The following is a 72,089-nucleotide window of genomic DNA, read 5'->3' as shown; positions in this document are numbered from 1 at the left end:
CCAGAGTCAGGGCTAATGAGCCTGGACAAGCTGAGTGAGCTCTGGGGAACTGCACAAGATGCCTTCCTTATTTAACAACCATACAGAATCACAGAATCATAGAATCACTTAGGTTGGAAAAGATCTTGAAGATCATCAAGTCTAACTGTTAATCTAACACTACCAAGTCCACCACTGTCCCTAAGTGCCACATCTACACATCTTTTAAATATCTCCAGGGATGGTGACTCTACCACTTCCCTGGGCAGCCTGTTCCAATGCTTGACAACACTTTCAATGAAGAAATTTTTCCTAATATCCAATCTAAACCTTCTCTGGTGCAACTTCAGGCAGTTTCCTCTCATCCTATCACTTGTTGGGAGAAAGACACTGACACCCACCTCACTACAACTTCCTTTCAGGTAGTTGTAGAGCCTCCTTTTCTCCAGACAAAACAACCCCATTTCCTTCAGCTGCTCCTCATAAGACTTGTTCTCCAGACCCTTCACCAGCTTCATTGCTCTTCTTTGGATGTGCTCTAGCACCTCACAGAATCACAGAATCATTAAGGTTGGAAAAGACCTTTAAGATCATCAAGTCCAACTGTTAACCCAACACCACCATGCCCACAAAACCACATCCTGAAATGTCTTTCTTGTAGCGAAGGGCCCAAAACTGAACACAGTTTTCAAAGTGTGACCTCACCAGTGCCGAGTACAGGGGAACAATCGCTTCCCTAGCCTTGCTGGCCACACTATTTCTGATACAAGTCAGAATGCTATAGGCCTTATTGGCCACCTAGGCACACTGCTGGCTCATGTTCAGCTGGCTGTCAACCAGCACCCCCAGGTCCTTTCCGCCGGGCAGCTCTCCAGCCTCTCCTCCCCAAGCCTGTAGCGTTGCATGGGGTTGTTGTGACCCAAGTGCAGGACCCAGCACTTGGCCTTATTAAACATTATACAGCCCATCGATGCAGCCTGTCCAGATCCCTCTGCAGAGCCTTCCTACCCTCCAGCAGATCAACACTCCCGCCCAATTTGGTGTCGTCTGCAAATTTACCGAGGATGCACTCAGTCCCCTTGTCCAGATCATTGATAAAGACATTTGGCCACAAAACTGAGCCCTGGGGAATACCACTTTTTACTGGCTGCCAACTGGATTTAGCTCCATTCACCACAACTCTTTGGGCCTGGCCATCCAGCCAGTTTTTTACCCAGTGAAGAGTACACACATCCAAGCCATTAGCAGCCAGTTTCTCCAGTAGAATGCTGTGGGAAATGGTGTCAAAAGTTTTACTAAGGACCCTGTAAACAACATCCACAGTCTTTCCCTTACCCACTAAGCAGGTCACCTTGTCATATAAGATCAAGCTGGTCAAGCAGGACCTGCTTTTCATGAACCCGTACTGGCTGGGTCTGATCCCTTGGTTGTCCTGCACATGCCCTGTGGTGAACCTCTCCATAATCTTTCCTGGCACCGAGGTCAGGCTGACAGGCTTGTAGTTCCCGGGATCCTCTTTCCAGCCCTTCTTGTAGATGGGCATCACATTTGCTAACCTCCAGTCAATGGGGACCTCCCTCGTTGGCCAGGACTGCTGATCAGTGATTGAAATTGGCTTGGTGAGCTGTTCCACTGCTTCCTTCAGTACCCCTGGGTGGATCCCATCCAGCCCCATAGACCTGTGTGTGTCTAAATGGTGTAGTAAGTTGCTAACCATTTCCCCTCATAGGAAAGGAAGCCCCTCAAGGGCTTCATTTGGCTCCGCGTCTCTGTCTTCCAGCTCAGGGGGCTGGGAACACCAAGAACAATTGGTATGAATAGCAGCATCTTTTTGGGTTGTGAGCATGACAGGTGGGAGCACTCACCAGGCACAGAAAGGGCTCAAACCCATAGGTTTTAACAGCAGAGACTTTGCAGAAATGAGGCTCATCCACTTTCAACAAAGAAGCGTGACACAGCATTGCACTGTACCTCACAGCCTTCAGTCTCAGGGGCTTTGTGCAGAGTTTGTTCATCAATCCCAGAAACAGGGATTAATAGTGAAGCTCATTGTTAAAAGATGTCAGAAGCAGACATCGCCTCCATTAACCCTGGCCCAGGACCCTCCTGCTCAGCTGCTGGAGACCAGCCCAGGGACCTGAAGAAACAGGGTCTCTGCCCAGGCTGAGGGATGTGGCTGCCACTTTCCCCTTTGCAGGTTCAACCAGCAGCAAAGCCGAGAAGCTACGCCAGAGACACACACATGGATGCAGACAGAAACACAGACACAGATGACACTGACATGACTGGTCACACTGCCATAGCCAAGGTGCTGCAGTACATAGCACCCACACACAGGACACAAGCACAGACAGCTACATCCCCTCCTCTTCTGGGGCTGGCAGAGACAGGAGGTCACTAGTGCAGGCACACACATGACACTGTCAGGCTTCATGAGCATATGACATTTGCAGGTCCCTTGAGCACCGGCAAAAAGCCTCTGTCCACCCAGCACCCCTACGTGGACCCCAGCCCTCTAACCCACCCCATGGGTTCCCTCCTCGCTTGCTGGTCCAGCTCGATGAACAAAACACGCAGCAGTCCCACACTCACAGGTATCCCTGGATACCAGCATGGAGCCCCTGCCTGCCTGATACCGCTGCCTGGACCTGGGGCCTCCTACTCAGTGCTGGTCTAGCCTGAAGTTTGCTGGTGAATACATACACACACACCCTGCACACCTGGTTTGTGGGGGATACAGACACTCCCACAGCAACTGCTACCAGGCACACACAGGCTGTGACCCATGCTCCTGCTTCAACTGCCAGCACTGACCCCCTCACTTGCCTCACTCACCACAGGTCTCTTCTGTAAGGCTATGTGGAAGGAGAGCATCTACTGCTTTAAGGGTATCTAGTCAAGGACCTTCTCAATGCAAAAAAAAGGATAATAAGAAATGGAGAAAGCCTTTTCTCCAAGAACATCCAGGGACACAAATCTGACTGACAAATAAGGGAGGCAGCAATGAGAAGCAAACCTGGTCAGTCACACTAATCGATGAAGGCATGCAGGAGTGTGAGAATGTTTAGTCCAGCAAGTTTATCTGATCGGGGACATCCTCAAATGGGATGGTAAGAAAAATGGAGACAATAAACCAAAATACAGACACAAACCTGACAAAACAAACATGGAGACAACAACAAGAAACAAACCTCAGCACTCAGATTAATTGATGGGCTATTAAGAAACTACAGGTGCCACTTCCAGTGTTGTCCCAAAAGTGGGATCATATACCCGGTGTGCAACACACCAATATACGTACAGAGTAGACGTATTTTATTTATAGCATATTTGCACACATATGGGTGCTAGGTGTTATACCCCAAAGCTAGCACGCCACAAAAAGGAATCACCACATATTTATCCTGTTACACAATTTGTGAAAACAATCGAGAACCCTCCTGAATTTATATTCATTGGCTAGTAATTACCACATTGCTTATTACTGGTTACACATATTTAAATTATCACACATGCTCCTAGTAAGAGTGGGGGGGTAATCTGCATAGTCCTTCAACTGAGTCGGTGGTTGTGATCTCCACCTGCCATTTTTACCTTTACTTTGGTTACTGTGGATGCTGCTGATCTCATGACAGTTGCATTTTTCAAGAATGCAGGTACAACTAAGTCTTCATGGTTTACTGCTGAAGTACAACTACTTCTCCATCTTCTTGACTACTACATCTGGGTTCATTAATCTTTTTTTAATTGTGTTGCCCCCTACTGATCTGCCCCCTTGAATCTTTCATTTGTCTCAGATATCACCAGGAAGATCAACATGGACTTTGTAACTGTTGAGATTGTGAAACAGGGGAGACCCTGGATGCAGACACAGGCTGGAAGGGGTGTGGGAATACAGCGAGCTGTGCAAACCCATGAGGGATATACAGGGGAAGGAGAGATGGGGTGTTGACAGAAAGGGATATAAAAGGGGCCAGTTGGGTGTAAATTGCAGGTAAAATGGCTTTGGGGGTACAGAAAGAGGAAGAAACATATATACCTGTCCATGTTAACTTTCACCAAATACCCATGAACTATGAAGGCAGATTAGCATGTTACCAAGTATGAAAAAACAGTATCCTGAAATATCATAACCAATGGCCTTGTTAGGTCCTTTTCATTTGTCTTACAAGTAATCCTTTGAAGAACCTTAACTTGAAAAGGAGATAACTGGATTGAATGAGTTGTCCTTGACAGTAGCTTTTCTTTGCCTTCTCCCCACCTCCCCCCCACCCAGTCTGCCAATCTCAGTTGGAGGTGATGTGCATGTCTCTGTCCATGTGTTCCTGTGAACGCACATGCAGGGCACGATGGGGGGCAAGTGTTGAACCAATGCATGCTCCCTACATGCAGGTCTGGGGGAGGAGGGTGTGTGTATGTAGTAAACCAACCTGATCTCCTTCTATGACCAGGTGACCCGCCTAGTAGATGAGGGAAAGACTGTGGACGTTGTCTACCTGGGCTTCAGTAAAGCCTTTGACAGCGTCTCCCACAGCATTCTCCTGGAGAAACTGGCGGCTCGTGGCTTAGACAGGTTTACTCTTCGCTGGGTAAAGAACTGGCTGGATGGAAGCCCAGAGAGTTGTGAATGGCGTTAAATCCGGCTGGCGGCCGGTCACAAGCGGTGTTCCCCAGGGCTCGGTTCTGGGGCCAGTCTTGTTCAATATCTTTATAGATGATCTGGATGAGGGGATTGAGTGCTCCCTCAGTAAGTTTGCAGATGACACCAAGTTGGGTGGGAGTGTTGATCTGCTGGAGGGTAGGAGGGCTCTGCAGAGGGATCTGGACAGGCTGGATCAATGGGCAGAGGTCAACTGTATGAGGTTCAACAAGGCCAAGTGCAGGGTCCTGCACTCGGGTCACAACAACCCCATGCAACGCTATAGGCTTCGGGAGGAGAGGCTGGAGAGCTGCCCAGCGGAAAGGGACCTGGGGGTGCTGGTTGACAGCCAGCTGAATATGAGCGGCAGTGTGCCCGGGTGGCCAAGGCGGCCAACAGCGTCCTGGCCTGTATCAGCAATAGTGTGGCCAGCAGGAGCAGGGCAGTGATTGTGTCTCTGTACTCGGCACTGGTGAGGCTGCACCTTGAATACTGTGTTCAGTTTTGGGCCACTAACTACAAGAAGGACGTTGAGGTGCTGGAGTGTGTCCAAAGAAGGGCAACAAAGCTGGTGAGGGGTCTGGAGCACAGGTCTTATGAGGAGCGGCTGAGGGAACTGGGGTTGTTCATTCTGGAGAAGAGGAGGCTGAGGGGAGACCTTATCGCTCTCTACAACTACCTGAAAGGGGGTTGTGGCGACGAGGGTGTTGGTCTCTTCTCCCAACTAACTAGTGATAGGACGAGAGGAAATGGCCTCAAGTTGCGCCAGGGGAGGTTTAGATTGGATATTAGGAAAAATTTCTTCACCGAGAGGGTGATCAGGCATTGGAACAGGCTGCCCAGGGAGGTGGTGGAGTCGCCATCTCTGGAAGTGTTCAAAAAACGTGTGGATGTGGCGCTTCAGGACATGGTTTAGGGGACATGGTGGCGTTGGGTTAATGGTTGGACTTGATGATCTTGAAGGTCCTTTCCAACCTTAGTGATTCTGTGATTCTGTGATAGTTGGAGACTACATTGGGGAATCTGGGAGGTACATGCTTCTCTTGGATTCCAGCTTCTGATTTACAATTCTTTAAGGTGTGAGAAGGAACATTTGGGTTAGACTGGGAAATCTATAGGAGGGGTAGTCACTACGTGCCCCTAAAGTGTCAGAAAATTGTATCAGCTAAGTGTCAGCCATAGTTCACTGGAAATAAAGGAGTATGGGAAGGGAATGCCAACCTTAAGTAAAAAACCAGCAATGTCTTACAGTTTGTGAAAAAATGTGTAATGTAGACTAACATTACAAGTGGTGCAGAACTACCACTGGTTCCAAAAAACTAAAAATTAAGCCTAGCTGTCTTTGATACTGCAATGCAACTCAGCAGCTGGCACAGAGCTAACCACGAAGCAGTTCACCAGTGCAGATCACTCAGCTCTCTCAGAATGAGACCAAAACTGCAGGATCCATCTTGCCACAGACATCCCATGACCCGGTGCCTGAAGAGATGCAGCTATCAAAGCCAAACAATTGGATTTGGCTATATGAGCTGTTACACTTACAGAGGTGTTACTGGTCTTAAGTTCATGTCTATTGCCTCTGATGGGAGGAACAGCAACCGCAGCCCTTGTGCTGCATCCCCCCAACTCGGTTAATGCCCAGAGGAGTCAGGCCCCTACCTCAGTGTGTGCAGCCCATGGGAGTCCTGTTCAGGCTGTACAGGAGTGAGGAGTGGTGCAGCTGCTTCTGGTATTACCAGTTGGGGGGGAACATCAGGAGATGTGGAAGGAGCATGACTGCTCTTTTAAAGCTCTCTGGCCAAAGGAGCCATAAACAGGAACATACAGCGATAAACCTGATAAGGAAGGTGGTGAGAGAACAAACCTGGTCAGACACTCTAATTGGTAAGGATGTGTGGAGCAAGTCTGAGAACATTTATTTTTACAGTTGGGAAGTTAATGAAAGGGAGGCAGAGAAACACACAGAGTCACAAAACCTGACCAAATAGCATTAACAAAGACAATAACCAGAAACACACATCATCAGTCATACTAATTGATGAGCTCTCAAGAACCAGAACTTTGCAACTGGTAAGGATGGAGTTTCCAGAATGTTGGATGGAGTCGGTGGGACCATGTCAGCTGTTGAGGGAATGTGCAGGGGAGGGTGAACTAGGAGCAACAAACAGTAGGGTAGACAGAAAGAGGGTATAAAAGAGACTGGTCAGGTGTAAACCTGGGCCAGTCAGCACTGGTCTGGCTGAGCTCTGCGCTTGACTACCACAGCCTGTCCTGTCTTCTTACTACGTTTTCACAACTCTCTCTCCAGATCTCACTCTACCTCATGTGTATGTGTGCTTTAGGGACTAAGTGCCAGATACTGGGGGATCAGCCTGAGTCGATTTGGTGCCAGCTACTGAAGTCAGACTAGGGTACCCTTGGCCTGTGGTGTCAGCTACCGGAGCCAGTGGGGCCTCACCCTACAGCTATGGCCGCGGTAACTCTGCGTGTTCACAAAACCAGTTACTGGGGGGATCAGCACGAGTGAGGGGAATGAGTGGCTCCATGCCAGCAACTGGCGTGGGACAGCAGCTCAAGGCTTGTGTGCCGGGTGCTTGATGCTGGGGGAGGAGAGTGTCTGTACCTCCCACAGCCACGTGTTGGGGGGGGGGGGGTGTGCCTGTATCCACCAGCAAACTTCAAGCTGGACCAGCTGGCAAGTAGGATACCTCAGGTCCAGGCAGGGGTATCAGGTGGGCAAGCGGGTCCATGCTGGTACCCGGGGGTACCTGTGAGTGTGGGATGCCTTTAGGATGAGTGTGTGAGGGCGGCACGTTTGATGTTATCAAGCTGGACCAGATGGCAAGTAGGGGACCTGTGGGACGTGTCGGAGGCCTGGGGTCCAGATAGAGGTGCTGGGCAGACACAGGGGTCATGCTGGTATTCCAGGAACTCGTGAGCGTGCATGTGCTTATGAAGGTGTTATGTGAGTCTGCCAGCTCAAGAGTAGTGGGAAGGGACATCACTGGCTTGTGCTTGTGTTACACGGGTCCCATGTGTGAGTGCTGCTGACAGCAGAGTCTTGGCTGGGGCAGTCTATGTGAACAGCCATGTCAGTGTGCCATTTGTGTGCGTGCATGTGCCTCTGATAGGTGCTCAGCTTCAGGGCTAATTGAACCTGCAAACAGGAGAGCAGCAGCTGCACCCCTCAGCTCAGGCAGAAATCCTGGGTACCTTGGCACCAGGCTGGGTGGCCAGTGGCCAGGCAGAAGGGTCCTGGGCCAGGTCTGCTGGAGGCAGCAGCTGCTCTTGGCATGTTTTAACAATCATAAGCATTCACCTCTAAAAGAAGAGACTTGCCCCAAGTCAGAGTAATCTTCAGAGCACATCTAGGGCACTGCAATTGGCTCAGACATGCTTGCAGAAACACTCTGCTAGCACTGAACTCTACAGGGCTGGCTGTGCCAGTGTTGGGATAGCACAAGACCTTTACTTAGGATCATGAAGTCTTGCAGCCTGAGGGCCAGGGCTTCGTTATGGTCATCTAAAATAGACATTGGTCCAAAATCCAATCTAGATCTCAGCTTGCTGTCAACTTAATAGGCACGTTTTCTGGCTCCACAGTAAACAAAGGGGCACGGGGTGTGTGTGTGAATTTATCATGATGGAAAGTCCTAACTACACCCAGCAGTCAGTGTTTTCAGATCCCATACCGGGATTCAGGTGTCAGAAGCTTGTTGAAGTCCTGTGATGTGTTTAACACAAACATCATGCAGATGGCTTAAACCCTTCAAAATCCTGAGTAAGTTACGCATCCAGGCAGGGAGTCCAAGGCCTTGAAACTCTGCTTAGTGGCAGTCTTTCCATGGAATATGCAATCCTCTTTCAGAAGAGTTGCAGGTTACCAGTGCTTCTCCAGCAGTACTTGTCTTTATTTCCAATCACAACCCAAAGCTGTTGCAATCATCAAGGTACATATGGTTACAGAAACAACCTAACTCAGCTGGCTAACCATCTTGCCTGACAGGAGGATACTGTAGCCCACAATATCTGGGGAAGCAGACGTAAAGTCTGAGACTTGAAAAAGGTCACTGGAGGAACTAAAGACGAAGCACTGCTGATTGTCCCCATTATACTGCCCCACAGTGTAACTCAGAGTAGGTCAGCCCGCTCTTGAGGACAGGAAACTGAGGCACACGGGAAGAAACTTGCAGGCAGCACAGACACTATCTAAGCAAGCCACATTTATCTCAGGCAATGTTGCTTTCACAGCTATTCCCAAAGTCCCAGCTCAGCTGGCTGTGCTCACACTGACTGGACTATCTCCAGTTCCAGCTGGACAGTCCCGCTCTAATTTTCCTGCCCAGAAAATCAGCAGGTTGCTATTCTGTCTCCAGTATGGACCAAGCCAAGAGGCAGGTGGGTGGGGAGTCTAGATTCCATGAAGATTGACCCTTCAGCTACTGTGACTACATTAACGTGGCATAAACCAGAAATACAAGGTTCCCATTCTGGATGGTTTTTTATTTCAGGAATGGAGCAGGTCTTTTTAACTGCCTGAAGTGCTTTTAAAGATATTTTTCTAGCCCAAAATTACATCACACTACGAGTATTTCTTCAGAAGCAGTGCTATAATAAACTTAGCTGCTCTGTAGATTTCACATCCTGCAACCCACTTTCAGACATGAAAATGGGTTAAGGGAAGCATGTGGATGCATTTCCTTACTGTGTGAAATGATGAAATTGCAATGTTCTCCACAAGAGCAGAGGTACTGTTTCCCAAGGCAGCCCAGGCAGCCTGGATATTGCCACTACCCAACCAGTGGGAACCCCCTGAACACAAGTAGCAACTCATGGGACATATAAGGGAAAACCACCCCGTCTGGGATTAGATAACTACAACAAAGGCAATGGCTGAAGTGCTCCCTTTAGGCTAAAGCAGTGCCTTACACTAACTCACACCAAGATGAACCACTCAGTTTCTCCTCAGAACAAGCCCAGATGTAGTCAACATTTACCCAAGGCTGTAAGAGCAGTCCAGAGGCAAGAGTCCCTCTGCCACCCTTGTCCCTACAGGCTGGCAAAGCAGTGTTCTCCTCCATCCCTGCCACAGCATCAGGGTTATGCAACCCTGGAAGGGTGTGACCCTTGGGCCTAGACTCAGCTGGAGGTTCCAACACAGCAGCTTGGTACCAGCACAGAGCCACCACAAGAAAGGAGACAGCAAAGCCTCCAAACCATCCGTATCCAGCACATGTTGCACCCCCTCAGGATGGAACCTTTCCCACAAGCACAACTCCATTCCCTATGAGACTGAGAAAGGCAAAGCAGAAGAGCATAACTAGGTCTCTATGTTACAATGGAGAAAAGACATGAGCAAAAACAGGAAGAGGGAATTCCAGTAATACGAAGAATTACAACACCTGAACACCTCTTGCCTTCTGCCACTCCTGTCTCTTAGGCGAGGAGGCATTACACCCCCCAGCTGCTCTGCAAGCAGCTCACATGCACACTGTGGAAAAGGGAAGATGGCAGATACAGCAGTTGCAATCTTTAGAGGGGCTTGTGCCCTTCTCCAAAAGCAGGGAACGTGGAGATTGCAGATGGCAATGAGAGGGATGACTCCTGAACTGAGGATGCACAAAGGGAGACAGAATGGGAAAAGATTGCTCACCCTTCTCTATATGGGGATGGGAAAATGTCAAGAAAGGGCAAGGCTACCCTCTTTCACCCAGAGGAAGGTATATGAGTCAGGGAGCTCAAAAAAACAGGGCCCAACCCAGCCCAACTGAGAAGTCCTCAAGCCACGATGTCTTTCAGTGCTCCAGACAGGTCAGGGAAGATGAAATGGTAGCCGCTCTCCATGGTGTGTTTTGGCACCACCCTCTGGCCCTCCAACAGCATGATGGCCCGCTCTGCCCCAAAGACAGCCCGCACAGCCCAAGCGGGCACTGGCAGCAGGGCCCGGCGCCCCAGGGCTGCAGCAAGCTCCTGAGCAAAGCTGCCATTGGAGGTGGCAGGGGAGGATGGGGAGACACCGTTGAGGACACCTTGCAGGCACTCACTCTCCAGGGCATGACACACGATCCCAGCCAGGTCCCGAATGTGGATCCATGGGAAGGGCTGGAGTCCAGAGCCCAAGGGACCTCCTAGTCCCAGACGGAAAGGCCAGAGCATTTGAGAGATTGCACCGCCACCTCGGCCCAGCACTACCCCTGTGGGGAGAACAGAGTGAGACCAGGACTGCCCCCACAAAGGCCAAAAGGCCCCTTCACCTCCAGACTTACAACCAGGAGACAGTCCTTAGACTGGAACAGCACCCCAACAAGGAGAGGCACAAGACCTGATGTCCTTCTCTCTCCTCCTCCTCCGCCCCCTCTTTCCCCAGCACCAAAGCAGAATGACCCTAAACAGGTATGTCTCCCATCTCACCAGATCTCACCACGACACCACGAGCTGGGCTCCCAGGGATGAGAGCTGCAGCCTCCCAGGAGCTCACCAGGCATGAGAAGAAGTCAAAATCCCCCCCAGGACTGTCCTCAGTATACTCAGCTGTGGGGCTAGGACGGTAATAACCTGCAGGTGTAACAGCAGAAAGGGGGCTGGGATTGAATCATGACACCAGCCACCCCCCACCCCAAAACAGACCCTCTTCCCTGCCTTCAGCAGCCCAGAATTTGATCACTCCATCAGGGACATCCTCATATGAACAGCACAGGGGATCTCTGATGGCAATGCTGCCAAGTTTTTGAACTACCAATGTGCTCTGCAAGTTCAGTGGGATGCACTAACTCAGGTTGAGCTGGCAGCCAGCCCTTAGAACCAAATACACCAGCAAGCAAGACACTGAGCTGGCTGCATAGAAAGGTGCTTGCTCTAAAATTGGGCATCACCAACACCTTTAAACTGTGGCAGCTTTAGACTGTAGCAAGCAGAAATGCAAAGTTGGAGATATGCAGGGGGATTCAGCTGAGGCCCTGCTTAGACAAACTGGTTCTACAGGACACCTAAAGGCTTTTACAGGAAAACTGAGAAAAGGTCCTGTCCTAATAACACCAAGACAAAGCATAGGGACCCAAATTCCTCTCCAGCAGTAGCAAAAAGCTGATGAAGGCTTGCCTAAACACAGTGACATTGACGGCAATAAAGCTGGCATTTCAAGGCAAGACATGCGTCCCCCCCAGAACTGTGTTTCTGTCCGGAGGTATACCTCTCCAGGTCAACATAAGTCATGCCTTGGCTGGGCCCAAACAATACCTACGCCGGTGACAAGGACCCAAGCACGGGGTGGCTGTTCAGCATCAGCAATGGCTTTGGCCAAAGTCTTGGTGGTCTCAACCCGGCTGCTGATGACTTCCCTGCAGAAGGCATCACCCCATCTGGGAAACGGAGAGCCACTGATTATACTCCCCACAAGGGTATCCCAGGAAACAACAGCAGCAAGAGGGGGCCCCAGTAGATACCTGCTCACAAGCACAGAATTCACATGAATCCCCCACCCCAGAGCAGGGGGAGGACATGAGATCTCGCTACCTAAATGCGTGGGGACTTTGGGAGACAGTGGCTCTCCACTTCCCAAAAAAGACTGTGTGGTTTGGACTGCCTTAGGACAAAGGTAGCAGAGGAGATGGACACGAAAGCTGGCTGCAGTGAATTCTTCCCAAGTGCTCAGCAGAGACATTTTCAAAAACACCCTCATAAAATTCAAACTTTGGTTCTGATTTTGCATTATCTAAATGTAGGCATCTAATGTCATTTTGGAAACACGGAACTACTTTGCCTGGCCTCCAACTGTCAATGCAGAAGGAAACCTGTCTTCTAAAGGTCTCATAGAACTTCAACAGGCCCACAGAAATATTTTGGATACTTAAGGACCATCAACAATTAGGTAACCCAAGTTCTTCCTGGACACCCTGTTTCCAAATGTGGAAAGCCTCTGACAAGACTGGGCTGCTTGCTTCACCTTGTTCCAACAGCAGTATGGGAGATCAAGTTACCTGCGGAAAGGGTTGAGGACATTTTCACCAGCCAAGTTCACCACGGCGTCGCACAGGGGCAGTCCAGAGCGGGACAACTCTTCCTAGGCAGGGGTAACAGAGACATCACACACCCAGCCTCCCCTCTGCTCAAGCCTTCCCAACCAAGCAGGGCGGGCTCCCAAGAACTACAGACAGTTTCTTCCTGACACTGCCTGGAGCACAAACATGAATGGGGAAGGTTTTGCTCCTTTGAGCTATAGCAATACCCATCCCAATGACTATGACCCATGGAGCACCCAGGAGCCCAAGAGCTCCACAGGAGCCAGATCCCCTACTGTGGATTCCTTGTATGCCACCGCAGGCCAGGGCAAGCAGGCTTGTTCCTCAGCCCTGACGTGCTCTCCCTCCTGTGATCACTCTCAATCTCATACCCAGGTGATCCGATCCTTGCCCACTTGTCGAGAGATGTGGGTTACTTCATGCCCACGGCTCCGCAGCAACTGGGTCAGGGCTCTGCCCACAAAGCCAGTCCCACCACCTAGGAGAAAGGTAGGACATTATGAATTGGCTACCCGGACTACCGACCCAAAGCCTGCACAGGCATCCTCATTACAATGGGCAGCTTGCCAGGGTAAATTAGTCTGGGCCCAGACCCCTTTGCCCCCAGCTCCCCTGCAGAGCACCTGTCCTTGTTTCAGGTGGGATAGAGTTAATTTTCTTCATAGAAGCTGGTATGAGGCTATATTGTGGATTTGGCATGAGAAAATGTTGATAATGTTTTCAGTTGTTGCTAAGCAGTCAAGGACTGGGAGGGGACACAGCCAGGACAGCTGACCCAGGCTGGCCAAAGGGATATTCCATACCATATGACATCATGCTCAGCATATAAAGCTGGGATGAAGAAGCAGGAAGGGGAGGGGGAAGCTCAGAGTTATGGCATCTGTCTTCCCAAGAAACCATTACGCAGTGATGCAGCTCTGCTTCCCTGGAGATGGCTGAACACCCACCTGCCCATGGGGAGTAGTGAACGAGTTCCTGGTTTTGCCTTGCTTGAATGCGCGGCTCTTGCTTTACTTACTAAATTGTCTTTAGCTCAACCCACGGGTTTTCTCATTTTTAAGTCTTCTGATTCTCTCCTCCATCCCACTGTGGGGGAGTGAGCGAGCAGCTGCGTGGGGCTTGGTTGGCAGCTGGGGTTAAACCACGCCAGCCCTGAGGGCCTCCACTCCCCGTGTCCGGGCGCCAGGCACCACGTCCTGTCCCCGGGAGGGAGGGGAGGGGGCGGGGCTGGCTCCGACACCGGTCCGCAGCACCCTCAATCCAGGCCCGCCCTCACCACTTCCAAAACTACGTCCCGTGCGCGGCGCCCTGGGGCCCCCACTCAGGACTAGCTCCGTCCGCTAGTCCTCGCGGGCGGCCCCCAGCTCCTGGCAGCGGCCTGGATGAAACCGCCCACCCGCCCAGCGCCACTGAACGACCAGGTGCACCGCCGCGGCCTGCCAAGCAACCGCCACGCACCCACCCGCCGGGCTCAGCACTCACCCACCAGCACCCGCATGGCTGGGCCGGGTACGCATGTGCCAAGCGGCCCGTCTTGCGCATGCGCCTTCCCAATCCCCCGCCCCGTGCCCGCTGCTTCCCTCCCCTGTGGGGGGCGCTTAAAGGGCCAGCACACCCCAGGGCATTAACCCCTCCAGCGCCAGCGCGCAGGGAGCAGCATGGGCGGCAGGAGGAGGTGGCTCCCGCGGGGGTGTCAGGCGAAACCTGGAAAGTATCCACCCCTTATTTTATACCATCTATGTCATGCCCAGGCCCTACACTTTACCATACACGCCAATTAATAATCACCACTTTTCCTGTCTTTTGATATATACACACAGATATCATGCCCTTAGCCTATTGGCCATCCCTCTAAAATTTCTCTTGAGTTCATTTGGTCCATGACATTGGGCTCCATCTGTCATAACAGTCTCTCAGGGCAGGGGAGATGGTGTGTGGTGTTGGACTGTTGCATGCTACATCTGGACCTTTGTAGCCAGTCTATGGGGCCAACCAACGCAGGTTGAAGATGTCGATCTCAAGGAAGTTGCTGGGTGTAAGTTGCTGAAGCCAGTTCTGGTTCCATCACCACTGCACTTTGCTTGGTTTCATTAAGCTTCATTCCTCATTAATGCAGGTGATTCTTACTGTAATAATATTGATATAGCATATTGCAACCATAGTAGGGATGACATACAGTATTGTGTAGCAATTATCAGCATACAATTCAAATAATTGGCTATTTTCACCCAAAATCAAATCCCCTTGAGGTACACACTGGACTTCCCCATCCTTCTGCATTACCCACCAAGTGCACCCAAGTCCCTGAGCAAAAGCAATCCCACAAATGGGTCTGCCTTTGCCCAAGACAGGAGTAACTCAGACTGCCTTCCCCAGCAGGAAGGTCCCTGTTGCACCACAGGGATTTTATCCCCTTCTACAACATGTAAAAGCTTTGATTGGGCAGGGCCAGCTCGACTGGTATATCCCCTAGTGTTGACTAACCAGGTGGCTTTTGCAAAATGTTTAACCCAATGTTTGAATGTCCCACCACGCATTGCTCTCAGTATATTCTTTAACAGTCAGTCATATCGGTTGATTTTTCCAGAAGCTGGTGCATGATAGGGGATGTGGTATACCCACTCAATGCTGTGCTTTTTGGCCCAGGTGTCTATGAGGTTGTTGCGGAAATGAGTCCCGTTGCCTGGCTTTGGGGTGCCATGTAGCTATAAAACTTGATTTTCAAGACAAAGCATAATGTTCTGGGCAGTTGCATGGGGCACAGGATATGTTTCCAGCCATCCAGTGGTTACTTCTACCATTGTGAGTACATAGCACTTGCCTTGGCGAGTTTGTGGGACTGTGATATAGCCAGTCTGCCAGACCTCCCCATATTTATATTTCAACCATCGTCCTTCATACCAAAGAAGCTTTAACCACTTGGCTTGCTTGATTGTAATGATTGTTTTGCATTCATGGATAACCTGTGCAATAGTGTCCATGGTCAAATCCACTCCTCGATCCCAAGCCCATCTGTATGTTGCATCTCTTCCTTGGTGGCCTGGGGTGTCAAGCTATAATCCCCATCGAGCTATAAATAATTCACCTTTATGTTGCCAGTCCAGATCCACCTGAGCCACTTCAATCTTAGCAGCCTGATCCACCTGATGGTTGTTTTGATGTTTTTCAGTGGCCCGAATCTTGGTTACATGAGAATCTATGTAACGTACTTTTACAATCAGGTGATCTAGTGAGGCAGCAATATCGTGCCATAATTTAGCAGCCCAGATGGGCTTGCCTCTGTGCTGCCTATTGGTCTGATTCCATTGCTGTAACCATTCCCACAGAGCATTTGCCACCATCCATGAGTGAGTGTAGAGATAAAGTACTGGCCATTTTTCTTGTTCAGCAATATCTAAAGCCAGCTGGAAGGCTTTCACCTCTGCAAACTAACTGGATTCACACTGTCCTTCAGCAGCTTCTGCAACTTGCTGTATAGGACTCCATACAGCAGCTTTCCACCTTCAATGTTTTCCTACCATATGACAGGACCCATCAGTGAAGAGCGCATATTGCTTTTCATTTTCTGGTAATTTTACGGTGGGGCCTCTTCAGCATGTGTCACCTCCTCTTCTAGTGATATTCCAAAATCTTTGCCTTCTGGCCAGTCCATGATCAATTCCAAAATTCCTGGGCAATTGGGGTTTCCTGTTTGAGCCTGCCGTGTGACCAGTGTGACCCACTTACTCCACGTAGCATCAATTGCATGATGTGCAGAAGGGACCCTTCCTTTGAACATCCAGCCCAGCATCAGCAGTCAGGGTGCCAGTAGGAGCTGTGCTTCAGTACCAATCACTTCCAAAGCAGCTCAAACTCCTTCATACGCTGCCAATATTTCTTTTTCAGTTGGATTATAGCAGGCTTCAGAGTTTCTATATCCCAGTTCCAAAACCCTAAGGGTCAATCTCGAATCTCCCTGGTGCTTTCTGCCAGAGACACCAGGTAGGGCCATTCTCCCCGGCTGTGGTGTGGAGCACATTTTTAGGACCTTGTCCTGCCCGAACTGGCCCAAGGGCTACAGCATGAACTATCTCCAGTTTAATTTGTTCGAAGGCTTGTCGTTGCTCAGGACCCCATTTGAAATCGTTCTTCTTCCAGGTCACTTGATAAAGAGGGCTTACAATCAGACTGTAATTTGGAATTATGCATTCTCCAGAAACCTGCAATGCCTAGGAAAGCTTGTGTTTCCTTTTTGCTAGGTGGTGGGGACATAGCTGCTATTTTATTGAACGCATCCATTGGTATCTGACAATGTCCATCTTGCCATTTTATTCCTAAAAAGCGGATCTCCTGTGCAGGTCCCTTGACCTTACTCTGTTTTATGGAAAAACAGCTTTCAGAAGGATTTGGACTATTTTCTTCCCTTTCTCAAAAACTTCTGCTGTGTTACATCATAACGATCACGTCATCAATGTACTGCAGGTGTTCTAGAGCTTCACCCTGTTCCAGTGCAGTCTGAATAAGCCCATGGCAAATGGTAGGGCTGTGTTTCCCACCCTGGGGCAGTTGATTCCAGGTATATTGGACAACTCTCCAAGGGAAAGCAAACAGTGGCCTGCACTGTACCACCAAAGGGACTGAGAAAAATGCGTTAGCAATATCACTTGTGGTGTACCACTTGGCTGCCTTTGACTCCAGTTTGTATTGAAGTTCTAGCATGTCTGGCACAGCAGCACTCAGTGGCGGCGTGACTTCTGAATGGAGTCAGATAACAGCCACGATAGATAACAGTCTGAAGACAGACTAACAGCCACGATAGTCTGCTGTTAGTCTCCACTCTCGATTAGGCTTTTGCACTGGCCATATAGGACTGTTAAAGTGTGCATGAGTCTTGCTGATCACTCCTTGGCTCTCCAACCGATGAATCAGCTTATGGATGGGGGTCAGGGTGTCTCTGTTGTTGCAATATTTCTGCCGATGCACTATTGCGGTACCAATAGGCACCTGTTGTTTTTTGACCCTTAGCAACCCTGCAACAGAAGGGTTCTCTGTGAGTCTGGGCAGGGTAGACAGATGTTTAATTTCCTCTGTCTCCAAGGCAGCTATACCAAAAGCCCACCAGTACCCTTTTGGGTCCTTGAGATACCCTCTCCTGAGGTAGTCTCTGCCAAGGATGCTCAAGATGCTGAAAAGTCATTGTAATGAAGGAGGAAACATCATCATAGAAAGTAGCAAAGGTACCGTTTTGTATATCCTCCATAAAAAATCTCTCAGAGGAAGAAGTATAATTGCTAATCGTCTCCATGAGATGGTACTCAAAATATACCAATGGCTTTAGTACAAAGCTGAGATACCACATTAAGCTCAAGGTCAGTGTCCTAAAAACAAATCTCCCAGGAAAACATCACTAATCATTGCAGAGTACAACAGCCTGCAAGAGCCAACACCAACCAGCGACATGTACAGCAAAGATGAGACCATGATGCAAATAAAAAAACCCTAAGATCGTGACCTGCAACTGCTAACAGATACAAATTCTTTAGTATGCTCTGATTGATCTGTCATTATCTCAAACCCTTCGAGGCCCACAGTGGGTGCCAAAAAGGACTGTTGTGGTTTAGCCCCAGCTGCAACTAAGCGCTATGCAGCTTCTCGCTCCCCCTCCCTCCCCAGGTGGGATGGGGGAGAGAATCAGGAAAAAACCCTCACAGGTTGAGATAAAAATAGTTTAATAGGACAGCAAAGAAAGAGGAGATACTACTACTACTACTACTAATGATATTCCTGATGGTAAGCTGAAAAGTCCTTGAGTTAATATAAGCATTACAGCTACTTAGCAACAACTCAAAACATCAGCATTATTCTTATGCTAAATCCAAAACACAGCACTATACCAGCTATGCGGAAGAAAATTAACTCTATGCCAGCCAAAACCAGGATAAGCTAACACTTAAAGTAGGACACTCCAGCATTTCCTCTGGAAGTGTCTATCTTTCAACATTGAATACTGAGAGAAGTGAAAGTGACTCCGTCAGATAATCCTAGATTTACTGGACAAAACAAAATAGGCCTGTATCTTGAGAAATTCCAAGTATAGAAGAAACACTTCCAAAGACTGATTCATCTCATTCTAATAGCAATGACTTGGGTTAGATGAAATGCTTTCTTTCCTGAGATCTTTCCTTTACCATAGGGGAGTCAGACAAGTAAATCAGGCTTAGATATCTGGTTTTAGTAGTCTAAATTTAGGGATGAAATATACCCCAAATCATAGAAAAGTTTGGGCTGGAAGGGACCTTTAATGGTCATCTAGTCCAACTCCCCACAATGAGCTGGGGCATCTTCAACTAGAATACATCACTCAGAGCCCTGTCCAACCTGACCTTGAATGTTTCCAGGGATGGGGCATCTACCACCTCCCTGAGCAACCTGGTCCAGTGTTTCACCACCCTCATTGTGAAAAATTTCTTCCTTGTGTCTAGTCTAAACCTACCCCCTTCTAGTTTAAAACCATTACCCCTTGTCCCATCGCTACAAGCCCTGCTAAACAGTCTGTCCCCATCTTTTTTATAAGCCCCTTTTAGCAACTGAAAGACTGCTGTAAGGTTCCCCAGAGCCTTCTCTTCTCCAGAATGAACAAGCCCAGTTCTCTCAGCCTGTCCTCATAGGAGAGGTGTTCCATCCCTCTGAGCATTTTTGTGGCTTGCCTCTGGACCTGCTCCAAGAGGTCCGTGTCTCTCCTGTGCTGAGGGCTCCAGAGCTGGATGCAGTACTGCAGGGGGGGTCTCCTCAGAGTGGAGTAGAGGGGCAGAATCACTTCCCGCAACCTGCTGGCCACGCTGCTTTGGGTGCAGCCCAGGCTACGGTTGGCCTTCTGGGCTGCAAGTGCACATTGCCAGCTCATGTCCAGCTTTTCACCCACCAGTAGCCCCAAGTCCTTCTCAGCAGGGCTGCTCTCAATCTCTTCATCCCCTAGCCTGCACTGATACCAGGGGTTGCCTCGACCCAGGTACAGGACCCTGCACTTGGCCCTGTCAAACCTCATGAAGTTCACATGAGCACATTCCTCGAGCTTGTCCAGGTCCCTCTGAATGGCATCCCATCCCTCAGGCATGTCAACTACACCACTTGGCTTGGCATCATCTGCAAACTTGCTGAGGCTGCACTCGATCCACTGGCTACGTCATTGATGAAGATATTAAACAGTACTGGTCTCAATAAGGACCCCTGAGGGTTGTCACTGATCTCCATCTGGACATTGAGCCATTGACCACTAGTCTCTGGATGCAACCATCCAACCAATTCCTCATGCACCCAACAGTCCACCCATCAAATCCCTATCTCTCCAATTTAGAGAGAAGGATGGTGTGGGGAACCATGCCAAAGGCCTGACAGAAGTCTAGATGACATCAATAGCTGTTCCCTTGTCCACTGATGTAGTTACTCCATCATAGAAGGCCACTAGGTTGGTCAAGGCAGGACTTGCCCTTGGTGAAGCCATGCTGGCTGTCTCGCATCACCTCCTTGTCCTCCATATACCTTAGCATAGCTTCTAGGAGGATCTGTTCCATGATCTTCTAGGCATAGAGGTGAGGCTGACAGGTCAGTAGTTCCCAGGGTCCTCCTTGCTACCCTTTTTTAAAAATGGGTGCAATATTTCCCTCTTTCCAGTCACCAGGGACTTCACCTGACTGCCTTGACTTTTCCAGTATCATGGGGAGTGGCTTGACAACTACATCAGCCAATTCTCCCAGGACTCTGGGATGCATCTCATCAGGTCCCATAGACTTGTGCATGTTCAGGTTCCTCAGGTGGTCTCAAACCTGATCTTCTCTTACAGTGGGAGGGACTTTGCTCCTCCAGTCCCCATCTTGTGGTCCATCCCCTCAAGAGGTGTGGGAAAAGAGACTGCCAGGAAAGACTGAAGCAGAGAAGTCATTGAGTACTCGTCATCCATTGTTACCAATCTGCCAGTCTTGCTCATTAAGGGCAAAGCATACACTTTTTTATAGGCATGTGGGATCTGTATTTGTTATTCATCAGGAGAGTGATCATGGGATCCATCAGACCCACTGTGTAAATGAACAAGAAGGTTCCAGAGTGGATGAGCTTCTCAAGAGATGCAGCTTTTCAATTACCATAAGAGTGACTTCCTTCCCTAAATAGTGGGATTCATGGTTTTTAGCTTAAAAGACAAGAAAAAATAAGACAATGATGGAAGCAATGAATGGCATTTTGCAGGGCCTCTTTCTATTCCAGGACAATTTGAACTAGGGCTACGTACATAGTGATAAACTTAGTGGTCCCCAGAAGTGTTCCCCCACTAAGGCCAGCTGGCATGATCTGGTCAGATCCATATAATTCAACTGTTATTTTCAAAGTAGAGTATTAATGCCTTTTCGAACTTATCCCTGGCTTGTGCTAACTCCTAAACAGTGCCCAAGATTAGTCTGGGACAGTGCTGATTGTCAGAGAAAAAGCTTGAAAGGAGAGTTCTGATCATGTACTTCTATAGCCAGTGATGTACAGGAGAGTTCATTGTCAGTGTTTAATATACTAGCATAGCTGAGGAGTCCTGAGTCCTTGCTGGAGGATAAACCCAGTAAAAGGGAGTCTAATAATCACATTAATCTGCAGGTCCACGGCCCGTGAAGCAACCCACCAAAAAGACTTTAATAAATGCTTCAATTAATCCCTGGTGCTGTTCTGGTAGACGTGGTCAGTGAGGCAAACTGGACACCTTACTGATCCCTACCCTTTCTGTTGATCACTACCTTCCTGATCAGTAATACCTCTTTTACTGAGGTATTCTGGGAGCGATGCTTTCAATATCAGATGCTATTCTACTTCATTTGTGTATCTGAGGTGTTCTTACAAAGTCCCAATGATCTGGGTACCCACTTCAACTGGAAAAAAGGTGACTAAACCCCCTCTGAAAAAGAGGATGTCAGCAAAAACTACTGGTTGCTGTCCTTAAGTCTTCCAGGAAGAAGATAGACATTCACCCCTGAGCAGCCTAAGAAGAGATGGCTGTACTTAATTCACTGACATGATTTGGGGTTGGAGAAGATGGAATCTGTAGGGAGCAGGACAGAAAGAACTTATGAAACGTTACAGAAATGAGGGGTTTGGTCAAAATATTATCAAAGGTTTTGATGGCGAAAGCATCCAAATTTCACACACAATGAGCATGTAACTCCAATGGAACATTTCAAAGAATCAAAATCACTTTTTTTTTCCTCAGTCTTGTGCAAAAGGGGTATTCAAATCACTTAAAGGCAGATAACCAAGAACTAAGATTTAATGACCTAAGTTTGAAGCTCTCCACATAGTTAGTAGAGAAAAATAAACACCTCTAGACAATGACTTCTCCTACCTGTTTTGAGTATCAGCCAAAGCAAGGGATGAAAAGCTCTCTGGAGTTGCCTACATCTTGCTATTGAACATAAAAGGAACCTACGCACGTAGCTCAGAAACTGGAAAAGTTATATGTTCAAGAATAAGTTAATCCTTCCCCATCTTGAGATGACTGTCTTCTATGTAGGTAGTTTCCATAGTTCCTATAGAGAGAACTACATATGTATATTTTTATATCTATATCACTGTAATGGAAATTAAGAATGCAAATCCCCTTTGGGGTTTTGGAAATATTGACTTAGCAGGCAGGCAACATATATAGATTCTGAAACCGATTTTCACATCTACCCAACAGTTTACTGGAAGATGTGTACAGCTAGCACAAAAAACAAAGACTTGAGACATCTCCAATAGAGAGATCTTCTTCTGTTCTCCACTTAGAGTCTGTGCAGAGAAATAAGTAATTCAAGGCATCACGTTTCTCATCAAATGAGATTAACTGTACTGTAGGACTGCCTCTTTTTCTTCATTAACTATAAAGGGAGCTGGAGACATTGATTTTAGTGACTTTTTGTAGCTATTACTGATTTCTTTGTAGCCATTCTTAGAGTTTTTTATTTATTTCTCTGCATAAACATTTAACTATGATTGGGATTATAGCTATCACTACAAAAGTTGATGTGCTCACACATAAATATATGATATTGCTGTAAAAAGCTACTGTACTGGGTTTACATAGTAAAGTTTTGGTAGCAGGGAGGCTGCAGGAGTGACCTTTATGAGAAGAGGCCAGGGGCTACCCTTGTGCTGGACAGAGCCAGTTCCAGTTGCCTCCAGAATGGACCCACCACTGTCCAAGGCTGGCCCAACCAGTGTGGTTGGGGGCATCTCTGTAATAAGATATCAAATAAAGGGGGAAAAAGGTTGGACAGAGAGAGGAGGAGGAAACAAAAAGAGTGAGAAGCAGCAGAGAGAACAGCAATGTCAGTGAAGGAAGAAGAGGAGGAGGTGCTCCAGGTGACAGAGCAGAGATTCCCCTGCAGCCTATGGAAGAGACCACAGTGGCACAGATATCCACTGCAATCCATGAAGGAGCCATGCTAGAGAATATAGAGATTCCCTGAGGGAATTGTAATCCATGGAGAACTCATGCTGTAGGAGATTTTCCTGACAGGAACAAAGCAGCCTGCAGAGAGGGCCCCATGTTGGAACAGATTTTTTCCTGAGGGACTGCAGCCTGCAGGGAGATCCCACAACAGAACTGGGGAAAAGTGAGAGAGGGAAGGAGCATCAAAGAGAAATTTTTATGTTCTGGCCACAAACCCACCCCGCCCTGCATTTCCTCTGCCCCAGTCAGGGTGGAGGTAACAGGAGCCTGGAGTGAAGGAGTAAAGTTAACCATGGGAAAGATGGTGTTTTAATGTTTGTCTTTGTTTCTCACTACCCAAATCTATTTTAAGTGGCAATAATTTAAATTAATTTTCTCCAGTCAAGTTTGTTTTGCCTGCAACAGTAATTGGTAACAATCTCCTTGTCTTTATCTCAATCTGTGGTTATTCTCCTGCTATTTTCTTCCCCTGTGCTCTCAAGAAGGGGGAGTGAGTGAGCAGCTGGGTGGGAGTTTGACCCTTAGCCAAGTTTAGCCCACCACAGTGTACTGGTTTTGGCTGAGATAGAGTTAATTTTCTTCACAGCAGCCGATAAGTTGGCATGTTTTGGATTTGTGATGAAAGGTGTTGATAACACACGGATGTTTTAGCTGTTGCTGAGCAGTGCTTACACAGCGTCAAGGCTTTTTCTGCTTCTCACACTGCCCCTGCAACAAGTAGGCTGGGTGGGTGCATAAGAAGCTGGGAGGGGACACAGCTGGGACAGCTGACCCCAACTGACCAAAGGAATATCCAACACTATAGGACATCATGCTCAGCAATAAAAGCTGAGGGAAAGACAGAGGAATGGGAGGATGGTCGAGGTTATGGTGTCTGTCTTCCCTAAGTAACCGATATGCATGATGAAACCATGCTTTCTTGGAAAGGGCTCAACGTCTGCATGATGATAGGAAGTCATGAATGAATTCCTTATTCTGCTTTGTTTGTGTGCACAGGTTTTTCTTTCTCTATTAAACTGTCTTTATGTCAGCCCACAAGTCTTTACACTTTTACCCTTCTGGTTCTCTCCCCCACCCCACTGAGAAGGGAGTGAGTGACCAGATACGTGATGCTTAGCTGCCTACGAGGGTTATCCCACATCACACGGCTATGTACGTATGCAACTTTACTTGCAGCTATAGCATTTTAGGTAGTATCAAGGTATCAGTTAAAAATACAGTTGCAACAAAGGTATTGCTTAGTCTATGGAGTAATATCTTTGTTTTCATACACAATTTTCCTTAATTTGACCTTTCTTAAACTAATATTATTGCATGAACTTACTATTAGAATTATCTTTTTTGGTTAAATTAGAAATATTTTTTTTAAAAAACAAACAGCTGCTTTTCAGAGAATGCAGGAGGGCATAATCTCATTCACATTTAGATATCTATGCTATAAAATCCATCTAAATGCTTTTTATAATCCATGGAGACAAAGTGCTCCTTCTGAGATTAAAGCCGTCTCTTTACTTGGAGACTGAAAAGATAAGCCATGCTACTAACTTAAATGTATACACGTCTTACATGTGTACATCTAATAGCTGTCCTCACCCTCAGATTTTTTGCTTTATGTAATGAGCTGGGTATAAACATGATCAGAGCAATTATCTGGTCAGACAAACTGACTTTTTGCATTGTTTTGAAAAGCTAGCCAGAACTGACTTGGCTCAGCTCAGCTTTGAAAATTATCATTCATGCTGGTGTTCATACCACCAGGATACTCACAATCAATGTTGATTTCATTACCTAGAATAAATTGTAAGGACGAATCTACAATTTACAGGAAACAGCTGAAGAAAAGCACATTTGTATAAGCATTATAATGGAACAAACCCAGAAATGCCAGTGTTTACATGTGAGATACAAGACTGTATAAAATAAATGTCTGATGGCCATTTGCCTTACCAATTCAAAGGGAATGGAATTTGAAGTTTTCTAGTCCTGAACGTTTCCTAGTCATGAGTAGGCACTTGAGAGGGACTCTGAAGTTAGGCACTGGAATAATTTTCATCCCACTTAATTTATCTACAACACAGACACTTATAACTGGGCTAGATGTAATAGGTTCCTTTGTAGTCAGCAAAGAGAAGGAGATCCGTTTTTGATATCATTTTTCCGTGTTACTTGAGATGTGAATGATGAGATTAATGATTATTAGAAATAATAACTTCTCTCCAATTTTGTTTTGATGGAGGGAGTTTTCATGGACCACTCATGACTTTTGACTTCAGACGTTTCAAGTACGCATGAATCGGATGTCACAAAGGACAAGTAGCTCACCCTGAGGAAGATGTGATGTGTGCATTGAGGCAAACTGTGTTTTAGGATCACTATCCCAAAAACGAGTAGTAGTGCTGCCTGGCTCTCCAAAGTTTGTTTTGATTTGCCATAGATCTAAAAATAATAAGAAATCTAAATGAAGATTCAACTTACTTAATTTTAGATATTCACTATTTAGGCGTACTGTCTAAATTAGTTCTTTACTCAATGGACAGGAACAGAAACATTTGAAAGGTGACATCTATCTTAAGTTGTGGTGAATTACTCTTTGAAAAAGTGCTGGTCCATCTTCACTGATAGCAGTGGGAGCCTGGATGACTAGCTTAGATGTAGACAACTGACTTCTAGGTGACTAAACAGAGCTGAGATATATTGTGCTGATAAATGGCCTAACCTGATGTATTTGCTTTCTCCACACCAGCAATGCTGAGCTTCCCCAGAGAATATAGGAAAACACAGTTTGCAGTGATGCCTAACTATTACCTGTGCTTGCCTGAACTTTGTGGCTCCACCACCATATGTGATTTATTAAGAACTTAATTTCCTTCCACAGCTGTTGGTAGCATAGTCTCAAGGCTAGATAGAAAGAAAGATCACAGTGCACGGAAAAACAACCCTCTGAACTCAAGACTTCAATAAAAAAAGCTTGTTATTAGAAGCAAATGCAAACAAAACAGCATTTAAACAAGGATCTCAAAATGATAGATGGATCCATCACTGTCCACTTCAAAAGCTTTGAACCTCAGGTATCTCCTGGCATTACCCATCTCACTGCAACTCAGTAGCCAAGGACAAATGTGGTTCATGGACAAGGTTAAGCTTTATTTTCTGTGACATAGATGTCATCACCTGTGAAACTAATTGGCTCCCAAGATTTGTGGCTTTGACACAATGGGAAGGTGATGATCTGGGGAGACTGGGTGAGTTGGCTATAGGCTATAAGATGAACACACCTTGACTGTATTTCTCACTGTGCCTAGGAAGGTGGAACTGTTGCTGTCCATGCTTGCTTTCTGTAGAGAAACATAAGAAAAACTCAAAAAAGGAAAAAATAATATGGAAATGCAGAACTGCACCTCTTGAAGAGAAATTAAGTTGATTGCTCCCCCACTCCATTAATATTTTAGCAAAAAGTATGAAAATTGTTTGGCACAAAATGTAGCTGGGTAATAAAGAAGAGTCTTGGCTGTCAAGATAAGAGTATTTTTCAGTGGTGAACCATTGTCTGAAAGCAGTTGAAAGATGTGAGAAATAGACAATTTGTTATGAAATACTGCCGTAGGTAAATTTACCTGGTAAAGGTTCATATATTTATCCTTTTATTTATTTTACGTGATAGCAAAATACATTCAGAGGAGCTCTTTGTGGTGATAGACACCTAGCAAAATCTTTGGGAGATTTTGTTTTTGAGATCATCAGGGGAAAACAAAACATTCAACTGGATAAATACTGACCAGAGGTTTCATGTAGTTCAAAATTTATATTTCTCTGTGCCAAAAATTCTTCTAACAAAATTTAATGAGCTGCTATATTTCTATAGCATTTAAAACATAAAATATGCAAAAAATCAGTTGAAATTGAAACAATTCTGTTAAGGTGACAGTAGCTGATAAGAAGATATAAGAAGAAAATGCTGCTTTTTAACCTTTTCAGCTTTTGAAGGTATTAATATATTTCAAAATAAGCAAAGCTGGAATTGACACTGATGTCAAAGGTCTTTTTTTTTTTTTTTTTTATGAGTTGGGTGTCCAAACTAGAGGGGAGGGAGTAGCTTCTATACTGATTCATGCTGCCTTCTACTAACCTATTTAAAGGTCCTGGGTCTTTTTGTTTATCACCCAGAGCAACTTGCAACAGCCTGAGTCTGAGATTCTTTGAGACATTATGAGCTCCATGGCACTGTCAGCACCTCAGGGAAGGCTGTGTCTCAGCCACATATGCTAACCTTTGAATTTTGTCCTTAGGGAGCAAAAAAACCAAAAAAGCCCAAAACCATGTTTGGAGGGTATGGAGGGGAGGAGGCAGAAATTGACTTCAAGACACCAAGGGTGGGTTCATGAGCCTAAATCTAGATATGTGCATATATATGGCTAGTCTTGTACTGACTTATATTAGAATCCTGTTCTCCTGTTCTGGGGACAAATGGCCTCCTTTATGAGAAGAGGAAGGAGTGTTGATGAGCATTTTGAGAAGATTAGACTAGACACCAAGGTTACTATGACTGTGAATGCTATGAATGTAAATTTCAGCTTCCCTTTCATATGCACACTTCCCCTACCGCAGAAGTGCCTCAAACACAAGGAAGGGCAATGCATGTGAACACCTCTAGAAAATTTGTTTATGCAACATTTTAAATCTCAAAGCAAGACATGAGGCAATTCTCTGAAATTCTTTTTGTTTCCACATTCTCTTTCACATTTCCTGAATGTTCTGAATTTGAAGGGTTAGTCAGATGAATCTATGATGTTGATGTTTCTCTTGACTGATAGTTTTCCTTTTCATAAATGTTATTCCAAGAAGTTGGCAGATTCTGTATGAGCAGGGGCCAGCTTTCAGTTTGTTAATGTGGTCCTCACATGAATAATTAGTATTTGGGGAAGGTTTTGGAAAAATCAACACACCTTGTATCCCTTTAATTGGCACTGTTACAGGAAGGACAGGGAGAGAAGACAAGGAGAGGGAGTGCCCTTTGTGTGAGGGAACAGCTGGAGTTCATGGAGCTCTGCCTGGGGATAGAAGATGAGCCAACAGAGAGTTTACGGGTTAAGATTAAAGAGACAACAGGTAAAGGTGACATTATACTGGATGTCTGCTATAGGCCACCTGACCAGGAAGAACAAGTGGATGACAACAGACAAATAGAAACAGCCTCACATTCTCAGGTCCTCATCCTCATGGGGAACTTCAACAACCCTAAGGGACAACACAGCAGGATATAAGCAATCCAGGAGGTTCCTGGAGTGCACTGATGGTAACTTCCTCCTCCAAGTGATTGAGAATTCAATGAGGAGAGATGCTCTGCTGGACTTCATCATCACCGAGAAGGAGTGGCTCATTGGGGATATGAAGATCAAAAGCAGCTTTGGCTGCAATGACCACAAAATGGTGGAGTTCAGGATCCTGAGGGCAGGGAGGAGGGTGAAAAGCAAGCTCACAACCTTGGATTTCAGAAGAGCAGACTTTGGCCTCTTCAAGGATCTGCTTGGAAGAGTTGCATTGGATAAAGCCCTAGAGGGAAGAAGGGCCAAAGAAAGCTGGATAATATTCAAGGATGACCTCCTCCAAGCTCAGGAGCAATGCATCCCAACAAAGAGGAAGTCAGGCAAAAATGCCAGGAGACCTGCGTAAACAACAAAAACACAAGCATAAAGAAGGTGGAAACAAGGACAGGTAACCTGGGAGGAATACAGAAACATTGTCCAAGCATCCAGGGATGAAGTTAGTGAAGCCAAAGCCCAAATGGAATTGAATTGGGCCAGGGATGTCAAAGAAAACAAGGAGGGCTTCTCTAACTATGTAGGAGACAAAAAGAAACCTAGGGAAAATGTGGGCCCATTGATGAATGAGATAGAGGACAGGACATGGAAAAGACAGAAGTATTGCTTTCTTTGCCTCAGTCTTTAACAGCAAGTCTGACCTTCAAGAGTCCCAGGTCCTAGAGGCCAGGGAGAAAGGCTGGGGCAAATAAGATATATCCTTGCTGGAGGAGTATCAGGTCAGGTAACAGTTAAAGTAAACTGTAGATACATAAGTCCATAGGACCTTATAGAATGCACTACAAGTGCTGAGGGAGCCCACAGATGTCATTGTGAGGCCATTCTCAATAATTTTTGATTGATCATGGTGACTGGGAGAAGTGTCCAAAGACTGGAGGAAAGCAAATGCCACCCTGTCTTCGAGAAGGTCAAGAAGGAGGACCTGGGAACTACAGGCCAGGGAACTTCACCTCAGGGTCTGGGAAGGTGATGGAGCAGGTAATCCTGGAAACCATTTCCAGGCACGTGAATGACAAGAAAATCATCAGGTGTGGTCAGCATGGCTTCACCAAGAGGAGGTCATGCTTGACCAACTTGATAACCAACTTCTGTGATAAAATGACTTGCTTGGTAGATGGGGGGAGAGCAGTGGATATTGTCTACCTGTACTTCAGTAAGGCTTTCAGCACTGTCTCCCAGAAGATCCTCATAGAGAACTTCATGATGCATGGCCTGGATAAGCAGACAGTGAGGTCGATTGAAAACTGGCTGAATGGCCAGGGCCAGAGGGTGGTGATCAGTGGAAAGAAGTCAAGTTGGAGACCAGAAACTAGCAGTGTACCCTAGGGATCAATACTGGGTCCATTTCTGTTCAACATCTTCATTAATGATCTGCATGATGGGGCAGAGTGTACGCTTGGCAAGTTTGCAGATGATACAAAACTGGGAGGAGCAGCTGATACACCGGAAGGTTGTGCTGCCACCCAGAGGGACCTTGACAGACTGGAGAAATGAGCTGACAGGAATGCTATGCAGTTCAACAAGGGGAAGTGCTAAGTCCTGCACCTGGGGAAGAACAACCTCATGCACTAATATATGCTGGGGCCTGCCCAGCTGGAAAATAGCTTTGAAGAAAAGGCCCTGGAGGGTCTTGGTGGACACCAGGTTGAACATAAGACAGCAGTGTGCCCTTGCTGCAAAGAAGGTCTGTGTCCTGGGCTGCATTAGGCAAAATGTTGCCAGCAGGTTGACAGAGGTAATCCTTCCCCTTTATTTAGCACTGGTGAAGTTACACCTGGAGTATTGTGTCCAGTTGTGGACTACCTGGTACAGATTTCTGCACATCCCAGAAATGTCTGCAATATAGCGACTCCAGTGTTTCTAGTTCCTGGAGAGGCATACAACACATCTGCAAGTTCACAAGGAGCTTTGGGCTCCTTGCATATACTAGCATAGACATAGCATAGATACATGATGTACATGGAAGGGTTTCTGTCTTGGAAGTTTAGCTCTCTATGCTATTTACTCAGTGTAATGTCAACTGGAGATAGAATTAATTTGACATCAGCTAAAAATCTCATGAGTTTTTTGGTGTTCCCCACAATCTGGAACGACTTAGTCACAAGTAGAAGTCTGTGAGTTGCGTCTCTAACATCATACTCATTTTCTTCAGGAGAGATAAATATAGGAGGAGGACAGCAATGTTGTATATTATTTCAGGCTCTCTTGATACAGGGGTTCATAAGTATATTACAGCATTGCCTCTTTAACATGCTTCTGGTTAATAACATGGTAATTAACTGATACTTCTGGGAAAAAAAGGGATAATAATACAAGAGCTGAATAACGATTATTCTTGGCAGAAAACCATTTACAGAAACAAAGGAAGGACACTCTCTTGCCATCATCAGAAAGTGCTGAAACAGATAAAATAGAAGTAGTTGGAGGAAATGACGCAACTCATGACTCACGCAGCTCATGAGTGAGCCCACCAGGGGATGTGCCTTACTGGACCTGCTGTTTACAAACAGAGAAGGACTGGTGAGAGATGTGGTGGTTGGAGGCCATCTTGGGCTTAGCGACCACGACATGATAGAATTCTCAGTTGCGAGTGAAGTAAGGAGAGGGGTCAGCAAAACTGCTATCATGGACTTCCGGAGAGCAGACTTTGGCCTGTTCAGGTCACTGATTGAGAGAGTCCCTTGGGAGACAGTCCTGAAGGACAAAAGGGTCCAGGAAGGTTGGACAGTCTTCAAGAAGGAAATCTTAAAGGCGCAGGAGCAGGCGGTCCCCATGTGCCGTAAGAAGAGCTGGCGGGGAAGGCGACCAGCCTGGCTGAACAGGGAGATTTTGCTGGGACTCAGGGAAAAGAGGAGAGTTTATCACCTCTGGAAGAAGGGGCAGGCAACTCAAGAAGAGTACAAGGATCTCGTTAAATCAAGCAGGGCATGAAATTAGAAAGGCAAAAGCCCAGCTAGAGCTCAGTCTGGCCACAGTCGTAAAGGATAATAAAAAATGTTTTTACAAATATATTAACAACAAAAAGAGAGGCAAGGAGAATCTCCATCCCCTACTGGATATGGCGGGGAACATTGTCTCCAAGGACGAGGACAAGGCTGAGGTACTTAATGCCTTCTTTGCCTCAGTCTTTAATAGCCAGTCCAGGTATCCACAGGGTATTCAGCCCCCTGAGCTGGAAGACGGGGATGGAGAGCACAATGTACTCCTCATAATCCAGGAGGAAGCAGTCAAGGACATGCTAAACCACCTGGACACCCCCAAGTCTATGGGGCCTGATGGGATCCACCCGAGACTACTGAGAGAGCTGGCGGAGGAGCTTGCCAAGCCACTCTCCATTTTTTATCAGCAGTCCTGGTTAACAAGGGAGGTCCCAGAAGACTGGAGGCTTGCCAATGTGACGCCCGTCTACAAGAAAGGCCGGAAGGAGGATCCTGGGAACTACAGGCCTGTCAGCCTGACCTCTGTACCGGGGAAGATTATGGAGAAGTTCATCTTGAGAGTGCTCAAAGGGCATGTGCAGGACAACCAAGGGATCAGGCCCAGCCAGCATGGGTTCATGAAAGGCAGGTCCTGCTTGATCAACTTGATCTCCTTCTATGACCAGGTGACCCGCCTAGTGGATGAGGGAAAGACTGTGGATGTTGTCTACCTGGACTTTAGTAAGGCCTTTGACAGCGTCTCCCACAGCATTCTCCTGGAGAAACTGGCAGCTCGTGGCTTAGACGGGTTTACTCTGCGCTGGGTGAGGAACTGGCTGGATGGCCGAGCCCAGAGAGTTGTGGTGAACGGCGTTAAATCCGGCTGGCGGCCGGTCACAAGCGGTGTTCCCCAGGGCTCGGTTCTGGGGCCAGTCTTGTTCAAGATCTTTATTGATGATCTGGATGAGGGAATTGAGTGCTCCCTCAGTAAGTTTGCAGATGACACCAAGCTGGGTGGGAGTGTTGATCTGCTGGAGGGTAGGAGGGCTCTGCAGAGGGATCTGGACAGGCTGGATCAATGGGCAGAGGTCAACTGTATGAGGTTTAATAAGGCCAAGTGCTGGGTCCTGCACTTGGGTCACAACAACCCCATGCAACGCTACAGGCTTGGGGAGGAGTGGCTAGAGAGCAGCCCGGCGGAAAGAGACCTGGGTGTGCTGGTTGACAGCCGGCTGAACATGAGCCGGCAGTGTGCCCAGGTGGCCAGGAAGGCCAACAGCGTCCTGGCCTGTATCAGGAATAGTGTGGCCAGCAGGAGTAGGGAAGTGATTGTGCCCCTGTACTCGGCACTGGTGAGGCCGTACCTTGAATCCTGTGTTCAGTTTTGGGCTCCTCACTACAAGAAGGATGTTGAGGTGCTGGAGCATGTCCAGAGAAGGGCAGCGAAGCTGGTGAGGGGTCTGGAGCACAAGTCTTATGAGGAGCGGCTGAGGGAACTGAGGTTGTTTAGTTTGCAGAAGAGGAGGCTGAGAGGAGACCTTATCGCTCTGTACAACTACCTGAAAGGGGGTTGTGGCGACGAGGGTGTTGGTCTCTTCTCCCAAGTAACTAGTGATAGGACAAGAGGAAATGGCCTCAAGTTGCGCCAGGGGAGGTTTAGATTGTATATTAGGAAAAATTTCTTCACTGAGAGAGTGGTCAGGCATTGGAACAGGCTGCCCAGGGAGGTGGTGGAGTCGCCATCTCTGGAAGTGTTCAAAAAACGTGTGGATGTGGCATTTCAGGACATGGTTTCTGGACATGGTGGCGCTGGATTAATGGTTGGACTTGATGATCTTAAAGGTCCTTTCCAACCTAATGATTCTGTTTTCTGTGATTCTGTGATTCTGTGAAATTAGATTCGATTTAACTTTTTCTAAAACACTAATTCAATAGCAATATGAAATTCAAAATGAAGATCAACCTCATCCCTGGGTCCTAACTCTACTATTGGTTTCAAAGGCCACTGAAGGCTTTCAGTTCCCTTGGGATTACCAGAGAATACTTACCTGTATTTTGAAGCCCCATTCATCATCAGTATCTTTTTATATGTTGTCAAAATGGGATTAAAGTATTGTGAAGGCCTGTTTTTATTGAAGCCTGAGGTTTCTTAACATCACAGGCATACCAGTTTCTTACGATTACCAATATTAATAAACTGTTTCATACCATGAGTTTAGAAAAAGATTGTCATTACATGTTCTCTTTACTTTTAGAAATACAGTTAAAAAATTTCTTGCATGTGTACTATGTTTACGTCCCTCACTTTTTCCTGATTTATAGTAAGTGACTATGACCAGTGACTCAGATGTATTTGGGATATTAGAAAGCTGGACTCTGTCATTAAACAGAACAAATGCTAAAATTATTGGAAACATACAACTGTATGAGAGTACAACAACCTCTGAGCTTTAGCTGTGCCATTCTTCTGTCTGCAGACACTTATTTAAACACTGTTAGCAGCAGCAGAAGGTCATTACAGCAAAGAACACTTGGACCCTTTGGGGCTCATTACAAAGCAATGAGGACTCCAAGTGCAAAGTGTGCGCATCGTTGATGCAGTTGTTACTAGAGTCACTGATACTCCCCAGGCTGGTCTTTTTGGATGCAATCATTTAATAAGGGTCTTGATCTGGCCAAAAGCTATAATAGAATTAAGTGTCAGATGGTACTCTTCCTGGTGCCTTTCCTGTGGTATGAGTGATGCTTAGTTCACATTTTCAGTTGATACCTGTAGCCAGGAAGCTTTGGGGTAGAGGTAGATTCTCCAGTTTTGCATTTAAAAATCTGAACTATTCCAAACATAGCAAGAGGTGGAATTTCTGATCGTAGTATTAACAAAGAAAAAATATTAATAATAATTGTTCTGGATTCCTTCTACATTACTTAATTGAAGTGGCTATATTAGTCACATTTAGAAACCCAGGGTCCTTCTGTCTTTAATGCAATGAGACATAAACATCCCAAAGACTTTTATCAGAGAAGTTACAGCTGCAATACCTGCAGATTTCAGATACACACAGGGACACACACACCCCTCAATCATTCATAATACCTCTTGTCATGTGCTACAGGGGTACTGTAGCTTTTGTTCTGGGGCTAATTCAGCAGTATATGTATTCTCTGTACCATAGTCTCAAAGATGCCAGTTTCAGTCAGGAAATAACTACTATTCTTGTCATGAAAAACAGATGCAGCATTAATTTGGTGGGAAGAATTCAGCAAGAAATGGCCTTAAGTCATTCTTTCTAATGTTCCCAGTAAGGCAATGGCAAAGGCTACATGATAATTTCCCCTAATAAGAGATCAAGACAGTTACCTATTGGACTCTACTTGTACCTATTATGTCTAATTGTTGCTGTTTACATCCTTATCACCCTTGTACTCTTATCATACCCATGGAAGCCATTTTGTACTTAATAAACAAAGATTTGTCATTCATTTTTGACAGGACACTGCATCTGCTAATCCCTCTCCTAACCCCAAACTGATACAAAGAAATCAATTCTTTCAGTCCCAGCTTGTACAAACCTCATTTTTACGAATGATTAGCAGAGTATGCATTCATTTATCCAAAACAAGGAATGTTCCAGTGAGTCTTCAATAAGGTTTGCTAAAAACTGAAGAAAATTAAGTTTTCCCAGCAGCAACAAAGTTTAAGAATGTGCTGGCCAGGTCTGCACGGGTTTTAAGAGTGTTCCAGGATCAGGCAAACAATTTAAATGTAAGAGGTAAGTACCGCAAATGCTTACCTCTTAGGTGTGGTGAGATTTATTGTATTTTCATCTAAGTTAGTGTCCTATATACACTTCAAAACTGATGGAATAAGAGATGCCCTTTGGAGTGCAAATCAGCTGACAGTTTTTAGATGGCTACCTTTGGAAATAGGAATACAGACATAGAAATACTTAATTTCACTCTCCTGAGAGAAAGATGTGGGAACAGAGTTTACCATTGAATACTGTGACAAAAAAATTGTTGAGTGCCTCAGTCTTCTCCTTGTCAGTTGTCACCAGCTCTCCTGTCTTATTTATTAGAGGGGTGGGCAGGGTACATTTTAAAAAATCTTCCTTTTCTGGCCAATATACATGCAGAAACCCCTCATTATTCTTTGCATTGCCTGACAAATGTGCCTTAGCATTATGGACCCAATCTCTACATATCCAGACAGCATCCATATATTTTTCCCAGGATATATATGTCCCTGGTTCCACTGCCGGTTCATTTCCTTCTTACACTTTAGTTTTCCCAGGAGGTCCTTATTGAACCATCTCCTACCTTCCTTGCCTGCTTTCTTACACATGGGAATGAAGAACTCTTGTGCGCTAAGAAAAATGTCCTTAAAGAACTGCCAGCCTGGTCTCCTCCTTTGTCCATGATGGCAGTTTTCCAGGGGGTGCCATCCACTAATTCTTTAAACAATTGAAAGTTTTCTCTCCTAAAATTCAGGGTCCTGACTCTACTGGTCCATATCCCTCAGGACTGTGAATTCCAGCAAAGCATGATCACTGCATTCCAGGCTGCCACCAGTCTTGACATCTCTAATTAGTTCTTCTGTGTTGGTAAGCAACAGGTCCAGTAACAATTGTCCTCTGGTCAGTCTGTCTATCCTCTGGATTATGAAATTATGCTCGATGCACTCCAAGAGTCTCCTGGACTGCTTACAGCTTGCTGTGCTGCTTTTCCAGCAGATGTCTGGATGATTACAGTCCCCCACAGGATCAGAGATTGTGAGTGCAATGCTTTCTGTAGTTGAAGTAAGAACACTTTCTCAACAGCCTGCCCTTGGTTCAGGCAGACTGTTAAGTACCAACCACAAGGTTTCCTTTGTTGGCTTGGCCCCTAATTTTACCTACAAGCTCTCAACCTGTTTATCACTGTTTTTCAAAGACAGGTCTGCAGTCAATCGACTTTTTTACATAGAATGAGTCTCCACTGCCCAATCCGATATGTACTGAATCTGCCTGTCCTTTCTGTACGGTTGGGGATTCAGTCTCTTGTAATTGCAGGGTCTCGGAGAAGAACCTGTCAGCTGCTTTTTTTTCACCTCTGGTGCTGCATAGTCTGTTGACCTCCTCTCATAACTGATTTATTTTGTGACACAGATCCTCAACCACTGCAAACTTCATGCAAACAAGGACACCATCTCCCCTGCACCAGCCTCAGAGAGAGGCACCAAGAATTCCCTATAGCTTGATACCTGGAGAGGTACATCCTCCCTTGGGAGCTTGGTCTGAGTTGAGACTTCTACTGTTGCAAGGTGTCCTGGTTTTGGCTGGGATAGTGTCCTGATCCAATGTTGGGGAAGGTTTCGATATGATCACGAGAGAGAGATTAAGACACAAACGAGGTCAAATGCCGTATACCCAAGACAGCTTTTATTATCAAAAGTAAAAAATTAGTAGGGATAGGACAGAACAGAATAAAAAGACAGAAATCAAGCAAGCATTTGCGATAGAGTTGCATGGATAGTCACCACCATGGATCCGCGGTGTCCTGGGGTCCAAGTTTCTCGGTGTTTCGGTGGCAGGCGATGGTGCAAAGGGATTGTCTTGGCAGTCCTTTTTATTCACATCCAAGGGCTGCAATTTACTAGCACATCTCTGCATTCCTGCATATGCACATATGCTTCACTGCGGCTCCAGCCCCGCTTCTCACCCAACAATGGCATGCCTTGTAGCTGTTATCTTGGCAGGGTGTTTTTCATCAACCGGAGGTCTCTGTGGCCTTGTAGCTGTCCTTAATCAGCCAAAGGAATTCTTGCTTAGACAAACAATCTTTGAGACAAATGTTTTATGGTTCAGTCTCTCACACCACCCATGTCTCAAAGATTGCTTCAGGACCCATGGCGGTTTTGAGAAAAGAGAGTTACTACTGATGGTATGGTTCGACACACAGCGTGAATTTGTTTAACACCATCAGGTGAAACAGTGGTTACAAATTGCATATTGGTTACAACACATTGAATTAACTGAATAAAAATTGGAATAATGCAGGGTAAAAACAACAACATGGCAAAACCACCATAATAAGACTCGCTTAACCCATGGGCCACCTGGGAGCCAAGAAAACAAGTCAATGTCCCAGCCTTTCCATGTTTGGACAAGGAACGTGGGCCAGTTTTCATATTCCTGTGGTAATTTGTTTAACAATTTTCCTGCTGTCATCAATTTTTAAGCAACAGTTGGAATCATTCAGTTTACGAACAACCCCTTCTTCAGCTAGCAGGTAATTGAGAACCATGTGGTGTTGGAATATCGCTGTTTGTATTTGTGTGGCCTGGTCTGCTAATAGATCCAGGGCACAGGCCATCTTGTTAGTAATAATCTCCAGAACAGCTTGCAACCAAATAATGTGATTTAAATTATAGATAGGTTCTCGAGCACCGCTAATCTATTCATTGGGGATCTAGGTGGCAGGTCCATAATGTTGCATGATATGTTGAGGGGTCCACTCATCTGTACCCCAGGTTTGACCACTTCCATCCTCTATAGTGATATCAATGGACCGCCAATACCGATTTAGATATCATATAACTTAACACCCAATCCGTCACCTTCATCCTTCAGGAGCATAAACAAGGGGTGAATTAGCCCCACGTAACCCATCCCAGTCCAATTTTTGGGCAATTGGTTTTATGCGTAATGTCCACAGATCCAATAATGACCTTTCAACGCCTGGGTGCCATTTTCAAAAGGTCCTGTGGAGGTTCGTGGTACTTGGAAATATGTGGTATTATCTACTTCTAAAGGATGGTTTGATGCACAATTTACCAAGAACTTGTGCACAAATGTTTTGACCTCCTCTTCACCACCGCAGCAGAGTATTTTGTTGGTCGGCAACCCGGTCTTGATCCGCTGACACCTGTTGCTATTCACAGATACAGTTAATTTTCCTCATAGTAGCTTATATTGTACCATATTTTGGATTTGTGACCAAAATAGTGTTGATAATACAGGGATGTTTTAGCTCTTACTGAGCAGTGTTTACACAGTGCCAAGGCCTCTTCTACTTCTCACACTGCCCCTGCAGTGAGCAGGCTAGAGGTGCACAAGAAGTTGGGAGGGGACATAGCTGGGACATATGACCCCAACTGACCAAAGGGATATTCCATACCATAAGATGTCTTGCTCAGCAATAAAAGCTAGTGGAAGAAGGAAGAAGTGGGGCACAGTAAGCCAGTAAGTCAGCTTCATCAGGGGCCCAACTTAAATGCCTCTATGCAAACGCACATAGCATGGGGAATAAACAAGAGGAGTTAGAGACATGCACCACCTGCAGGGCTATGATCTTATTGGCATCATGGAGATGTGATGGGATGGCTCCTATGACTGGAGTCTTGGAATGAAAGTATACAGGCTTTTCAGGAAGGACAGGCAGGGGAGATAAGGAGGGGGTATCACCCTTTATGTCAATGACTAGCTGGAGTGCATGGAACTCTGCTTGGGGGTGGCTGAGGAGCCAACCAAGAACTTATGGGTCAGGATTAAAGGGACAGGTGATATAATAGTGGGGGTCTGCTACAGGCCACCCAACCAGGAAGACTGAGCAGATGAGGCCCTCAATAGCCAGATAGGAGCAGCCTCACACTCACAAGCCCTGGTCCTCATGGGGGAGGTCAACCACTCCGATATCTGTTGGAGGGACAACACAGCAGGGCATAAGTAAACCAGGACATTCTGGAATGTGTTGATGGTAACTTCCTTCTCCAAGTGATAGAGGAGCCACTGAGGAGAGGTACTATGCTGGACCTTGTTCTCACCAACAAAGAGGGGCTGGTGGGGAATGTGAAGCTCATGGGCAGCCTTGGCTCCAATGACTACAAGATGGTGGAGTGCAAGATCCTTAGGGCAGCAAGGAAGGCATACAGCAAGCTCACTGCCCTGGACTTCAAGAGAGCAGACTTAGGCCTCTTCAGGGATCTGCTTGATAGAGTACCATGGGCTAAAGCCCTGGAGGGAAGATGGGCCCAAAAAAGTTGGTTAATATTCAAGGATCACCTCTGCCAAGCTCAGGAGCAATGCATAGCAACAAAGAGGAAGTCAGGCAAAAGCACCAGGAGGCCTGCATGGATGAACAAGGAGCTTCTGAAAAATATCAGGCTTCTGAAAAATATCAGGCACAAAAAGGAAGCCTACAGAGTGTGGAAGGACAGGTAGCCTGGAAGGAATACAGAGCAATTGTCCAAGCAGCCAGGGATCAGGTTAGGAAAGCTAAAGCCCTGATAGAATTAAATCTGGCCAAGGATGTCAAAGGCAACAAGAAAAGTTTCTACAGGTATGTCAGTGATCAAAGAAATATTAGGGAAAACGTGGGCCCTCTCCTGAAGGAAATGGGATACCTGGTTACCCAGAATATGGAGAAGGCTGAGGTACTCAATGACATTTTTTCCTCAGTCTTCACTAACAAATGCTCAAGCCACACCACCCAAGTAACAGAAGGCAAAGGAAGGGACTGGGAGAATAAAGAACCACTGACTGTAGGAGAAGATCAGGTTTGAGACCATCTGAGGAACCCAAAAATACACAAGTCCAAGGAATGAGATGAGATGCATCCATGGGTCCTGAGGGAACTGGTGGATGAAGTTGGTAAGCCACTATCCATCACATTTGAGAAGTCGTGGCAGTCCGGTGAAGTTCCCACTGATTGGAAAAGGGGAAACATAACCCCCATATTTAAAAAGGGAAAAAAGGAAGACACGTGGAACTACAGGCCAGTCAGTCTCACCTCTGTGCCTGGCAAGATCATAGAGCAGATCCTCCTGGAAACTATGCCAAGACACATGGAAAACAGAGAGATGATTCGCGACAGCCAACATGGCTTCATGAAGGGCAAATAATGCCTGACAAATTTGGTGGCCTTCTACAACAGAATTACAGCATTGGTGGGTAAGGGAAGAGCAACTGGCAGCATCTACCTAGACTTGTGTAAAGCATTTGACACTGTCCTGCATGACATCCTTGTCTCTAAATTGGAGAGAAATGGATTTGACAGATGGACCACTGGGTGGATAAGGAATTGGATGGATAGTCACAATCAAAGAGTTTCAGTCAACAGATCGATGTCCAAGTGAAGACCAGTGACGAGTGGTGTTCCTTGGGGGTGGGTATTGGGACGGCTGCTGTTTAACATCTTTGTTGGGGACATGGACAGTGGGATTTAGTGCACCCTCAGCATCTTTCCAGAGGACACCAAGCTGGGTGGTGCAGTTCATTTGCTAGAGGAAAGGGATGCCATTCAGAGGGACCTTGACAGGCTTGAGGAATGGGCCCGTGTGAACCTCATGAAGTTCAGTAAGGCCAAGTGCAGGGTCCTGCACCTGGGTCAAGGTAATCCCAAGCACAAATACAGACTGGGTGGAGAATGGATTGCAAGCAACCCTGCTGAGAAGGATTTGGGGTTATTGGTGGATAAAAAAACGAGTATGAGCTGGCAATGTGTGCTCACAGCCCAGAAAGCCAACCATATCATGGGCTGCATCCAAAGAAGCGTGACCAGCAGGTTGGAGGAGGTGATTCTCCCCACCCAATCCACTCTTGTGAGACCGGATGCTGGAGCACTGAATCCAGCTCTGGGTCCCCCAATATAAGGACATGGACCTGTTGGAGCAAGTCCAGAGGAGGGCCACAAAAATGATCAGAGGGCTGGAACACCTCTCCTATGGGAAAAGGCTGAGAGAGTTGAGGTTGTTCATCCTGGAGAAAAGAAGGCTCCAGGGAGACCTAATTGCAGCCTTACAGTACCCAAAGAGGGACTACAAGAAAGCTGGAGAGGGACTTTTTAGCAGGGCCTGTAGCAAGAGCACAAGGAGTAATGGCTTTAAACTGAAAGAGGGTAGTTTTAGATTAGATATTAGGGATGAAATTCTTCACTTACAGGGGTGGTGAGGCACTGGAACAGTTTGACCAGAGAAGTTGTGCATGTCCCATCCCTGGAAGTGTTCAAGGCCAGGTTGGAAGGGGCTTTGAGGAACCTGGTCTAATGGAAGGTGTCCCGGCCCATGGCAGGGTGATTGGAACTAGATGATCTTTAAAGGTCCCTTCCAACTCAAACCATTCTATGATTCTATGACATTTGGGGTTACAGTGTTTACCTTCCCAATTAACCATTAGGTATAATGAAGCCCTGCTTTCTTGGAAAGGCCTAAATGCTGATGGAGAGTAGTGAATGAATTCCTTATTTTGTTTTGCTTGCGTGCACAGGTTTGACTTTTGTCCTGATTTCAGCTGGGATAGAGTTAATTTTCTTCATAGAAGCTAGTGTAAGGCTATGTTTTGGATTTGGGATGAGAAAATATTGATAATGTACTGATGTTTTCAGTTGTTGCTAAGTAGTCAAGAACTGTCCAGTTTTTCTTGCTTGCCTGCCAGCGAGAAGGCTGGAGGTACACAGGAAGCTGGGAGGGGACACAACCAAGACAACTGACCTAGGCTGGCCAAAGGGATACTCTATACTCTATGACGTTATGCTCAGTATACAAAGCCGGGACGGTGAAGAAGGAAGGGCGGGGGGGGGAACACATTCAGACTTATGGCATTCATCTTCCCAAGAAACCATTACGCATGATGGAGCCCTGCTTTCCTGAAGGTGGCTGAACACCTGCCTGCCCATGGGAAGTAGTGAATTAATTCCTTGTTTTGCTTTGCTTGTGCGTGTGGCTTTTGCTTTGCCTATTAAACTGTCTTTATCTCAACCCATGTGTTTCCTCACTTTTACTCTTCTGATTCTCTCCCCATCCTCCAGCAGGGAGTGAGCGAGTGGCTGTGTGGTGCTTATTTGGTGGCTGCAGTTATATCATGACAGCTTTACCTATGAAACTGTCTTTATCTCAACCCATGAGTTTTCTCAGTTTTAGTTTTCTGTTTTTTTCCCCCATCCTGTTAATGGGGGAGTGAGTGAGCAGCTGTTTGGGACTTAGCTGTCTACCAGGGTTAAAGAACAACACAAAGCTAGTTGCTCCAGTTTGTGCTGGGGACCATGCCCTATGGCGCATCACCACCTTCTTGAGCATATGTACATGGCACTCGTATGTACAGCATATAAGCATATGTACACTGGCCCCTTCAGTGCATAAACTGCTGTGTCTGTTGAATACTATCTCTCAGTGTGATCAATTTTTTCCTTCTATCCGCCAGGAGTTTCTTATGTTGCAACTTGCAACATGTGTCTGGTGCTTCTTATATTAACTGTATACCCTTAGGTAGAAGCAGACAGCAAAAAGATCAACCCTTCACCTTCTCAAAGGATGAAGAAACCCAGCTGTCAACCTCTACTTGTACATCACATACTTCAGATCCGTAACCATCTTTGTGGCCCTCCAGGAGACTCATTCCAGGATGTCAGTGACTTTCTTGTTCTGGAGAGCCCAAACCTGGACACAGTACTGCAGATAAGGTCTTATAAGTGCAGAGTATAGTGGAAGAATCACCGCAAAGCTGTTTTCTACCCCCAAGCTTGTCCATCTACCTCTGAATGGCATCCCATCCCTCAGGCATGTCAACCGCACCACTCAGCTTGGTGTCATCTGCAAACTTGCTGAGGCTGCACTCGATCCCACTGGCTATGTCATCGGTGAAGATATTAAATGGTACTGGTCCCAGTACGGACCCCTGAAGGACACTGCTCGTCACTGATCTCCATCCGGCCATTGAGCCATTGACCACTATCTTCTGGATGCGACCATCCAACCAATTCCTCATCCATCCAACATCCACCCATCAAATCCTTATCTCTCCAATTTAGAGAGAAGGATGTTGTGGGGAACAATGCCAAAGGCTTTACAGAAATCTAGATAAATGAGATCTGTAACTCTTCCCTTGTCCACTGATATGGTCACTCCATCATAGAAGGCCACTAGGTTGGTCAGGCAGGAATTGCCCTCGGTGAAGCCATGCTGACTCTTTTGAATCACCTCCCTGTCCTCAATAAGCCTTAGCATAGCTTCTAGGAGGATCTGTTCCATGATCTTCCTAGGCACAGAGGTGAGACTGACAGGTTGGTAGTTCCCAGGGTCCTCCTTGCTACCTTTTTTAAAAATGGGTGCAATGTTACCCTTTTTCCAGTCCCCAAGGACTTTTCCTGACTGCCAGGTGAATGTCTTAATATCGTAATGTCTTCTATTTATCTTTATTGATAAGATTTACCTTCAGGAATCCCAGGACCCTGAGACCCGTGGGAAGTCTGGAGCAGGGAAGACTTACCCTCAGTGGAGGAAGATCGGGTTAGGGAACATTAAACAAACTAGATCTGCAGAATTCCATGCAATCTGATAGTATGTACCTGTAAATGCTGAGGGAGCTGGGCAGTGTCATTGCAAGGTCACTCTTAATTGTTCTTGAAAGGTCATTGTGATCTGAGGAGGTTCCTCAAGACAGGAAGAATGCAAATGTCACTCTTACCTTCAAGAAGGCCAAGAAGGAAAATCTGGTTAACTACAGGCCAGTCAGCATTCCCCTCAATCCCTGGGAAGGTGATTGAACAAATCCTCCTGGAAGCCATTTCCAACCATATGAAGGACAAGAAAGTGGTTCATGGTAGTCAGCATGGATGTATGAAAGGGGAATCATGCCTGACCAATCTGATAGGCTTCCACAATGAAATGACTCGCTCAGTGGGTGAGGGGAGAGCAGTCCATGTTTTTTACCTTGACTTTAGCAAGGCTTTTGACACTGTGTCCCATAACATCCTCATAGATGGAGTGTGGGTTACATAAGGCCTACATAAGTGGACAGTGAAGTGGTTTGAAAACTGGCTGAACTGACAGGCTTAACAGGTTGTGATCAGTGGTGCAAATTTCAGATGGAGGCTAGTCACTAGTGGTGTGTCTCAGGAGTCAATACTGAAGTGGGTATTTTTTAATATATTCATTAATAGCCTGCATGATGGGACAGAAGTGCACTGTCAAAAAGTTGGCATGTGATACAAAACCGTGAGAGATATTTGTTAAACTAGATGACTGTGCTCAGAGGGACCTTGACAGGCTGGAGAAGTAGGCAGACAGGTAACTTATGAAGTTCATCAAGGGGAAATGCAAAGTCCTGCACTTAGCTGTGACCAGTCAATGAATCTCTACAATAGTAGAAGGATCTGAGGAGATGGGGAAGGGGTTTGTGCTCATGAAGCTCTGGGAATAATATAGGAAGTTACTAATCACAGCTGTTGCAAAGAAAGCTGAACTTAAGACAAAGGAGACCAGACGGTAGCCTTGGTTCTAGGTAAATGGCTGTATCAGTTCAGTAGATCAGTGACTATATTTGTTGAGTAGATCAATCAGCTGTGTATCTGTCTCTGAGTTAATCAAAAGAGTGCATATGTCTTCCTAATTTAGTCAGGGGCAGGGTTACACAGTTCAGCCCAACATCGTGTATTAAAACTGGACAACAAACTAAAAGAACTTCCAGAAGAGCAATGGGTTTGAGCTGGTTTCAAACCATGTGTTTGGTGGGTCATCCCTACCCCCACTGCTGGTCATCCCCAATCAACTCGCCTGTTGACTGGGGATGACCAGTATTGTGACAGTGAGCATATTATAGAGAATGGTAATAAAATTCATGTTTGCATTGTGATTTAACTGGGTATTCCAATTAATACTCTCTGCTATGTGTAGTTTATACTTGTGTTGTGATTTAAGAACATTGTTGTATTATGCTAAATCAAAATCCTTTGTAATGTCAAATAATTTCAAATAAGACATTAAACTGTCCATCTGAGGAATATCTAAAAGAACATGGTCAGAGGATGTTAGACTCTGACACTGGGGAGGGATGACCCCATTCACCAAGACTTTATGGGGACATATTGTCTGGAAAGCACCTTTGCAAAAAGGGGCCTATATATCCACATGGACAACAAGTTGAAAACCAATGCAGCCTTGCAAAAAGAAGGCCTACAGCTTTTTCAGCTGCATTAGAAAGAACATAGACAGGAGGTTGAAGGAGGTGATCCTTACTCCCTAGTCAGTGCTTGTGTGTGTTAAATTCTAGGCTCCATGGCACACAAAATACATGGAAATACTGGAGCAAATCCAGAGAAGAGTTGCTAAGATGATTAAGAAATTGGAGTATCTTTCATACGAGGAAAGACTAGGAGAGCTTGGATTGTTTGACCTGGAGAAGAAAGGGCTCAGGGAGGTGTCCTATCAATATGTATAAATACAGGATGAGAGTAGTAAAGAAGATGTTTCTCAGTGGTGCCCAGCAGCAGGACAAGAGGCAATGGCAACAAATTGAAATACAGGACATTCCTTTTAAAAATAAGAAAAATCTTTTTAACTTTGAGGACTGTTGAACACTGGTTTCTGAGGGAGGTTGTGGAGTCTCCATCTGTGGAGATATTCAAAACCTGACTGGACATAACCCAGAGCAACCTGCTGTAGTTGATCTTTATTCAGCCAGGGACATTGGACTAGATGATCTCCAGACTTCGCTTCCCACCTTAGCCTTTCTGTGATTCTGAGAATTATCAGACACTGGAATAAGGGACCTAGCTAAGTGGGTGGACTTATATCTTTGGAGTATGCAAACTCACCTGAGCAGGTTCCTCATCTAATTGGGCTTGCTTTGAGCAGGAGGTTGCCCTATAGACCTCTTAAGAGTACCTTCTAATCTATACTATTCTGTCATTCTATTCTAGTTTTTGTAATATAGGTGTAGGTTATCCTAAGGACTCCTCATAATTAGTACTACTAAATGGAGTATCTTTAGTGAGAACAGAGAGAAAAAGTTATTGCCATCTTAGGGACCTTAGACCTGAATAGGGTTCTGAGACTAGTTAAAGCTCATATGGGGCTAGGGAGCAGAGAAACTGGGAGCAGGTTCTGAGATGCACAACTTTTTGTGGTTTCATTTTGCCCTGTCAGGCTGCTATAGACTTTGCAGGAGAAGCTTTTTAGGTTCTGTCTCCCTTACATGCTTTCCTCATGCGTGGTGGTGCACTTTCCTATGAACTATCTTCTTTCTTTCTTCAGGATCCCTCAAATCTCCCAAATTTTAGGGATGAACACTAGGTAATTTATTATGACCTCTAGAAATCACTTTTACAGAGTAGAAAGGAAGTTAAATAAATAAGGAAAACTCTAGATGAATTTTTTAGGACAAGATGTCTCTCCAGTATATTGTTTTTCTAAGAGCAATTTTGAATTCCTGGTTCCTTAGGCAATAGATGACTGGGTTGATGAGGGGTGTCAGGATGGTGTATACCACAGAAACCAGTTTGTAGGAGCTGAAAGAATCAATAGGCTTGGGCCTGGCATAGATAAACAGAGATGCTGTATAGAACACCATGACCACTAAAAGGTGAGAGGCACAGGTAGAGAAAGCCTTGTGACGCACCTGGGCTGAGGGGATGCCCAAGACAGCAGAGATGATGCACACATATGAGGTCATAATCACAATGAGTGGTACAAGAAGGATGAGCAGGGCCAGTAAGAAATCCATAATCTCAGCTACTGACATGTTGGTGCAGGCTAGCTTCAGTAAGGGGGAGACGTCACAAAAGAAGTGGTTGATGATGTTGGGCCCACAGTAGGTCTGACGTAAAATGAAGTAAAACTTCCCCGTGGAAATCAGGAAGCCACTCGTCCAGGAGCCAATGGTCAGACGGGTGCAAAGAGTGTGATCCATGATGATTGAGTAATGCAGTGGGTTGCAGATGGCCACGTAGCGATCATAGGCCGTGACAGCCAAGAGAGTGCCCTCACTGCAGGCCAGTGCCAGGAAAAAGAATAGCTGAGCCATGCAGCCTGTGAAGGAGATGCCTTGTCTCTTTGTCACCAAGCTCACAAGCACTTTGGGCACTGTGACAGAGATGTACCAGATCTCCAGAAAAGAAAGGTTGCCCAGGAAAACATACATTGACTTGTGAAATTGGAGATTTGTCCAAACAAGCACAACAATCATTGCATTTTCTGTCACTGTCAGCACATAAGCCAGGAAGAACATAAAAAAGAGCAGAAACCTGATTTCCTGTTTACCTGGGAAACCAACCAGAATAAATTCAACCACATGGGTAGGGTTATCTGAGAGCATGCTGAGAATCATACAGAAGCTGCTATAGACTTTGCAGGAGAAGCAGATGTAGCAGCAGTCTGAACATCCACTCAGTCTAGCTTGTGTGCAAACACTGTGACTTGAAAATCTGGTTGTGATTAGAGCTGTCTGTATTGAGAAAGAAAAATAGTTGCAATGATTGATTCATAATGAAAAAAAAAAAAACCAACAAAAAACCAGTGACAACAATACAGCAACTTCACAAAGTACTACTGAGGCACAAGGGGGATTTTCCAAAGTAGACTGCAGGATTTTTCTAGGACCATTTTTGTAAATACAATTAAGATCATGCTCACACAACTGTGAGCTACATTTCTGATCCAGACCTCAAACATCTCATTATACTAATACCACATGGTCTGAAATGTGTTAGGTACATGAAAGGGTGCAATGCTTAGGAATTTTTTTTTCCATACTCTAGTCGTTTACATGAGTTTTTCACCCAACCTCCACATTTCTCCTCATTCAGAACTCAACTAGCTACTATTATAACACTGTTATGAACATTGATCTTTAGTATCTCTGAACTATTAGGGACACAATTAATTAAGCCATCTCACCAAATATTAAGGTTACTCATCCTTGTGTAAGCTAGCATCTTCTCAGAATGATTAATGTGTTTCCCATAAATGCCTGCCATATCATTTCTAGATGTACTTTCATCTCTCTTATTGTTAGTCTTTAAGATTGAGACAGGCACCTGTCTCTGCTTAAATATAGTATGTACATCTCCTCATGAATAATCAGGTTATGTATTGAATACAAAAGTTGATGGAGAGACACAAACACTGTTACGAAGTGACAATATCTCATAAAGCACAATAGAATGAATGAATCCACCTTCTCAAAGTGTTGGTCTTTCTCCTTTGACTAAAAGAGGACATTCAAACATGAAGTTAACCTGTTCTAAGTAAACAGCCTGGAATTAATCACACTGTAGGTGTCTAAATTGTATATTAGTGATTCAGGTACCTAAACATAAGCATGTTTGGAGATGCTGTAGATATCCTACCTTCCAGCTCTCAGTGTAGAAGATTATGAGATTTCTATAGGTTCTGTGCCATATCTGGCAGGAATTTGTGAAACACTCTAGGACATCTTGAATGCTTTCCTATGGCTGTGTTTAGGCTCTTGAATCACACCTTCATTGTTCATGTATGAGTTCGTGGACATTTGTAATGTCTTTTGCATGCTTTGGTTATTTGGGTCATTCATACAGAGCAAAACTTAGGACCCAGAAACTGCAGGACATTCAGAACGTTCTGGAGTGACACCTGCCAGGTGGGGAAGAAAGGGCCTCTCAAAACATCACTGAGAGCCTATTCATGGACCAGCAAAACAAATCCCTAATTAATACAACCCGTGACTTTAAACAGTGATTCATCTGGCCTTATGTAGAGTTCTACTTAGGAACAGGTTAAATATTTCTGGACACAGTTATCTATATGGCTTACACTTCCACTTTATTATGTGTAATAATAATATATAATCAAACTATAATCAGAGCCCTATATAGAGTGAGATAGTGCAATTTTATCTGACCATGATATCTTAGACACTGATCTGGAATTGGCAGACCTAACACAGGACCTGCAGAAGATCTGTGTCCTTCTAGAGCAGGGCTGAAGGCCATGCAGAGTACCACAAAAAGTCTAAAATAGCACTAGAGATGCCTGTGTTTAAGTACCTGAATTCTTCTTGTGTTGCTGGGTATGATTAAGAAATGAGATAGCAGGGATTGACAAAAAATATGTTTTGTTGCCATGAGGGATTATGAAGATTATGCCACCCAGCTTTCAGCTCTTGCTTATGAAGGATGTAGAAACTGAGGGTATAGGAAACTTACAGGGACTGTGCAGATGTCTTGGATAACCCACTAAATTCATTTATTTTTACTAGCTGTATTGAGCCACTAAGATTAGCTGCAATGAATCTGACCTATCTTCTCGATGGTTTAAGTGAGGTGACAAAAATCTCATTATTAGAGATAACCAACATAAATGCACAAACTCACTGTTTCACATGCAGATAGCTTGTTAAATCTTACATACATCTATTATGTTATATTTGTAGTAAACTGTGAGGTTTATCCCTTTCACAAATGTGTTATGAGTACGCGTGCACTCCCCCACACACATATATATTGATCTATCCATTCATCTTTGTTTATACCAACATATCAGCACTGCCTAGCTGATAATAATCTTTCTTTCTATATATGTATGAGATGTATGTTTCTAATATCAGATTTAGGCAGACAGAAAAGGATATGCTGTACTAACAGAGTATGGATTGAACATACCGACATTATTTCCATGCTGGGAAGACTGTTTTTTCCCATGTCTTCTTAATTGTCCAGTTTAATATTGTACTGTTCCTCCATATCTCTGTCTATGTATATGTGTAGCTGTGAAGAAAAACAAAAGTATTTCGTACTTTACATGTGAATATAGATATGTGTATGTGTAGGTGTGTATGTTCTATAATTAAATATTTGTGTGCGATATTTCTTAATGTAATTTTTTTTACTTCTCAATTAAAGATTTTAAGCAAATGTGATTATCAAAAACTGACAAGCAATTCTTGTCACACTAGTCCAATTTGGGATCAAAAGGTCTGATTCCATCTGTTCATTAGCCAAAACTTTTCCCACTGTATTAAAAAACATTATGGTGCCAATGAACCATGAACTTCTATAGAGGAGAAACTATCAGAGACATTTGATAACAGCCTGCTCTACTGTAAGTCATAGGCAGGGAAAATCTTGGTGAGGTAAATTTCAAGATGGATAAACATTACTCATAAGAGGAGTCTTACCAATCCAAATATTAAACACAGATTTTAATCAATGAATTCTACAGAAGATTTCCTCTCTATAGCATGAAGCACCTGAAGTAGACTTTAAAATCATTCAGGTAAATTGTAGTCAAAGAGTGTTTGACAACAGAGACATTGACAACAGAGATAAACTATGGAAAAGGGCTGTGCTACTGGTATTGCTGTAGATGCATACACTTAGGGGAAATTAATCTCATCGTACCCAGGAAGTACCTGAGGAAGAAGGAAAAAAGGAAAAAAGGGAAATGATAAAAAAGTGAAAAATTTAAAAGTGGGAAGGCAGGAAGGAGGGAGGAGGGAAGAAAGAAAGGAAGGACAGACAGTGAGGAAAGCTATTTCTATAATAAAAGTGCATTAACATAAATGCTAAAACACAAAACACTACTTACATGAGAGAAAAGGATGAAGATGAACATACCAGCCTATTTTTTTTTCTTGATTCTTGTTCTAAATAACTGATGAAAAGAAAAAGAAATGTCATGGGAAAATTGTCTTTTAAAGCATGAAAATAGAAATTTGCAGGAAAAAAAAGAAATTTCATATAAAAAGATTTTAAATAGTTTTCTATGGAATTCAGAGAACAAGAATTAGACAAGGCTAGGAGAGCACTGTTTCCTCTTCTGTTGCATGGGAAAAATGAACCTCTTTTTCTTTAGGGACCAATTTGAGTTCTATGTGTTGAGTTTGTCCTCATTCTCCAACATGAGAGGTAAAAAAAAAACATTCCTCCTGTGGTCAGTGACACTGCTTTCATTTTTTTCAACTAGACCAAAGTTGCAGTACAAGAACTTTTATTTTGAGAACTGATAAGCAAATGATATTCGCACAGAATCTGTGCCAAGGGGAAAACACCAGTTTATACTTACAATCAGCAGGATTCGGCTCCTCTATTTGTATATTTACATGACCAAGTAATCTACAATTTCTTTTATCTGTTCTGGTTTGAATGGGTGCATTATAATGAGACTGACTGCCTAGAATCCATGGACTGTATTTAGTGTCTATCCCTTGACTAGAAAGAAAACTACCATGATTAACCTGGTATATACTAAAGGAGCAAGTGACATGTCTAAACACGGGCATGCTGTAGCATTTTGTACATCTTAGGGTATTTGACACTTCTGTACAAGCCATATGTTATATTATACTCTTCCTTAGTGGGAGCAGGAAACCAAGTGTGATGTTCTGGGGCACCTAAAATGTCAATACCTGATGACATATAGGCACATGAATCCTATCCTTACCTTCTACAGACTCATAGAATAATTTATTGTCCTGGTTTCAGCTGGGATGGAGTTGTATTCCTGATAGCTGGTATAGTGCTGTGCTTTGGAGTTGGTATGAGAATAATGTTGGTAACACACCAAAGTTTTTAGTTGTGTCTAAGTAGTTGTAGTGCTTATACTAAGTCAAGGACTTTTCAGATTCCCATGCTCTACCAGGCAGGAGGTGCACAAGAAGCCGAGAGGGGGCACAGCCAGGACAGCTGACCCAGACTGTCCAAAGAGATATTCCCTACCATATAACACCATGCTCAGTACATAAACTGGAGTTGACTGGAGGGGAGGGTATCACTGCACAGGGACAGGCTATCGATCACCGTGTGGTCAGCAATTGCTGTGTTGGGCATCACTTGTTCTTGTACATTCCTTTGTCAGTATTATTATACTGACAAAGTTGTTTAGTCTGGAGAAGAGGAGGCTGAGGGGAGACCTTATCGCTCTCTACAACTACCTGAAAGGGGGTTGTGGCGATGAGGGTGTTGGTCTCTTCTCCCAAGTAACTAGTGATAGGACAAGAGGAAATGGCCTCAAGTTGCACCAGGGGAGGTTTAGATTGGATATTAGGAAAAATTTCTTCACTGAGAGGGTGATCAGGCATTGGAACAGGCTGCCCAGGGAGGTGGTGGAGTCGCCATCCCTGGAAGTGTTCAAAAAATGTGTGGGTGTGGCGCTTCAGGACATGGTTTAGGGGACATGGTGGTTCTGGATTAATGGTTGGACTTGATGATCTTAAAGGTCCTTTCCAACCTAGTGATTCTGTGATTCTGTGATTATTATTATTGTTACCATTGTTGTCTCCTTCTTTCTTCCTGTCCTATTAAACTGTTTTTATCTCAGCCCACAAGTTTTTCTGATTCTCTTTCCTGTCCCACTAAGGGGAGGGGAGTGAGCAAGCAGGGAGTGGGGTAGGTGCGTAATTGCTATCTGGGGCTCAACCACGACATTTATGCTGGATGGGACCTCAGGAGATCTGAAGTACAACCTCCCACTCAAAGCAGGTGCAGTCTAATGAATGCTAAGTTGCGGGGGAGATAAACACTTCCCTTGATTTACTGGCTATGGTGTTGTTTATACAGCCCAGAATACAGTTGAGCTACTTTGCTGCCAGGGCACTCTGATGACTAATGCTCAGCTTGTCATCTACGAAGACTCCCAGATCCTCTTCTGCAGAGCTTTTACCAAGCCAGTCAGCCCCCTGCTTCTGTCATTGTCAGGGGTTATTCCTTGCCACATGCAGGAATTTGCATTTGTTTGCATCCTTGTTGAATTTCATGCAGTTCCTATTGGCCAGTTCTTCCAGCCAGTCTATGCCCTTGAGTGTGATTCCCCTCCCCCTCCCCCAATTTGGTGTCATCTGTAAAGCTGCTGGGTGAGCACTCCTTTCACCTCCTCCTGCAGTATTTCAGGGTAGAGTAGACCCCTTGACCACTCCAGGCAGAGTATGACTCATTGACCATTACTCTCTGAGCCTGATAATCCAATCAGCCTTCTTATCCATCTAGTTGTCCAACCATCCAGACTTGTAAAGTCATAACTTCACTACAATACAATGGAAAACAGTGTTGAAAGTTTTGCTAAAGTTCATGTAAATGGCATCTGCTGCTCTTCCTTCATCAACGTATCTAGTGATTTCATGACAGATATGGGTTGACCAGGAATTATTTACTTTTGGTAAATCTGTGCTGACTGGTCCCACTCACCACCTTCTTCTTCATGTGACCAAAAGTGTGTTCCAAGATGAATTACTCCATGACTTTCCCAAGAACAGAAATGAGGAAGTTGAATGGTCTGTAGTTTCTCAGATTGTCCTTTGAAGATATTCACATTACACCCAAAATATATTGCAGCAAAGGAAGCAGCTCTATTTTTTGTTCAATTCATTTGGTTGCCACAGTTGCACTTGCTTGCTATAGAACCTGAAAATTTATCCTGCAGTAGGTCTATGTATACAAAGCTAATTTTAAACAAGTCCAGAGGGAGATGTCTGTATTATGTCTGTATACCTGCATTGAGACAGATGAGCCCCAACTGATGGGTCTTTCCTGACTTACTGCCCATTTTGCTAAGGCTTTTCTCAGACTTTAGGGTAGTGGAGCTAACATAGGTATATGAGGTGAATATCACTGCCATGCTGATGGACACAACTAAATTGCCTTTAAAGGGTAGAAATCATAACAGCTGGGACATGACAAAAGAAGTGGTTCATTTAGGTGCCCATACAGAACTGCAGCCTATAGAATGCTGTTGGCATAGCCACAGGTGCAGGATGCCAATGCAAGCTGATGGCATCCTTTTGTGACATCTTGGTGAGGTTGAACAGTGGGTTACCAATGGCCATGAAGGAGTCATAAGCTGTGACCACTATGAGGAAGTACTCTCTGGTGACAAAGAGAGGAAACAACATCAGCTGGGTTAACCAACCGCCACAGGAAATGGCCTGTCTCTCAGCAAAGAAGCAGTCCAAGGAGTTGCAGTGGCAGACATCCCAGATGGAGAGTTTCCTGAGGAAGTAATACGTGACTTTTGGTAATAGATGAGTGTTTATACAAAAGATAACAGTCATGGCATTGGGAAAGACCCAAGAGTATGATAACATACAGTAGGAAGACCATGAAAGAAAAATTAGCAGTTCTAGCTGATTTTGAATCCCATGAATGTGGACTCAGACACCATGCAGTGATTCTCCATGGCAGGTTCCTCATGAAGAACAAGACTTGATGTTCGAGTTACTTCTGCTTTCTACCTCAAATGAGAGGTAAAAATAGCCAAGTATTTATTCATGTGAGTGTATGCATATAAATTCATTCATATACATAATACACATATATGTAAACATAATGTATATGCCTGTAACCATTCTTGTAATTAAAAGAACGCAGACTATCCTTCTTTAGTCTATCCAGCCATCACTGAGGACTTGGTTTTTATTCTGTTCTAATTTATGGGCTCATATTTATATTCCCAAGCCCATATTTATATTCATATTCATGACTACCTTAAACTAAGAAAAAACAGATTAACTGAGTTCATATAATGATAAATAGTGGGGTTTTTTAATTTGTTCTAAGTATATATAGTAAATATTGATTACTGTATATTTTGCATTGTTAACAATCATATCTGAGGCAACTGCCTATCTTCCCTGTATGGCTATTGGAGAGAAAGAGGCAATTCCAGAGAACAGTAATCTAAATACCTAATTTATTAGAACAGTGACTTTAAGAAGTGTTAAATTTGTTGTAGATGACGGCTTCAGATGAAGTAATCTCATAGTATCTAGATGTAAACAGTTCATTTCAATTTGAATTTTATGTTTCTCAGAATTAAATTTCATTTTCCTACCTTTAGTTACTTAAAAGGGGCCAACAGAGGTGGCAAAATACAAATGTGCAATGCCATTTTATAGCTGTATTGTAGTCTGTCTGACTCCTGCTGCTGTTCAAGAAGGCTGGAGGTCCTCTTTAGGTTCTGTGTTATAGCTGCTAGCCTGAACAATTTTCTTGGATTTGCTTCTTCCTAGAAATATATTTCAAGGGGGAAAAATAATAAGTCATTAAGTAAATAAAAAATAAAAATCAATTTTTTCAGCAGTTCATATGGAGAATATCAATATGATTCCTATTCCAAATCCAGAAGACTATTACCCCATAAATTTCAGCAGTAAGCCTAGCATGTGAGCAACAGGGACATAACTGAAGTGAGATTACTTTTGTTAACTTAGAAAATTAGATGATAGTTTGACTCCTCACTTACACATAACAAATGTTCCAAAGAGAAATCATGATGAATCAAAGATCTTCAGTAGAGGCACAGTCTTAGATATTGATATTGTACAACCAGGGAGTAATTAAAGAGTAGTAGATATACAAGCGCAGAAAAGTCCTTGCACTGGTTCTGCAATTATCAATAAATCCTCAAAATTATTGTTACGTCTTTGGAAAAACAAAATAGTGGAATATTTTCCTGCTGTTTGTCGTGAGGTAGAGATAAACAGTAGATAGAACCACGCTCAAAAAACCCCACCTGTTGCCTGTAACTGTGTTGATTTGTCTTTCCATCAAAACCACTGAAGTTCAGATGTTTTCTCTTCTGCCCACCTCCCTTTTTCTCTATCTCCTCCTGCACCCACAGGCACCATATTAGGTATCATAAAAGATATATGGAGGGACATTGCAGGAATTGCCTCCTTCTTATTATGTTTCCATATCAAACGAACTGAAAGAAATTGTTGCCTAATGTCTCTTTAGACTGCAAGCTTCCCAAAATCGTCTCTTCATGACAAAGTATCAGCAACCTTTTAGTTCTACTGAAGCACTTCTAGTAGTGGCTACACCTACCTTACTTTCAGGAGTGACTTCAAGAAAACATAAGGCAGTATTTTGCACACTAATTTTGAGGATAATATTGCTTGAAATTATGAGGAAAAATTTCAGAATGAGATGAACAGACAACCTGAGTTTTGATTAGAAAAATCCATTGTGAGACGTTTTGTTCCTTTTTGCTTCTGGCTGCTTCTGAAAATGCTTTCTTTGAAAGCATGTGACTTAATAGGTGTAATTCCGTAGACTAATTTCCTTTGAGTGTTTTCTTCACATCTCTGCTCCCCAGGCTAGAGATGATGGGGTTTAACATGAGGATGGAAAAGACAATCTGGCATGGGAGCTAATTTGATCTGGTTTGGTGAAGAGGAGTCAGAAGGAATGGCATCCATTGTGAATATTGTGCCAAAATACAGTGCTACTGCCATAAAGTAGGAAGCACAGGTAGAGAAGGCTTTTATTCTGCTTGCCTGAGAAGTGATCCTCAGGATGGTGGAGATAATGTTGCAGTAGGACACCAGGATCACACAGCATAAAGTGATAACAGAGAAAGAGGAGAAGGAGAACAGCACAATCTTATTGGCATAAGTTTCACTGCAGGAGAGTTTTAGGAGTGGTAGAAGCTCAGAAAAACAGTGCTCAATCTCATTGGTTTCACAGAAGTTCAGCTGAAATATTAAACTGGTGTATACTGCAGTGCTTAAGCTGCCACAAAGGTAGGAAAACAGAACCAGCAGGTAACACCCTTCGAGACATGATAGTCTGGTAGAGCAGAGGATTGCAGATGGCAGTGAAGCAGTTGTAAGACATTGTCACAAGAAGAAAGTGTTCAGTAGAAACAGAGAGTTGTCCAAAGAAAAACTGAGTTGCACAGCCATTATAGGAAATGCCTCTGTGCTCTGACTGCGACTTTGGGGGCAACACTGCCGGCGTAACAGACATCTATGAAGGCAATATTACCAAAGAAGAACTAGACAGGTGCAGGGTGGAGTTGTGGATTGCTGACGATGATTGTGGTCAGTCCCATATTCCCCACCACAGCTGCCATATAGATTACCAAGATAAACAAGAAAATGAGAACTTGCATGCAGGGGTAGTTCCCAGCAGTACAAATTCATCTGGGGAAGTGTGGTTTTCCACAGTGAGCAGGTGTACAGCTGAAAATCTGGAGGAGAAGTGAAAGTGTTACAGGCTGAAGGTAACATGCGAAACTGTTCTGATTCCAACATGAGCTAGGGTACAGAAACAAAAATAGATACGGAAAGCTGAATTGATGACCCTCTTCAGATCTAGCCCTATACATCTGTATTTCTTGGAAAGAAGGACTTCTAGAAGTGCTTGCCCAGAGAAACCTTGGGTCAGCAAGGCCCCACACTACCTTTAAACCAAAGAGAAAAAAGGATTCCTTAGCTGTGGTCCATCTTCCTCTCAAGAAGAGGGTACAGTAAGATCTGCTTCTCTTTCAGTCAAAGCATATTGGTTTTTGTTTGAGCAGAATGCACTGCTTGCACTCATTTACCTCTCTTCACATTGAAGAAGGGATTACCTAGCCCTAATCATTTTAGCTATCTTGACCACCTAAGAAAAGAAACAAACACCTCCAGACTGTGCTGGGATTGGACTGGATCATCTCCAGAGATCCTTTCCAACTTCAATTTAAAGAGAGACATTGGAGAGATGGAAAAATAATTTTCAGAAAACCACTTGAAAACACCCCCTTTCCCTTCTTAAATATCTGAGGGAAGCCATGAGCTAGATCCTTTACTAATGCAAGTTCATTTTTGCTGCTAAAAATGGACATAACAATTCCCTTTGTCCACTTGGACAGGACAGGATCCTTCACACTATCATTATAGGGAAGAAATTACAGTAAAACTTGTACAAAGAGAGCCTGGGGAAAAGTCACTCTTGCCATGAATGCAGGTGTCTAAGAATAGGTTAAAAAACAAGACATGACAATGGGCTTAAATGTCCATTATGTCTGGAAGAGTCAAATTCTCTCTTAGTGCAATTTTCAATTTGATTCTAAGTTTAGCTAGATGCTTAGAACAGAGAGAAAGACATCTCTTTTAAGATTGGATTAATCCACCTTCTTCACAGGAGAGGTGCAGGTACATTACTAAGCATGAATTATCTGATCTTCTGTAGAAGCCATTGCAGAATCAAATGAATGACCCTCAAAGAGTGCCCAATTTTATATTAGGTAACAAAGCAAGACCTCAGTCTCAGCTGAGCATGTTCACATTGTAAACCACTCAGACTGGTGCATTCCCCCACTCACATGGGTCAATACATATCTCAGACACAAGCCAAGTGAACCAGGTAGTTGTTCAGTACCCATGCTTCCACCTACAGATTTTTTCTTTCCCTTTCACTCTTTCCTTGTCTTCTCTTCTGACCCTTAGAGTCTAATTTCTCAATACTCTGTCCAGTTACTGTATTGTTTCTTTTTGTGTATTGGTTTGCTTGCTTGATGAAGAGAACACTTCCACTTAAAAAAAAATAAAACAAAACAAATGAATATAGAAACAGCATTTCAAGAAATGTTTCCCAGGGATACAATTTTCAGGAAAGTCTTGGAAAATTCTATCTCTGCTTTTAACTGAAAAGAACTCCCCTAAGTGCCCAGCTGTTAAAGAGAGTATAATAATGAAAAATAAAAATAATAAGTAGTAAGCAGAGACAGCACCCTGTTACTCCAACATAACCAGAGAAAGTTAAAACTGTGCAGAATCCATGGAAAATGCCTTATGCAGTTGACTCCAGAGGCTTGTCATCCATCCTTCACTGGGCATAGCTATGTGAGAGGAAGGAAAAGGTAATATCTTGACACTGGGAGAATAGGGGAAGGCATGATTCTTGCTGGGCAGGTAGTGGAAGGAAGAAAGGTGTTGCCTTAAGCACACGTTCACTTTCTTTGGAAATAGAAAATAATTCTCTGTCCATATAACCATCACTGCTGGCCTACTTGAAAAGCTCTAGTGCCTAAACCTTTCCTCCTGTAGCAAAAAACGTTATTTCTACTGGCTTGGCCTGTAACTAAGAGGCAAGAATGCCGTGGAGAAATTGACAAGTTGCCTCTGGGGTACAAAACAGACCTGTTCCTTGAAGATGTTCTCTCAGGGAAGTACCTTCACAGGGAACACGTGATCATGGTGTTTGCAAAGGCTTGCATGGAAATGCATGAAATTAAGGATGAAATTAAACATTAGGCTGGAGGACTGAGACAGTATCAAAACTCCAGACATTCCTGCAGCACTGTAGGCTCTGCCTAGTACATCTTATTTTGACTGGGGTGGAAGCCATGAGCAGGCTCATATGACATCCAGAAGGTTATCACAAGTTAAATCCTTCACAAGGACATGGTTATCTCCTGAGTGCTGCAGCTGCACAGACATACTAGCTGTGGAATGAGAATTGGGAGTGGGTGGGTGGGGGGAGGGAGTTACATTCATCTAACCGACTTTCAGAGACATTTGTCAATACAGCACCTAACTTCACAAATCTGAGGATGGGACTTGCTCTGGTTACTTAGGCATAGGTTCTCAGTGATCTTTCAGGTACCTTGGATATCCTAGCAGGTGTCCATCTGTCATTGCAGAAAAGTACAGGACTCCTATCAGTCCTGTTTCACATCCAGCAATGACATCCTGATTCCTTAAGGCATGCCAATGTGAACGTGACTTCTATGTGTGGAAGGTGTTCTGAGCACCTAACCTGTCAGGCCTGGTCCATATGTCCAGGTTAGTTCTGGGAGAAATTTAGCAGACTATAAGCTTTTCCTTCAAGGTGAGCTGAGTATTTACCTTTACTTCCTTGAGACAAATTGTATCTCTATTATTTGAAATAGTTCTCTTGATGTTTATTCTCCTGGTTTTGGCTGGGATAGAGTTAATTTTCTTCCTGATAGCTGGTATAGTGCTGGTTTTTGGATTTGGGATGAAAAATGTTGATAACATACTTAAGTTTTTAGCTGTTGCTAAGCAGTCAAGGACTTTTCAGCTTCCCATGCTCTGGCCTGCCAGTGAGAGGGTGGAGTGTGCATGGGAAGCTGGGAGGGGACACAGCCAGGACAACTTACACAAACAGGCCAAAAGGATATTTCATATAGTATGATGTCATGCTCAATATATAAACTGGGGGAGCTGGCCAGGGAGGGACCATGGCTTGGGAACTAACTGGGCATCAGCCAGCGGGTGGTAAGCAATTGTGCTGTGCGTCACTTGTTTTGTATTTTCTTTTATCATCTTTTTTTTTTTTTCCCCTGTCCTATTAAACTGGCCTTATCTCAACCCACAAGTTCTACTTTTTTTTTTTCCCCCGATTCTCTCCCCCATCCCACTGCAGGGGGAGGGTGAGTGAACAGCTGCATGGTTATTTTAGCTACCTGCTGGGTTAAACCACAACATTCATATAGCATGTAGACAACTACATTTCTTTGTCTTAAAGCAGTTGTTTTAATTTTACATCAACTTACTCTCCATCTTTTTAAATGTTAGTTTTCCTGTCTAAGCTCATAACTTAGCTTATTTTAATAGGCAATGAGAAGCGCAATGATCAAAGGGCAATGATCAAAGGGCTTGACAACATGCCTCCTGAGGAAAGACTGAAAGATTTAGGTCTTTTCTCCCTGGAGAACGAAGGCTCAGGGAGGACGTCCTCACAGTATTTAAAAGGCAACAAAGAGGATGGAGGCTGTCTCTTCACAAGGAGTAACATGGAGAAGACAAGGGGCAATGGATACAAGTTGCACTGAGAGAGGGTTTGTCTTGACATAAGAAAGAAATTTTATTACAGTAAGAGCAATCATTCACTGGAAAAACCTCCCCAGGGATGTAGTAGAGTCCCCATTGCTGGAGGTTTTCAAGATGTGATTAGGCAGGGTGCTAGATAATCTCATCTAGGCTCCCTTTACCATGAAAGGTTGGACCAGATCTTTCGAGGTCCCTCCCAGCTTGGGCTATTCTATGATTCTAAAAGTACCTCCACAGGAGAATTCAATCCATCAGAAAAGCTGTTTAAATTGTATGCTACATACTTATTGCAGGAGCATCTGCAGTTCAGCACTTGTGATAAAACCCAGGAGAGTGAAATACATGACACTAGTTTAATTCCCCCCACCCAATCCTGTAGGGGAAAGATGAACCTTATCCACCTGCAATAAATTAAGACAATGTAACCTAATCAGACAGCCTTAAATTTATGGTAATATGTTACACCACCACTTAAGACACTGTAAAAGTTCAGACCCTTTGTTGCTGGGTTTCTAGAAACTAATTGTGTGAAATTCATCTACTTAACTGAGAGTTTTTCATTGTAAAAATGTAAGCATGCTTTTTACTTTATACTTCATGGAGATAAATAGACACTAAGATACAGGTCTAAAATAAGACAGATGAATCATGATATCATATTGTCCATCCATTATAAAGAAATGTTAGGTTATGAGCTCATAGATAGATATTTGCATTGCCAATGTTTTAGTTTCTACATCTATACATTTCTATAAAAATTATACCATGTATATCCCATGAACTATGAGGGAAATGTGAAGTACCACAAGGATATGTACAATCTAATTTTAAAAACCTTCAAACACATCTGAAGGACCCCATTACAGGTTTCTATGGCTAGCTCTGAAGAGACATAGCTACATAAAGCCTATTGAGATACAAAGGTACATTTAAACATTTAGGTTTAAACCTCCATTACCAAACTATCATGCTTTTTGTGATTTAGTGACTGCAAAATAGACATCTAACCCAATTCAGCTCCCTGTAAAAAGTATATGCATAAAGTTTCATTTTCTCTGTGCACATTATATTTCATTATTCACAAATCTTTCCTACACTTCCTCTGGCTACAGCCACAAAGACATTTCAAGATAGAAGCATGCTCCATTGTCACACTGAGATTATAGTGCAAATTCTCCTGGAAACCATACAGAGGTATAGGAAAGACAAAAAGATAGTTGTGAACATCTATCATGGATTTACCAAAAGGCAAATCAAGCCTGACTACATCAGACAGCTGCCTGTGATGGGATGACTTGCTCCTTGAGTGAGCTGAGCTCAGTGGATTATTTTTACCTTAGCTTTAAGAGAACTTACACCATAGCCTCTCATTGGAAAGAGGTGAATTATAATTTGGTTCCTTGTAGATAATGAAAATTCAACCTCATATGACACTGAGCAAGATTAATTATCTTCAAATTTGTCCCTCCTCTGAGAATGATGTTGGCATTCCAGAGGTCCTTTTGAACCTAAATTGTTTTATGATTCCATGATTGTGAAGATAGCAAACGTTCAAATACACATGCAGACATGCTTGACTCTTATCTGTGAAGTGGGACAGTAAGAATGAGGAGACCCAGACTGCATGTGGGGAAATTTTGAGAATAAATTAGCAGAGCCAATGCAAATTAATGAAATTAAGCAATAGCACAGGGGATTAGGGAGAGTTTCAGTAAAGGAATAAGGACAGTTTGGGTAACTAGGTGTAGATCTAAATCTCTCCGAGAAGAATTCCCAGTTTTCCTCTGAAGTCTGAAGATAGTGATATTTTTACATTTTGCCTGAATGTGTTTTAGTTTGAAGTGCTTGAAAAAATGTGAAGGCTTTGCTGCAACCTTCTAGAATGGTGTTTCACAGTATGACACAGAGCATGTCATACCCAGAAATTCTTCAAAAACTCCACAGCTGTTCAACAGAGGAAGGAGCCAAAATTAAAATAGTTTTGTTTATTCTACCAGGAGCATACTCTAATGATTTTTGGCTGTGAGAGAATTATTTAGTTCCAAAAGGGAGCCTGCAAATGAATTTACATTCTTAAGGTATGTGTGATATAGGAAGAAGACCAATGTATTTGACATAATATTCTTTATAAGCATTATAAATCATTAATTTATAAGCATTTTAATGCTTAGAATTTATTAACATTTCATGCTTATAAATTAGCTGTAATGCCCATAAGTTATATAATAATTAATTGTTATATAATCACACATTTTAATATATCATACTATACTATAACATAATAATTTATTATATATATAATACCATTACTATTTATATAATTATAAAATTAAAATCTTTTTTATATAATATCAAATAAATTATAATGCTTATAATCTGTAAGCATTTTAATGCTTAAAATGCTTCTTAAGCACTTTGTGACCTGTCTTGGCAATTAATCTCTGTTCCCCTGAAAAAGTAGACTAGAATGGTATATATCAACATGGCTCATAGTGGATCAGTCCTTTAGAGTAAATTCCCATCCTAAGTACTTAAGAGGTGATTATAGTCTATGAAGGTCTGGGCAACAGTCTCTGTAAACTGTGGCCAAGGTTATACACAAATTCTACTGAAATTACTCCAGAGGGCTATGTTTAGGAAATTTGATCCTGCCATTATACTTAATCATCTCAACAGATCTCTAGACTCTGTTTTTGTATTGTTTAGAGACCTATTCAGTGTCCAGGATAGAAATCTAGTACTATTTTGAGCACCTCAGAATATCCAGAGCAACTTATAGCACTGGTAGATATGACACAGATTCTATGTAAGGCAAATGTCCTTTTGGAACAATGAGTAGAAGACAGCCAGGGTATACAAGGTCATTTCAAAAGGCACTAAGATCCCATGACAGGCTGAATCAATGGGCTGAGGTCAACTGTATGAGGTTTAACAAGGCCAAGTGCCAGGTCCTGCACTTCAGTAACAACAATCCCACACAACATTACAGGCTTGGGGGAATGGCTGGAGAGCTGCCTGTCAGAAAAGGTCCTGGGGGTGCTGGTTGACAGCCAGCTGAACATGAACCAGCCACCTGGGCACATTGCTGGTGGCCAAGAAGGTCAACAGAATCCTGGCCTGTATCAGCAATAGTGTGGCCAGCAGGAGTAGGGAAGTGATTGTGCCCCTGTACTCGGCACTGGTGAGGCCGCACCTTGAATACTGTGTTCAGTATTGGGCCCCTCACTACAAGAAGGACATTGAGGTGCTGGAGCATGTCCAAAGAAGGGCAACAAAGCTGGTGAGGGGTCTGGAGCACACGTCTTATGAGGAGCGGCTGAGGTAACTGGGCTTGTTCAGAATGGAGAAGAGGAGGCTGAGGGGAGACCTCATCACTTCCCATAACTACCTGAAAGTAGTAGTGAGGTGGCTGTTGGTCACTTCTCCCAAGTAACTAGTGATAGGATCAGAGGAAATGGCCTCAAGTTGCACCAGGGCAAGTTTAGTTGGGATATTAGGAAAAAATATTTCTTTACTAAGAGTGGTCAAACATTGGAAACAGGATGGTGGTGGAGTCGCCATCACTGGAAGTATTCAAAAAACATGTGGATGTGGCATTCAGAACATGGTTTAGTGGGCATGGTGGTGTTGGGTTAACAGTTGGACTTGATGATCTCAAAGGTCCTTTCCAACCTTAATGATTCTGTGATTCTATGACTCTGCAACTAATTCAAGTCCTAGAACTTCCTTGATGATGTTGAAAGCTGAGACATCTTCTGCTCCCACTTACACCTATAAACCTACAGTCGAATCCCATTCATAAAGTTAGGTGAGATGAATACCAACCAGCTGAGCTGAGTTGCAGCCAGCAATATTATATATTATAAATATTATATATATGTAGTTTATAAAAAATATATTTATCTGCATATTTAAAAGTAACCATGAAGTTGAACTTGTCCTCCAAGTGGCATTTTCATAGTCATTAAACACAGCTTGTCAGTGAGGAATCAGCTAATGCTTTTACTGAACTGAGACTATACTGGGTTGACTTTATGTTGTTATTATGGATCTCTCTGTGTTTCACCGTAAAGTGCTATTCATATGGCTGTCTCTATATAACGTCTATGTTGACTTTTTAGTGAATATAGATTAGGTCTCTTCTGTAATGGAAAAGTGGTTCTTTCCTCAAACAAAACATTGGAGTGGTAGTGTGGTTCCAATCAGTTTAGAGCTTATTTGACTTGGATGCAAAGATGAAATAACTCCTTCCTCCTGCTCTGTCCACATGGCCCAATACTCCAAAACTATTGCACCAGTCTTAGCATCTTTACTCACCTCATTTTGTCTGCTTTCCAGCCCTTACATGCATCATAGAAACTCAGTGCCATGTGGAAACAAACATCATAGGGTGTAAGGTTGTACTGGCTGTATTATAAAAAATGTAAACCTTTAGATTAACTTTTAAAACTATTACAGTATTTCCAGCCCAGTGAAAGGCCACAGGAAGGCAATCACATCCTAGGACCTTGTGTTTGGAAGTGCAGGAATCTTGTAACTGAATAAGACATCAATGTAGTTGCATCTGTTTTAACCACAGTATCATTCTAAGCACATAAACAAGTAAATAAACAAACAAATAAAAAAGGAGCCCTTTTTGTTCAGGAAAGCTGCATTTCTAAGATGATTGCAGCACCCATTACTGTGAGAACAACGTTGATAAGACACTTTGTTTTCATTCTTGGCCAGCCATGGTGTGCATCTTTCCATAATGATCAAGGCCCTTAGCAGTCTTGAGATAGCCAGATGCTAAAGCTTAAGAGAAACGGAGGCCAATGCAGCTGACCCAGGCTGGCCAACAGAAGTACTCCATACCATAAGCGTCATGCTCAGCATAAACTGGGGAGTCTGCTGGGAACGGCTCGCTCTCTACAATGGCTGCCATCCCTGGAGGGTCTCGTCCGTCACTCTGCTCCTGAGGCCTACTCTCCCCGCACTGGAACTGTGCTGCTCGCAGTGTTCACCAACCAGTGTTCACTCCTGGGAGCACACAGCTCACGACCACTATATGTGCTGAGTATAACTGTTTAATTTATAGTGCTTTAGTATTAATATTAATTTTATTGTTTTATTAAATCTGTTTCTGTTTCAACCTATTTCAATACACAAGTTTCCTTTCTCTCCCCCATTTCCCTTTCTTGGCTGGAAGAGGGGTTTTGGGTGATAGAGCAACTGCTAGCATTTAGCCCAGAGGTGGGCTAAACCAAGACAGAGGGAAACTGGGAAGATCACATTGCTTTTGTAGAACAGTGAAGTGGCAGTGAATAGCAAACATAACACACTAGCAGAAGACCTGGGTGAACAGATGAAAAAGCCTTTGGAGTCACAATCAAAGGATTGCTCATTGGCATGGCCAGCGCCATGAACATTATCAGCGTTTGACACTGTGATATGTTTAGCAAAACGGCCACAGATCACTCCCTAGAGTAAATTAATTTAGTGGTGCAGATGTTGACAAAGGCAGCAGAAATGCAGCCACTGACTCCTAAAATACACAAAATTCCCAAAAAACTATATGTCCATTCATATTCAAACTAATACAGTGACTTCAGCAGAATTTATAAGAACTGAAATTAATGATAATGTCCTACAAAATGGGGAAAAAAAAAGTTATTTTATTTACAGTGACCAGGGTTTAAAGTCTTCAATTTATTTAGAGCATTTATTTCAACCTTCCTTAGGAAGTTGGGCTTCTCTCATTCCACTGTGAACACTTACTTTCCTTCTGCTGTTATTCTCTTCCAGGAGGATTGATTCAGGTTCCTAAATACATGCCTTTTGTAGAATATAAAACACTGTGAAGTGCCTGAGATCTCCCCTTTTGGATACGCAGATATGATCCAGGAACTGCAGAAGAGACTCTTCCAATTAGCATCACGTCTGTAGATCGAGCAGAATACCCAAGGTCTTTAAAACATTAGTCATGTGCCTATAGTTAGGCATGTGCATCTCACCTTAGCTGTCAGATATTCCCTGGAATTGGATCACATGCTACTAACAGAACATTTCTATTGTGTTCTCAAAGCTGTTGATGTATGATATCCTAGACATGTCTTTTTGTTCCCTGAAGTGCCTGTGAGTCAAATAAGTAATTTTATTGTGCATAAGTCTTCATCAGAGAAGAAAGATCATTTGAAGGTAATAGGCAGAAAGGTGATTTCTTGTTGAGGATAAGTCATCGTATGTATGCCTCCATTTCTTGAGTTACCAGCATGATGATGATTGCAGTTCTGACTAAGTACAACCTAAATCTTAGAACATTTCCTTCTAACTCTCACACTTACACTCTGTCTGTAAGGAACTATCTTAAAGGTGGACAGCAATAGATTGAGAGACCTTGGGAGCAGTCTGTCTAACACTGAAGATTTTTTTCAAAGCCCCTTTAACCTCTTGGTTCCTCAGGCAGTAAATGAAGGGATTGAGCATGGGAGTTACAATAGTGTACACAATTGACACCAGCTTGTTTAAGTGAAAAGGGTGGATTCTCTTGGGCCGGGCATACATGAAACAGAGTGGCTAAAAAGAAGATAATGACTACAGTGAGGTGAGAAACACAGGTGAAGGCCTTCTTTCTGCTGTGGGGATATACAGGATGGTGCTGATGATGCGCATATAGGAGATAATTGTGACAGAGACGGGAACCAGCAAGATAAGCAAGGCCAGGATGAAATCCATTATTTCAGCCATTGTCATGTCAGCACATGATATGTTCAGCAAGGGGCTGATGTCACAGAAGAAGTGGTTGATGACACTGGAACCACAAAAACACAGCTGAGAGATGAAAAATGCTTTCAGCATTGGCCAAGAAGCCAATGAGCCAGGAGCATGTGGCTAGTTGCATGCAGAGACGATGGTTCATGATGACTGGATAGCACAGGGGATTGCAGATGGCCACATAACGATCATAAGCCATGACTGCAAGGAGAACACACTCAGTACAAAAAAGAGAGCTGAAGAAGTAAAGCTGGCTCATACAGCCTCCAAAAGATATATTCTTGCTTTCAACAAGAAAATTTGCCAGCAGTTTGGGGACAGTGACTGAGATGTACCAAGCCTCCAGGAAGGAGAGGTTGCTGAGAAAGAAATACATGGGCTTGTGAAGCTGAAGGATCATCTTTATCAAGATAATTATGAGTATATTTTCCAAGATGATCAGCACGTAGGCCACCAGGAATATCAAAAAGAGTAACACCTGAAGTTCCATGATAGTTGGAAATCCCAAGAGGATAAATTCCTGGAATTTTGTGCTGTTTTTCTGTTTCATGACAAAGGACATAGCATCAAGTTCCAGAGAAAAAGTAAAGACAATAAAAGAGAAAAAATATGGAATATTTTTTAAATCAAAGAAATAGTGAGAAGAACTGCAGAAGAAGACAAGAAAAAATGGCAAGCTGAAAAGAAGAAAGGAGGAACTATAATGATAAAAAAGGAAAAACAGGAGAGGGAGAAAAGGAAGAACATTATTACATTCAGATCATATAACATTTGAAGATATAAGAACAAATTCAATATGATATTTTGACATCTGTTTCATAATTAGTATCCTAGATTATTACTGAAATCTGTGGGTGTTGAATGCCCATATAATACCTGGATGCTTAGTTCTCTTTAACTTGCAGCGGATACTGGATACCCAGGATGCATCTGCATGACTTCGGCAACTGGGCTTAGTTCTGCAAAGCCAAGGGATTCCGATACTGCCTGTGGAGTACAGCTTGGTCCCTGATACATTTTCCCAGCAAAGAAAGCCTCAAGATATTCACTAAATGAAGCAGGTATTTCCAGAGAGCAATATGTGTTATTCTAAATAGAGCTCTCAGGGAAGATATATTCCTGTTTGGAGGAATGTATTTCTCTCTCTGTCTCTTCCCCTCCCATTCCCTGTTTTTCCATTTATCTATATATACACATTTTTAAAAAAATCTGATGAGCTAATTTTCATATATAATTATCAATTTCTACAAGTCAAAATTGAAAAGAAAAAAACCCTCTCAAACTGGAAAATGCACATTTCTCTCCTTCAACCTTACCATCCTCTAATCTAAGAAAATATTTTTTCATCTTCTTTTAAACTTATTACTAGTGTAATATTTTATTTCATGTTAACAGCAAAGACAGAAACCACCTCTTCCGCCCTCCCCAGAATTATTAGAGAAAAGCATATAATAAACTAGGCTTTCAGTGATGGAAGAATATTCATCTTCATAAAACAATTGATTGACACTGAAACCAGTCCAGATATTGTTCATTTAAAACCTTTTATGGTTTCAGGGGCTGTAATATAAACCATGATTGAATACTTGTAATATGCAAAGTTATACCACTTTGTAACCATATTACTGTTAGATTTTACCACCATGAGAAATTCCACAGGTCTAAGGAGAAGCTGCAAAATTTTGTCTTTTTTTCTTAGTCAGTGCAAAATACATTATTAACCAATTTGTCTCCATAATACATGTATTCAGTACTTCCTGACCTGGCCAGTATTAATTCTACCTGTAAAACCAGAGATATCTGAGGGTTTCAAATTCAAATTGTTCATCTTACACATCAGTCAAATCTCTGAATAAGCAATCACAAGAAAGAGATAGTCATTCTCCTAAGTCGAATACAATGCTTACATTTCTTGGTCACTTGAACTGGAGTAAGTACCTGAACTATCTTAACACCAGAAGACTATACCGAGAAGCTGAAATTCATCTGCAGAAATTTAGATAGTTATCATATTAGTTATCTAATATATAATATACTCAGCTTCTCTCCTTTCTAAGGAATACAGATATACAGGCATTTCCAGGTGATACTGTTCTCATTGAAAGGAAAAGTTCTAAAATAGGTCGGATGGATCATTCCTTAGCCATATCTATTTCTCTCTTCCTTAACTCTATAAGTGCATGTCAAGAAGCATCTCAGAAGCCTAGATGTGTGCTCAGTGTAGTTCATATGTATGCTGTATATGTTGAAATGCCAGTGGATTAATTCCTCCTTGGAAGGAGGTGATTACCTTACAAAAATTAATGAAGAATAATAACAGTGAAAAACTTTCTTCTTCTCTTACCTTCCCACCACTTCAGCAGTGCTTGTCGTCCCATTCATGGGCTGGTTACAGAAAACAACCTTTCTTCATGACTTAATTGAAAAAACACAACCCGAGTGGTGGGAGTTCTGCAAAACATACTGACAAGATTGCTTCTTACCTGTTCATAAAAAAGCAGTTCAGTGTAAGGTTGCATAAGATACAAGTAGTTACTCATGGGGTTTCAGTGTTTACTTAGCTATTGTATAACTGAGGTACCCAAGAAGGAAACTCATGAAGACTATTTCTAGCTTTCTGAGGCACTCTTGCAGTTCATGAAACAAAATAATAACCAACTTAGATGCTGTTGAAACATTTTCTGGAGGTGCCTGTTCCTCAGTTACCTACTAGTGATTCCTCCTATGAACAAGCTACTGACAGAGGTTCCTCAGCAAGCTACCCAAAACTATATAATATGAATCTGTACATGAGTAATTATCTGTTACTACATGATCTACTGTCTACATGATCAACTGTGTTTTCACAAAGCATATCATCCTGCAAAGGGAACTAATTTGTCTATACATTCATGTTCTGTGGCCTTTTCAGAAAAATGTGTGGGTCTGGCAGATCTCACTTAAGGCCTTTGGCAAGACCTTAACCTTTCCGGAGAGAAGGAAGGCTACCCTACCACATTTAAAATATTCATAGTCATCGCTACATTCCCATGTAAGGGAATGTCTTTGTGTAAAAGCCTGCTGCTTTGTTAGTTCATAACCTCTTCATCTCTTAGCTGTAGCAGAACCAACTAGGTCCCCTTTAGACCAGATCAAGATGTAACTCCATGGCTAGTTTCCTCTAATTACTGCTTGCTATAGATAGTATGGGTGAGATTTCTCTGGTTTACAAGTTCCTCAAACACTGTATCATCAGTCTTCATTCCATCATGCTGAAAAACATAACTAGGAAAAGTTCAGTACAAGTCTGTCATTATTTGTGTTTTTCAAATTGAACATCAAAGAAAATAAATTCCTCAGAATCACAAGGATTCAATGTAGCCTGGGGTGCCATGCAATGTGAATATAACCTGGCTAAGGCCATGCAGGATGGATGTCAAAAATGGATCCCAGGAGACAACAGACTTAGAGCAATCAGGATAAAATGTAATAATCAATGGAGAGAGCTGGAGGCATCCAGGAGTTAATACTGTACTTATATTAAAGTTAGTAGACAGCCCAGAACTCTCTCTCAAAAATAAAATCTAAATTCCTGAGATTCACTTAAAATTCAATAGACATTTATCAGATATATCCGTTGGACTTGAGATGAAGATCTATTTTGCTTACTGAGAGAATGAGATTCATACTGTTTGTAGAAGAATATGGGGTTTGTTGGGTTTTGTGTGTGTATGACTGCAGATAACACCAGAATGAATCTAGACCATTGCCTTTATATTAGTTACCCAGTCTTATGGTGTCTACATTAGGTGATATGACTCCTATCCTTGGCAGAAGTTTAATAACTCTTAGATTGTTGCTGCTTCCCCTCTGCTGATTGCAAGGAAATTTATGTTTTATCAAAGACTAGATTTGACAGTTAAAATATGCAAAGTCACCTGAGAGCTCAACTCACGCCAGTCTCTAAGCCCTGTTGTTTTGTTGTAATGGAAGATAACACCAAATTTAACCTTTGTGGGTGGGCACTATCTCACCTGCAGACTTACACGTCTGAGGTAGTCAGCAAGACTTTTGCAAAAAAGTATCTCTTGCCTTCTTGTTCCTCTTAGTTAATGAATGGATTTAACATTAGAGTGACTATAGTATAAATTATAGAAACCCATTTGTTGAGTTCCAAGGAGTGTATACTTCCGGGTCAGGCATACATGAAGAGGGTTGTTAAGAAGATGATGACAACAGTCAGGTGAGAAACACAGGTGAAGGCTTTCTGTCTGTAATTAGGAGTTTAGACAGCTACACAGATCACTGTACCATGTATTTCTACCTCTAGAGTCTGCTGACTGCCCTTGACTAGTTTCTCATTTCAACAGTTGAACTTCCAATGCCATATAATGGCATCAGGTACATGAAATGTTGAAATAAGGCTAACAGGTACGACACAAGAATTACTGCAGATCTGTTCCCATTTGGAGTAGCAGATGAAACTCATGAGGAAGACTATTGAACAGTTTGACTGACACTGGATCCAGCTTTTTCATCTGAATCAAAAACTAGAGCTAAGCGTTATGACCCTAGTGGCAATGTAGGTACTTAGGAGGGGATTCATTTATTTAAAGGGAGGTGTTTAATTTCAGATTTTGTGGTATTTTCTGTACTTTTCAGTAAGGTTTCCAGAAGTTATATGTTTCCAGTAAATTCTGTGTCAAATCTGTCAACCTATGAAGGCATGTTTATGACTTTAGCGACCTCAGATTATACTAAC

The 72,089-nt window shown here is 43.7% G+C and overlaps 2 protein-coding genes across 2 annotated transcripts; both read right to left on the bottom strand.

The window, feature by feature from the left end:
- Positions 1-10,396: 10,396 nt before the first annotated feature.
- SDR39U1 (short chain dehydrogenase/reductase family 39U member 1) lies at positions 10,397-14,134 on the bottom strand (the record flags this gene model as incomplete). The annotated part of the gene is made up of 6 exons (XM_082010499.1): positions 10,397-10,812; positions 11,030-11,173; positions 11,855-11,976; positions 12,595-12,677; positions 13,008-13,114; positions 14,119-14,134. The coding sequence occupies 6 exons, from the start codon at positions 14,132-14,134 to the stop codon at positions 10,397-10,399; spliced, it is 888 nt and encodes a 295-aa protein (XP_081866625.1).
- Positions 14,135-46,441: 32,307 nt separating this feature from the next.
- On the bottom strand, positions 46,442-68,088 carry LOC309413377 (uncharacterized protein; the record flags this gene model as incomplete). The annotated part of the gene is given in 5 exon segments (XM_082010498.1): positions 46,442-47,539; positions 66,992-67,141; positions 67,143-67,205; positions 67,208-67,436; positions 67,438-68,088. Coding segments are annotated over 5 exon segments (2,013 nt in total). The 5' UTR covers positions 67,911-68,088.
- Positions 68,089-72,089: the final 4,001 nt, after the last annotated feature.

Source organism: Phaethon aethereus, assembly GCF_964289735.1.
Source record: "Phaethon aethereus genome assembly, chromosome: 25".
NCBI classification, from domain to species: Eukaryota; Metazoa; Chordata; class Aves; order Phaethontiformes; family Phaethontidae; genus Phaethon; species Phaethon aethereus.
The sequence above is the reverse complement of the archived record's forward strand: the minus strand, read 5'-3'. Positions and strand labels throughout refer to the sequence as shown.